General features: G+C 38.8%; 2 protein-coding genes across 10 annotated transcripts; both read left to right on the top strand.

Moving 5' to 3' along the window:
* The first annotated feature begins 17837 nt into the window (after positions 1-17837).
* NR1H4 (nuclear receptor subfamily 1 group H member 4) lies at positions 17838-53677 on the top strand. Of its 8 annotated transcripts, none has more exons than XM_005519459.3 (10): positions 17838-17953; positions 23258-23397; positions 31271-31633; positions 36730-36870; positions 40483-40616; positions 41147-41245; positions 41792-41891; positions 42870-43016; positions 51661-51774; positions 52823-53677. In XM_005519459.3, the coding sequence occupies exons 2-10, from the start codon at positions 23313-23315 to the stop codon at positions 53059-53061; spliced, it is 1422 nt and encodes a 473-aa protein (XP_005519516.1). In that variant the 5' UTR covers positions 17838-17953; positions 23258-23312; the 3' UTR covers positions 53062-53677. The 8 variants fall into 8 exon arrangements, with proteins under 8 accessions (XP_005519516.1, XP_014104586.1, XP_087911793.1 ...); XM_014249111.2 differs by having other exon boundaries at positions 36730-36882; XM_088055662.1 differs by lacking the exon at positions 17838-17953 and adding an exon at positions 18087-18144 and having other exon boundaries at positions 36730-36882.
* Positions 53678-54099: 422 nt separating this feature from the next.
* Positions 54100-71275, top strand: GAS2L3 (growth arrest specific 2 like 3). 2 transcript variants are annotated; one of them, XM_088055668.1, is made up of 11 exons: positions 54100-54218; positions 57126-57178; positions 57947-58070; positions 59160-59206; positions 60159-60327; positions 60718-60836; positions 61549-61690; positions 64253-64316; positions 64993-65131; positions 65981-66088; positions 66802-71275. In XM_088055668.1, the coding sequence occupies exons 4-11, from the start codon at positions 59189-59191 to the stop codon at positions 68176-68178; spliced, it is 2136 nt and encodes a 711-aa protein (XP_087911794.1). In that variant the 5' UTR covers positions 54100-54218; positions 57126-57178; positions 57947-58070; positions 59160-59188; the 3' UTR covers positions 68179-71275. The 2 variants fall into 2 exon arrangements, with proteins under 2 accessions (XP_087911794.1, XP_014104578.2); XM_014249103.2 differs by lacking the exon at positions 57126-57178 and having other exon boundaries at positions 54109-54218.
* Positions 71276-71652: the final 377 nt, after the last annotated feature.

The raw sequence follows: 71652 nt of genomic DNA, 5'->3' as shown, positions 1-71652 counted from the left end.
TACTTGAAACTGTAAGATTTGTATAGCTACTCCCATGACTCCTACCATCTGCCCCAAATCAACAGGTATCCATATTTATTGTCTTACTAAATTATGTTATATCTGGCCACATGGCTAGATTTGAGGGGTGATAGTTCCCTTCCAATGGTGTGTAAGAATGCTAACAACAATGGGTTTGCAATAAGTGATCCTAAATCCTCTCCCAGCCTGCATGGGTCAACCAGCATGACCTTGGGAGACCAGCCCTGGCAGGGCTCCTGTCTGATGCAAGCTGTAGAACTGACTGTAGGAACAAGGAGTTCCCTCATCATCTCATCTGAACAGCAAAAGGACAAGTGACATCAGATGGTGGATCCACAGTGATCTGTGTAATCCCTGGGTCTCCAGTGGTGCCACAGCCCGTAGTGAGTAGCCCTGCTTTGCCTTTTTAGGATTCCTGTAGGGTGGCATCTGAACTGCTTAATCCATGTCAAACCACAAACTCATGCTAAAAGATCAGAGCAGAGGAAAAATTCATGACAGTAGGTTGTAATTAATTACTAATAGTCACTCAACAATGGGAAGAGGAACATGTGGCAGAGGTGGCACGGGATTGCTTCAACAGTTCTTAAAAATTGATTGGCAGATATCTTTGTATGAGATAACAGATGACAGAGTATGGATAAGACAATAAAATGGATACTTTTATTTCTCCCCCTCCAAAGATTTTGCGCTGGCATGAAATAATTTTGAATACAAAATCATCATTAGTGATGCAATATTATTAATCCTTATGAAAGGAAATCTTAGCCCTGTTTTGATTAGGATTCTCACTCAGTTCATTATTGTGAAGTAATTGGAATATATTTTTCTAGTACAATACTGGTAGACTTCCGGGTCTCAACACCAACAGTCCACATTTAGGTGAACGAGCTTACTCACAGAGGTAAAGTGTTTAGTTCTGGAGCTGTAACTTTTCAGTGCCTCAGTCTTGTTCTTGCTATGAATGAAGCACTGTACCTTTTGAGAGTTGCTGAGGTATCTATATATAAAAGTAATTATTCTCTGCCTTTGGTATATATTTGACAGTATAAAATGGCTTTAGCCTTTTTCTACCATTTTTAGAATCAAACAGTGGAGCATGCTGTATCATCTCAAACAGCTGAAACTCAGACACTCATTGTGGCATTAACAGTCTTTTCAGAATGGATAATTTCAGTAAGCTGTGATTTAATTTTTTTCTCATTATAACTACTGCCTCATTAAATTCAAGTGAAAGCTATCTTGTCTAGCCTACTCTGTGCTTTGTGATGTTTCAGTATTATTATTGTTCTCACGTACCATATGCAGCCATTGTGATGCACACAAGTTTTGAGCATTTCTCAGATGCATTTTGCTATTTTATTGAAGTGCAATTGAATAGTATGAGTGCAATTACACTTGTACATTCATTCGAATCCATGGATGATTTATCTTCCCTACAAACAGGTATATTGGGAAGTTAGCTAATCCTCTGCTCATTTCTCTTGTTTCTCTTCTACTTAGAAAAATCCAATCTGCAACGGTGTATGAGTAAGAAGAAAAGTGAGTTGAATGGATACATGCCTAATTTGACTACAGTGAAGACTTTTTAATTTATATGAGGAGATAATTTAATGGAAGGGGTAGTTTTATGGTACAGCTCAATCCTGCTTAAAAAAACTCCAGTTTATTAATAAGCCATTCCAAAAAAAAATCTTGTCACTTAATTCTGTTAGGTCAGAAAATAACTTTTTTTTTTTAATTCAAAACTTCATTTTAGACTAGGGTTGCTTATTTCACTGCTGATTTTTAGAACAGGTATAAGAAAATATTTATTTTAGGTGATAGTCAGCTTTTGGGGATTTAATTGACAGGAACTTGGGTCAAGTATTCTCATCAGTCTATCACAATAGCAGGACCAGCTGCTGTCAAACTATTTTGCAACATCCACCACAATTTGCAAAAGAGGTCCACCATTTTGTAAATGAGCAAAACAAACAGCTTCTTCCTCCCTCTCGAATTATGTAACGTTCATATAAGTGCTACGGGAAGTCTAATAGGGAAAACTCTATTATGAAAGGATTTAATATGAGAATCTGTGTAAGTATAATCTGATGGAGGAAAGAGAAGACAATGTATTATTCTAGAAACAGTAACATTTTTGCTTAGGAGCAGCATCATTTTTCCAGTAATGATGAAAGGAAACTTTCCTGTTGTTAAGAGGAATACAAAGAGTGTGAATGTTGTTGTTATGACAAACAACTACAAACATCCCAACAGCTTGGGAAATGGCCAGCTGGCCCATGAGAGCTTGGTTGCCTCTCTGGTGAGTGTAGCTGCTATCTTTTCCTGTTGGAGATGCGCCACAGCTGCCACAAGTGACAAGCCACAGCTCAGTTTAGCAGGATCATTTTGTGTCCACAAACAGACTGCACTGATCTAGTTCAGTGGAAGCTTGACTTCAGTGGACATTTGAGAATTATTTCATACATTGAAAGAAATGGCTTAAAAACATCTGGACAAGCTTTTGCATTAAAAACCCCCTTTCTTTCTTTTCTAAATTTAACTGCTTCCATAACCCAATATATCAACTCTTACCAGCTGAAGTTACATACATGCCACAGTGCTTTTCCAGGCACTCACAGTGAGATGTTTGGGCTTTCTCCCTTTCCTTTTCATTTGTTTAAATATTTCAGGTGCATTGCATGAAGTGTAAACATCAGCACTGGTTGGAAAATAGTTTTTTTTCCTGGAAATCTCTGTACTTAATCGACTCTTTGATTTACACAGTGGCTTCCACAATCCTGTATGACAAAGAATAAAGACAACCTATTGAGAACAAACTGACTTTGTAGCTCCAATTTTGCGGGATGTTTCTATCTGCAACAGGCTCCAATATAATTTTCTTGCGGAGTCTAAGGAAATACAGTCATTGAGGATGTTTTTCCTACAAAATGACTTCTAAAAATATGTCAGAACTTGGAACACTTAAACAATCAGGGAAACTGGCATATCCCTTTCAGACTTCTAAAAAGTCATGTCTCGAATGGTATTAGATGTGAGTAATTCAGCTGGTATTTTCTATGGAGAAATAGTATCTTGATTACACTTCATTTATCACACTGTTTGAATATTTTTCTGTCCCCATGTCCAAAATAACTGTTGCATATTTTCAAATATGACATTGCTCATACAAATAGAGTTTGATTTGGAAATGGCTTTCTGAATGCAGAAGGAAGAAAATTTACTTTACATTGGAATAAAGATCTTAAGTAAGTCAGAAGAAGATTCATCTCTCCATAAATTGAAATGGTAGGATAACCCACAGGAATTAATTCAAGTCTGAGGAGAAAAAAAGCAGTACAGTATGTCCCAGGATTATGTTGTTCAATGTTGCTGTCTACTGATCTTTCTTAACAAAGAAAGCTGTAGCTTTTATTTCTTTGACAGCTTATATTTTTAGGTACTACTAGTAAGCATTTAATGATAATTAATACTCCTCTTGTATTTCTGTAAGAGTTAAACAAAATGCTTCTTCTACTGAGAAAGGACAAATTAATGACAGAAATTATGAAAAATTCAACTGAGTAGGAACTTCTCCAGGGAAATAATCACTTAGTCCAAAAGAATGAACAGACTTTGGGGTGAAATATATAACAAGGGCATCCAGATGTTAACAAAGTGCCAGGAGGAGTCTTATGTGTAACATAATTAACTGAAGGCAGGAAGGAAGAAATTAACTCAAGGTCATGCAAAATGTATTAAGGCCTCACATGTATGTTTCCAGGTGATTTCTTTTGACAGTTACAGAGATCTGTGAGTTTAGTCATTATTTTAAGGAAAATTTTGTAAACCATCAGATTTGTTAGCTTATTTTTCTTTTTATTTTCCATTGAAGTTCTTAATTTTAGACTAATTATTCATATTTTAAGAGAGAAGAGTATTTCTTGTGATTTAAAGAGTAGAAAGGGGAATAGAGAAAAAGAGAAAGCAAATTGCAGCCACAAGGCCATGCAGACAGAGGGCTGAGGATGGATAAGAAATCAGTTTTCAAATCCTGGAAACAGAACTTGGAGTTCTTTAGAGTTTTTGAGTTAAAAACCTACAGGACGTGCCAAGATCTAACGTGCTAAGATTCTGCAACATCCTAGGGTCCAGGGAATTCACTCAGGTCTCATGTCAAAGCTTAAGTCTCATGAAATCAGGAATAAATGGAGAGATTAAAAACTCCTCATTCTTATGTCTTCTAAATGCTAATGTTGGATTAGATAATACTGCTGGAAAGGTAACACTACTAATAATATTGCAGCTCTATGCATCCATGTAGAAGACAGGCTTCCTAGAAAAAATGCTTTCAACTACTTGCATATTGGTATCAGTTATTTCTTAACTTGCATTTGATAACAGCGTTTAGCTGTGGCAGAAAAAAAAGTTCCTTCTTATATCTCAACTTTTTTGATTTTGTGCTTATAGTGCTTATCATTTTTACAGCTCTTCTGCTTGCAAAATTACATAAGTAAAGAATAAAAATTATATAAGAAATATAGTAAGACTGTACTTCTTCATGCTGAACTGTCTGTAGCATAATAAGGACCAAGACTTTTTTCCCACAGATTATTTGGTTGTTTTAGGTCTTGATCACAATAAAAACCTGACTCATTTATTTTCTTGTTCCCATCTCAAGTTGTTGTGTACTGCCCCCTCAATTTAATTACTATATTGGATATCTGCAGCAGCTATCAGACTACATTTGTTTATGTACAAGCACATTTATATGCTAAATAAAGTCAGTGCTCAGACACTTGCTGTACAAATTTTTGACAAATATTTCACTCCTTGTTTTAGACTTCTGTCTGCACAACAGATTCAGAGCTCCTCTGAGCAGGTCATGGCTGTTTTGTTGAATATGTGTTGGGAAAACACTGGAACTCATGAAAAATACATCTCCATTTGCTCAAAGTTTTGGTTGCCCAGAGGTGTCTGACAAATCTTTGAAGCACCAACCAGGAAGACAATGTTTGTAAACCAGGAAGTATTTGAGTATCCCCAATAAAGATCCCTCTGCTCTCTGAAGCTGGTGGTCATCACCAGGAGCAACATGCCAGGTGCTTTCTCTAGACTGGGAATAACTGCAATTAACAGGAAGGGAACTAAGGGGAGAAACTTGCTGATACAGTGCTTAAGATAAGGAAAATGGGACTGTCTCTTCTAGGGAGGGGGCTTTGATCCCATCTGCTTGCTCCCTGCTCCTTCTCTGGTGTGCAATCAAAAGGAAAATGTCTGCAGGTCCTGAGAGACCCCGTTTATTTTTTGGCAATGATCAGTTGTATGGTTTGTACTGGTACAAATCTGCAAGGGGCGGGAAGTGTCTCATGGGCCCTTGCTGATTTACATTGGGCAAGGGGAAATTATAGCACTAACATGAAACTTGAATTTAGATGTGAAAGAGATTAACATTAAGGATGAACAAGAGAAGGATAATCAGTTTGAATGGATGTAATGTTACTTCTATGAAACAGTGCTGCTGTGTGGGGTAGACACGGGTGACTGGGAGTAACCCCAGCAGGTAGGTTTTCCCTCAGCAAGGGGGTGTAATGGAATTACCTCTATCCTGCACTGTTCACTACCCATTTCCCAGTGCCCCATACTGGCTGCAGGTTCACCTGTTAACAATGTTTGGATGGAGTGTGTAGAAAGTGCTGCAGACACACCAAACCCCTATCTCTACCTTTTATTTTCTTGTTTTCATGAGTGCCTTCTCTTGACACTTGCTAACTGATGCAAAGGTATACAAGACACCAGAGCAACCCAAAGTCAAAATTAGCAAGGGTTAACATTTTATTTTATTTTATTTTATTTTATTTTATTTTATTTTATTTTATTTTATTTTATTTTATTTTATTTTATTTTATTTTATTTTATTTTATTTTATTTTATTTTATTTTATTTTTTCTAGGAAGAGCCAATTTTTTTGCCAAGGTTCCTGGCATCTGGAACCATTAGTCCTTGGTGGGCAGCTGAAATGTTACCCTGACTGGCCAAAGGTCAAGGCCACGCTGGCCTGTCCTGCTCCCTCTGCTCTGCCAGAGCACACAGCAAACTGTCACGCTTGTAGGGGGCCGAAGGGCAAAGTTGCTGACAAAGCTGGGAGGGGAACTGCAGTCAGAATCTCTGTCCCCTGTCCTTGTTGGCTGCCTGGGTACAGGAACTGTCAGACTATGAGAAACATCTGGTGTTTCCAATAATTTTTCTGCATTTCTCATCCACAATCTTACTATTCCCAAGGAACCACCTCTATTCCAATTTAATGGAAAATTTTGAGCAGCTTAAAATGCCCCTTGCCAACTGGTATCTTCTGCTGCTTTTACTTGAGACAAGGAGTATGGCCACAGCTAATTCCTTCTCTCTCCCAAGACATATCCCAAGCCTGGAGCTCATTATGAATTGGTGCTCCCAGTCCAACCCTCCTTCACTGCCGTTGACCTGTACCTTTGGTCCATGCACCCCTCTTGCCCCCTCCTTCTTCCCCAGAGTGATGGTAGGTGCCCCAGCCTGGGAAACATTCAAGATTAAGGTGGATGGGGCTCTGAGGAGCCTGGTCTTGTTGAATACCTGCTCATAGCAGTGCGGTGGACTAGATTACCTTTTAAAGGTCCATTCCAACCCAAACGATTCTATGATTCATGGGAAATTTTATGCCTTTCAGAGAAGATATGGTGCTGACACATGCCAGTTATTGGGAAAGACTTACCCCAAAAAGATCTACCTCTTCAAAATAGCACATAGGATAAGTTTGCTAACAGGTTGTTCTCTGTTTGTGCCACTGGCTGGAATTGGTTTCAGAGGATGCAGACATATTGGTTTGAAAAAAAATATCACAAGATGTTTTCCTGAGCCATCAATTTACTGCAAGAGTTGAAGGTCAGCAAGGCTTCCAGCCCAACACACCACACATGCAAATTTCCTCATCAGGAATGCCTGGTACAAACCCTACTGTTAATATTTTTGTTAGTGCTTCCCTCAAGAAACTGTGAAATATCTAAGAATGAGCAACTAAAATCCACCAAACTTGTGTAGAATTTGAGTTTCCACACCTGGTGTTCTCCCCAAATTGTGGCTTAACATTTTAATTTATTTAGTGATGCTATATTTTCTTTGGAGAGATGGGTTTCTGTAGCTAGTGTCCTAGTGAAAGATGCCCAGGTAAATTTGGCTACTCCACAGGGCTATTCTTCCCCAGCTGCAGTAGTTGAAATTCCCTTTGTTGAAGTTTGTAGGATACCTGTCAGGCCATTTCTACAACCTGTCAAGGCTCCTCTGAGTGGCAGCTTGATGAGCTATCATACCAACCACTCCTGCCAGTTTTGCATCATCTGCAAAGCTGTTGAGGGTGTGCTCTGTCCCATGATACAAGCATTAGAGACTGTATGCTGGTCTTAGTATTCAGTCCTGGGATATACCACGAATCACTGCCTCTAGCTGGCCTTCCTGCTGCTGATCCCAAACCTTTGAAACAAACAGATTAGCCAGTTTCAAATCAGACTCACTGTGTACTTATCTGTTATGTGCTTTATGGTTTTGTGATGACAGTGAAGACAGTGCTGAAAGCCTTGTTAAGTTCAAGCTCTGCCCTTGTTCACTGAGCCTGTCTTCTTGTCATGAGAGGCTATTGGGCTCCTTCCCTCCTTCTTAAAGAACAGAGTGATGTTTGATTTTTTTCCCAGTCATCAGGAATCTCTCCCAGTAGTTACAACCCTTCAAAGGCAATTGAAAGTGGCCTTACAGTGGCACAGCAGCTCCCTCAACACAGTACATTCTATCAGAGCCCATAGACCTATACATGTCCAGTCTGTGTAAATGCGCTTTAAAGTGATTGTACTCCATGGAGGCCAAGTCTGTCTTGTTCTGTACTTTTATACAGGTTTCAAGTATCTGGAATTCCTGGAGGCTGCTCTTATCAGTGGAGACTGAAGCAAAGGCAGCATTGAATACCTTGGTTTTCTCTGTTTGTCAGCTAGTTCCCCGTCCCACTCAGCAGCAAGCCCAAATTTTCCCTAATTTTCTTTCTGCTGCTTATACAACTGTAAAAATCTTTCTTGTTGCCCTGCATATCTTTTGCCATATGCAATGGGGTGGGTTTTAACTTTGCTAACACAATCTCTGCATGCATTACATGCTCTGTATTCCTCCTGGATCATGTAACACGGCTTCTACCATTTCTATGCTGCTTTTCTATGTTTGATTTTAGTTAGAAACTCCTTATTCATCCATGTGGGCCACTTGATGACTTTGGATTTATGCTCTAGAATGGACTGCTCTTTAACTTGGAGGAGATCTTTGAATGATAACTAGCTCTTCTAGACCTCTCTTCTCTCCAGGGCCATATCCCATGATATTCTTCCAAACAAGTCCTCAACATGCTGAAGTATGCAGATCCACCATCTAAAGGCAAAGAACAGAGACACACCAAATTTAAATTAATTTATAAAACTCTGGACTGGGAGGTAGATTGCTATAATACTATTGAATTGTGAAATTAAGTGGAGAGATCAAGCACACAAACAGGAAAAGAGTGCTTTTCCATACCTTGGAATAATCCAAGGTCAGGCATAAAGGCAGTCAAGGTCTCATTTCATTTTAGCACCTGCTGGGTGACATTCTAACTAGAGAGACCTTGTGCCTCTGCCCACTTTTACTGGTAATCTCAAAAAACTGTATCCAGGCAATTGCGGATCAAGATTTTCCACCTGAAGAAGCAATGAGCAGTATATTAGCAGAACAGAGATTTATTACATTTAAGAAGCCTAAAATATCTGGTTAATTATAGTTAATTCCTGGAATAAATGTATGGTATTCCAAACAAGATTTTATCAGCTTCTTTGCAATACAGTCCATTTTACTGGCATACTGTTCAAAGGTTTCTATTGCAACTCATATTTAGGAGAGTTACATAAAACTTGATGTAGGAATAAGTGACAAAGGTTTTGTTTATTTCATATTATTATCTGTTGACTTTAAAAGGCCTAGGTAACAAGACAAGTTAAGCAACAAGTCAATGATTAAACGGATAAAATGGATATCAACTCTGCTAGTTTAAAAAGATATTTAGAAAGTATAAAGAAAAAAACAGTTATTTGAGTTGTAAGAAATTTGAAGTACTAAAATTTTTATGTTCTGCTTATTTAAAATAACTGATATTTATTAATTATCCTCTTTCTCAGACAATTTTTAAAAAATAATTTTTAATGTTCGAGGAGAGGCATATTTTTGGCAAATTCCTTTTACAGATCAGCTTTAAAATACATCAAGGTTATGCTTTGTCAGTTTTCCAAAAAGATTTAAGACTTGATGTTTTTCAGAGCAAACATCTTGGAATATAGACAGTATCATGTTATTACATGAAGGTCTAGCTTAGTTTAAGTTTACAGTTCATCACCTATTTGAACAGCAGTTCTGTCACTGGGAAAATAGCAGTTCCCTCACACTTTCCAGTTTTGACTTACGACCCTTAAACTAAAATGAAAGTGGTAAGATCTAGGTGTATTCTTCATTTGCTCTCTCTGGATTGAAATGGATGTGGAGAAAAAAAAGAATGCAGTTTTAAGGTTTATGTACATTTCCTGATTGATATCACATATCCAGGAGAAAAATGTTTTCTGGTCTGAAAATCCAATGTTGCTACATGCACTTTTTTTTTCTCCTCTATTAATCTTTCATTTGGCAGTATGCATGTTTAGCAGCTGCTAAAACACATTAGTGAGACACAATCTGAAACAGAATCATCTGCCTCTATCTGGGTAATTTTCATGCATACAGGAAGGAATCCCTTTTGTTGTTGTATTTACATGAGAATGACTTTCTGGAGGTATACTTTACATACTGGAACTTACCAGTTTATTAATATTAGAACCAGATTAGTTGCATCTAATAATCACACTGTTATTCCAGTATTTGGTACCATTGATGTTTCCATCAGCTTCTTCTGCTGAGTGTTTCATCAGCAGCATTTATTAAGGGGAAAGACTACTGGAAAAAGAATAGGGTATGACTTTTGCCCCTCAGTTATTGGTGATGCCAATTTAATGACATGTAGAGATTCTCTTTCCTTTGACTAGAAATAACACTTATACATGGACATGTACATGCTTCACTCCCCAAAAAATTAATGTGTAATTTTGCTGCAGCTGAGACTTAGCTGTAGTCCTCATGATAACCAGAACAGCAGCTGTGATTATTGGTGCTGTCTTGTTTTAATTTTTCACTCAAATTTCATAGATCAGAAACTGGAACTGTATTCTCCATGCTACATGGTGTCTGTTTCATGTGGACTGGGGATGTTTTTGTTAAGCAGTTCTGTACATCAGATAGGTTGGTAGAAAGGCTCCTGAATACTAATGGAACCTAGTTCTTCCAGCTGGACAAAAGAGTTAACACCAGGGCTGGCTGCTCAGTGCAGCCACTTCTCTGAAGAATTTCCTAGCTGCTATGTCTGTAACGACAACACCTTCCTTTCCCCATTTCCATGGTGGTAACCAGTTTCTATGTCCAAGAAATGCAATTGTGAAATGGTATTGATTGAAATACAATTGTATTGATTGAAATACAATCCTCCATATTTGTGAGGAGCCAGTGCATAGGGAGGAGCAACAGCTTAAGCTGGTGATTGAGTTGCTGAGTAGGTGAGCTGCCGTGCTTTGAATTGATTTTTTTTCCCCCTTTTCCTCATAAATTTTCTTATCTTACACACCTACTCAGAGAAAGAGTTAATGCCTAAAATTCACAGATTTGTATGACTTCCTTGTGAAGGTTTTGTAGGAGGGGGTCACAAAAGACAAGAAACAGAACTAGACAAACTTTCCATGCATGAAGTCTACTCTAGATAACCAGGTTTTGTTATATGTTTTGTGTTTTGGGATGAGATGGAGAGATTAAATATATCAGCCAAGCGAGATTTGACATCAGTGAGGGATCTGCCAATGCAAATGATCCCACATTTTGGGATGAGACCAAATTTTGGGCAAAAATGTTATTCAGATTAGATATTGATAAATGAAGCTTTTGTTCAGATTGAGCCCAAGCTAATACTGCTATGAGATAAGTAACCTCCATTTCCTGATATGCATTATTTAAATTTAATAAGCTTTATATCACATTTAGTTTCTTTCTTCTAAAAAGGGAAGTAATTTGTTTTAAGAATACAGTGATGTCAATTGAAGATTAGGAAAGAAAGGACAATAAACTAATTCTTCCAAGATCGATTGTTCAATATCCCTTTAACTTTCCCTTCAATGACCACACTTTTCCTTGATCTTCAAATCCCTTTCTTTCCTTAGTACCAACTCTTTACTAGGTGAAAACTAAGCAATCCGATTGACCTGGGCCCTGGTACAATAAACTATTTTTCTGAGTTTAGAAACACCTCAGTTATGTCCAGGACCTAACATTATCTAATTTCCAGTCCCTTTCATCTCTTCTTAGCTATGTGGAGTCATGAGAACTCTTCAGCTAAACTTGTGACATATCTCTGTATTTTCTGTCAAGTTGGACTTTGAAGGTCTAGTCCTGCTGCTACTCCTCTTGCCTGCCACAAGTGATCTAACTATGTTCATTGTTTGCCTAAATTCTCTTAGGCAACAAAAGCTTGGAGAGGTGCTCTACATTAGGGTCCTGAGGTACTAATACACTTTAAAACACCTAATCAGCCTCATCTGGAGCCTCCCATGTCCCTTGCCTGTGGGTTGAGGATGCTGCTCAAGCCTGGCCTTGTAGTCCTGGTTTAAGTTTCTGGAAGTGTGTTTGGTATTTTCTCCTCATGTCCTGGATATTGAGTGGATTTTTCTTGAGGTGGACTGCAGGTGTTAAATCTGCTGTCCTGGTTCTGCTCTGCCTCCTGCAAGAGGAGATCTTCCTCTCCATCCCCTCATCTTGGGCGAATGCTGCAAGCAGTGTGTTTCCAGGCCTGCATCTGTCCCTGCCTCTTCCTGCTGCTCTTGGTTGATCTCTGGATGGCCCCTCATCCTGATTTACCATGTTGCCTCCCCTGGGCCTGTTGCTATCAGCACCCTGGCCCCTCAGGTACTGTGGAGCTGTCCTTAGCTCCAGTTTTATCCCCTCATGGAACAGCCCTGCTCCTGCTCCTTCCTGATACACAAGTGCCTGCCTTGCCAGAGGAAGGAGGCAGCTTCCCCAAGGTGAGCCCTGCAGTGTTACTTACAGTGGAATCTGATGTTTGCTTTTCTCTTAGATGCGAAGGCTGATGTAATGACATCTCCATCAGCTGCTGAGTGTGCAATGTTCCCATTTTTCTCCAGCTAGTCATGGACTTCTAGAGACAGGATAGGGAGATTCCCCCAGGCTTTGCCCATGGTACCTCTTGGGCATCTGATGCCAGCTCTGCAGCCCTCCCTCTCAATGGATAATGAGAGCAGTCATCTGCCTGCAATGCTGCAGGGCGTGGTAGAGCATCCTCTAGAACAATAAATTACAGAACTGAGGGTTTAAGGGGTTAATGTTGACTCTGCCTTGCCAGACAGAATTAGCAGAGCTCATCCTGCACCTCCAATGCTTTACGCTGTCCATTCATGTGATGTCTAGTCTACGCTTCCTCTCCCCCCTGAAAGAAATGGTTTCTTGCTAGCTACTGAACCAGTCCTTTTAAACATCTGTCTTTTCCTTGACACTAGACAAAGTATGAGAAAAAAGTAGAGGTTTAAAAGTTTGCAGAATGAATTTACTTAGTGTGATTATTTTAACAATTCAAAAACCCATCTAAAAATATTCTAATATTTACTTATTAATAATACTTCACTTGTCACCTTTGACATTTAGTTTAAGGGAACTACTTATTAATGAAAGGACAGTGCTTTCATTTACTGGAATAGATCAACATTTCTTAACAATTTTATCTCTCCAAATATTTACATAAATGAAGGCTAACCCTTATTGAACTCAATCACTATCACACTGTAAAACATCAAAATGTCAAGAGAAAAAATTTGGTAAGAAAAAAGTATATATTTAGTCCAAGGCCTCTAGGAGAACTTCTTATCAGCTAATACTGTACCAACATGTTTAATTTAAAGCTGTGATTTCTTTAGGAACTTGTAACCTCTAGAAGGGGGTAAGGGTGGGGAAGAACATGTAATATCAGCTTCTTAATTAAAATTTTAAATAATGAGAGATAATCTAATGTGGAATACCAGAACTTTTTAATAGAAAAACACATCTGAAATTTCTGTTAAGTCAGCTACGGGAAGTAGACCAAGTTTCCCCTACTGGAGCTTAACTTTTGATGCTGTAGCTGATTCCACATATAGTCAGCTCTCCTCTTGCACCCAGGCAGCTGTAAGATGTTATCTTACATATATGGTCTCACTAGAGCATGTTGGCTAACAATTAACTGCCTGCCACCAGAGAGGAATTCCCCCTCTTAGGACAGATTGTTCTGTGGTCATTTTACCCTTCATGACATTCCACTTAAAATGGGAGTGACAAGGACAGATTATTTCACCAGGACAAAATACAAAATTATTGAATAAATTTTGCCCTGCTCAGAAACTTGATAATCAGAGAGCAATTTATAATAAAACAGGCTCTGAATAATGAAAGACTTATTTAATAAACTAAACTAATCTTAAAAGCAGTTATTCCACCACTTTTGAAACGGAGGAGGTAAAAAAATAAGATTAACAGACATTAGAATTAACTTACTGAAACTTTGCACCCATTCCTAACCAATTTTTTTAACCTGTACAGAAACAACCGTATCTATTAAGATTGCTTATTATCTTCAGATGATAAAATTTATTGTAAGCTTGTGATAATCTTGGACATCTTTCCAGAAATGAAAAGGTGAGGGTGTCTCAGAGTAAGAAATGGGTTATCTCTTAATATTTGGAGGGATAAACCCATCTCTTTGAGGAGACAGACCATGGCCCAAAGTGGTGTAGACGATGTGTATCCTCTGGGTTGCAATGATTAATAAGGTGTGCCACAGGGATGAAATAAGAGCTGAGGGTGACTGCTGTTCAGTGGAAACTGTTTGTGGTCATCTTGAGAACAATTTCTGAGCTGAAACTGATGGTTTGTGCCGAGGCACTATTAAGTTCGCATCATCTCTCAGGTGTCGGCCATACCATTCATTCCAGGAGCTGTAAGAGTAGGGAAAAAGAAGTCCTTGAGCACAAATAGATCTTGGTCAAGACAACTGTCCCTTGGCCTATGAAACAAACACAGGTCCATTGTGACTGCTGCAAATTGGATCTTTTGTCAGAAATGTCCAGGTGTTTTCAGGATATTGACAGCTCCAGGTGCTGGTTGTAAAAGCTGATTTCTCTTTCAGCCAAACCAGATCTACTCCTTCTTGCAATCCCCACCTGCCCCAAGGTGTTCCAAGGAATCCCTAGGCCAAGGAGATATGTTTTCCCACTGGCAAGATGGGAGGTTTCTCCCTTTGCTTCTTGGGGAGCAGAGAAATTAATCCATTGGCAGAGATCTATCTGGCTTTAGCTCCTCATCCTCACCTTCCCTGTGGTAATGACTGTCTAATGCAGGAAAGAAACTGCCTCCAGTTGTGCCGGGGTGGTTGAGATTGAATATGAAATGGAAAGAAAACTTTGTTTAAACCAACAGGGTTGTCGAGCACTGGAACAGTCTGCCCAGGGAAGTGGTTGAGTCACCAAGCCTGGAGGTATTCAGAAATTGTGTAGATGTGGCACTTAGGGACATGGTTTACTGGTGGACCTGGTGGTGCTGCGTTAATGTTTGGACTCAATGACCTTAGATGTCCTCTTCAACATGAAAGGTTCTACAGTTTTCACATGTACAATGTTGCTGGAGCTCCAGAAATCTGGTTGTGAGTACACAGTAAGCTTTTCATCTTAGGAAGAAAAATCTGAGCAAAAAAGAGCATTTATTTATTGGTGCATTATTTTCTTATTTTTTTTAATGTGTGATGATGCATTTGTCTGGGTGTGGAGCAAAGGAAATGTTGAAGGTAAAGAGCCAGCCTACTTTTTTCTTCTTTTCCCTCTATTTTTTTTCTGTACTAGCTTTTTCCATCCACATTTTTGATGGCAAACTACTTTGTTTTGTCTAGCCTTTCCATGAGGCACCTTGTTAGTGAAAGTGTGGAATGGCCTTTATTTCAGTGGAGTAAAGATAGAGTAGCAGGAGCAAATGAGCTTTGGCAAACACCCCCATTCTTTCATGGGGTGTGGAGTTTATGAAGTGGTATTTTCTAGGCAGACAGATTTCTATTTCTGGATGTTATCTACATCCCTGGTTTTGTTGCTGAACATGTATTTGGACTGCTAATGGTGTAGATGTAGCAGAAAACACAAGTCAATTACAAAAGTAATGTCAATTACTCTGTCAAGTTCTGAAGTAATGTTACTTTTGTCTTGAAAAGTTTCAGGATGTCAGATAATATTCTGAAATTTTAAAAATTATAGAATGTAATGCTATCTTAGAGAAGATATTCCATTTATAAGTATCTGTGTTTGCATCTTTCCTCATTCTATTCTCTCTCCTGATGCTGTGTATGTAATCTCTTGAAACACCAAAGAAGATATATTTGATTTGCTCCAATTCCTTTCTCTTCAATTCTCATTTGTACATGAACCACAATAAATATGAACACCTGGTTTTAACCAATAATTCCATGTGTCATTGCTACAGGCAACATCTCCTCTTTTGATCTTGTGGATTACTTTGCTTTTTCCAATAATATTTTTAACATATTGATTAGAGGACAAAGCACCAGTTTGGAACTTGCCTCTTTATTATTGTAAGGAAAGGAAAAATGTTTTAATACAACAAAAGCGTTGGTGAATAGGGGCATCTAATTCCATTTCCTTTGTGCTAAACTCTTAGCTGTCTGACAAACAACATTCACAGAGGAAAAGGCTTTTTCAGAAAGAACATTTATTAAAAGTTAGTCTCTAGGGACCTCTAAAAAGCAATTTCTCTGTGCCATTATATCAGACCAATGCTGGGGAAAGCTGAATGACGAAAAATAAATTTCAGATCTTTGGAACTTACCAAGAGACCGAAAGCTCAATCAAACATAATATGACATTTTCTGGACTTCCTGGCTCCACTTCTGGTTTTTCTCCTGGTTGGGACAAAACCCATCACTGGACTCAGGATAACCAAAGAAACTGGATTTTTGGCATGGGTTTCCTAGGCACCACTGGAGTGGACATATAGTGGAAAGTGACAGCTGGGATGCTGGCGTGCTTGATTGAAGAGACCACCTATCTCCTGTGGGTAGGCTTGTTTTGGAAAAATTCTCTTACTTGACAGTAATTTGTTGATTTTGATAAATGTGAATTTGTCAAACAGAAATCTCATTCACAGAAGAGAGATGGTCTTCAGAGAGTCAGAAATGAAGACTCAGAGATCCTTAGTCTTAAATGTATTTATCATATGTCCATTGCCTGCTGGAACGAGCTGTAGGCATAAATCCCTGGAAAAAAGAGTCCCTGGGGAGTTAGTTTCCAGTCACAGCCTTACAGCATCATTCTCCCATTGTTCTCTTCAGAAATCTGTCACTCTACAAGTGTTTGGGTGGCTACCAGGTGAATTTTCAAGGGACAGAACACATAAAAGAGACTCGTTATTAATAATATTTTCATGAGAAATATAGAGAACTTATAGAGAATTTGAGTTTCCCTGATAAAAGCTTGAGGATTAATATACCTTTTTAAAGTATTATTTTTTTCCCTTAAAATGAGGCAAAGTGAAGGAATTTTACTCTTGGTAATTTTAGGGCCAGCAGCTCTCACCTTTCTCAGAGAAAGGACCATGTTTGCTGCCCAGTGCCTCTCTTTGCTCAAGTAGGAGGCACAGCCTGTGTCTCTGCGTATTCAGTCTTGCTCAGACGGTGCAAATATTAGGGAAGGATGGACATCATATACTGTGTGACAATCATGAACTCACCATGAGTGATGCTGTCAGTAGTCTCCCCTGACTGAAATTTGTCTCAGTACCACTGGCAGATCAGCTCATGCCACTGGGTGTGTTTTGCAATGCAAGCCAGAGAATTATTATGCTTCCTGTGTAGGTGGGATGTTGAAATAAAACAGCCTCAATCCATTTCTCTTCACTTTAATTTCCTCTGTAGGTTAAATGGGGATGTGGTAGTTCAAGGTCCCCTTTCTGTCAGTGACAGCACATCAGCATTTTCAGATACAGTGCAACCCACTCAAGGATGTGGTATTCCATCTAGAGGTACCAATTTCCTCCCCCTGTGCACAACTAGTGCATGAGTCTGATAGATTTAAAATTAGGAGCCTCAGTTTCTTGTCTAGAGTTTTATGTGATGAGTCCAAATCAAAATGCTGCAGTTTTTTAGAGACTGTTGCAGATACAGGAATTAAATTTTAATGTCTTCACATCCCTGTGATGCTGTAATTTATAGGTTATTCTGCTTCGGTACTCAGTGTAATGCTCAGTCTCCCTAAAAAGTGTGAAAAATAACAGAAAAACTTAAAAGTCAAGTTTATGACTTGGAATAACATCTGACATCTTTGGATGGGAAAGACAAGGAGGCTGAGGATGTCATAAAAATGTACATGTGCAAGGAAAATATTATAATTAGCAACAAGGTACTATCACCCTACTGTCTGAGTTAACTTCCCCTCTGCACCCAACCAGAGTATTAACGAGCATCTCAAATCTCTGTGCCCATGGTCAAGCTGGAATTCACATTTTAATACAGCCCATGTTTGGAGAGTTTAGCAAAGAAAGAATTGTTAATGAGTAATCCTTGTCCATTAGGGCACTGAGCCAATAAACCCAAGCTTTGATTCATTGTGTTATCACTACAGGCTTCTGCTAAACATGAAAGAAAAACAAAACAAAAATGTTCCTATGTGAGAATCATTAGGACACTGAACTGAGTGCAGAACTGTCTTACATCCTGCCATCTGCAGTCTTCCAGAAAAGAACAGTAAGTAATAATTCCTTAAACTGATAGCTCTTGCTGTTGTGTAATACAAAAGTAATTTTATCACCTGAATTATTTAGTGGATCTTAATGGATTTTTGATCAGAAAAAAAAAAATTAAAGTGAAGAATAATATAAGAAGTAATTTCATCCACAGAACTGTCTCAATAGTAAGAATTCCCTTTGGGAAAAATGGTAAGGTGAAAAATAAAGTCATGTTGAAATTTGTTTTTAGAAAGCTGGCTTCTTTGTGTCACTGGAACAGAAGGCATAAGTTTGGTATTGAGACTTTCTTGCAACAGTGCTATCTAGTTAATTGTGTGCATTTGTGTTTGAAATTATATTTGTTTGGGTGGGGTTTTTTTGTTTTGTTTTGGTTTTTTTATCCTTTTAGAAACAGAAAATGTTTTCAATGGGAGAGCAGAGAAAAATCCAGAAAAGGAAAATTGTATTTGTTTCATACAGTTTTTTCTTTGACAGTTCTGTGTAAAGATTCCAAGTGCATCTTCCAAAGTTGAAGATTTTAGCACATATTTCACATAACTAGGAAAAGTAAAAGGGGGTTTCAAATTTCAAGTGATTACTATTTGAATCCATTGCTAGTTTTTAAAAAAAAATAATTTTTTTCTGAGTGCTCTTGCCACTCATTTATCTTCAGAAAACTCTAACTGTGGTGGAACACATTTCGCTTTTGTTATTTTTATTGCTACTCTTTGTGTTACAGAGAACCTAGAAATTGGGAGTTATATCGGAATTGCACTAGTCTAAATGTCAGTCCAAAACCAAGTTAGAAATGGAGGGCTTTCAGTTTTTTCAGGTGAGACATGAAAAATATGCTGGAGAAAGCAAGAAACACACAAATGGTGTTTAGGAGGTAATCCCAGGCAGAGTCAGAAGCTGGCCCCTCTCTTTGAACTTACCTCCTTATAGGAATGTCATTGATACTTCTCACAGAGTTTTCAGTTCTACTTGAGAGTCAGATACCGGATTCTGCTTCAGAATAAAGAAGCAGAAATATTCTATATTTATTTTTTTCTGTCCTGTGTCTCTTTCCTGCTCTGATTTTAAATTCCATATTAAGAAATATAATGGAAAATTTCTAATAAACATTAGTCCCGCCTCTGCTTCTCAAACTTGCTCGTATGGATGCTTGCATTTTGCATCAGTTGCTGTGTAGTTGCCTGTAGTGCTGTGCTTGCCAAAATGACCTGAGAGCAGCAGGATGGGAATAGAGAGCATGAATCTTCCTACTGCTTTCAGGTCCCTTTGATACACTTTAAAACAAACAGGTAAGCAAATAAAATAGCTTCTCAAGTAACTGAGGCACTGCATTAAATATTCTACAGAAAGGCTATGAGGCCACATCAAAAGCCTGTGATTGAGGTGGGAATCTATCTTCTCATTGATGTTAACAATGTTTGGATTGGGCCATAGATCAATGATGTTATTGAAATTTCTCTTTGAGCAACAGCCAGTCATATGTGTGAAGAATAGGAAAATATTAAGGGACAGATGGAAGGAAACGTACTTCACTAATATTTCTGAAAGATTCGACATGTGCTTTGATATATCTCCCTTTGCTGAGTAATTGAGATAGATTCAGTCATTCTGAAGGTAAACCACAATTAGACTGTCATGAAGCTTTTCTAATGATCAAATGTATTTTTACATTACTTGAAAGTGTGAGGCCATGATGCTTTTGTTTTCAGTGAGCTCAGTTGATTTAATTATTTCAGCAAGAGACTTGGCTTTGCTTACACATAAGCCAGGGAAAGCTTTACTATTGACTATAGCAAGGTCATGGGTAGTGCACAGATAAGAGCCCACAGTAAAGCTGAAACCTAGAGTTCAGTGGTAAGCCCAATTGTGTACACACACGTGTTTGTATACCTCAATGAACATATATCCCATAAGAAATTGGAATAAATATGTATATACAGCCATACAGTGGAAAAACAAGCCCTATACATAATAACATACATGTAAATTTTCTTAGTTAAACATACATTGTGTAAAGAGCCATTGATTGTTTTGAAGTATGTTAAAGGTTACATGTAATAAAAGTATGCAATTCTGAGCTCTTAACATGCAGTTGAAGATGATAATCTAAAGCAGTTGGGCACATATTTATTTATACATATTGATCTCTGTTTTTCTTTGCTGTATATTTTGGCCTATGAAATTAATCTCCAAAGGTGGTGGAGTAAATTGGTTCATTTAAAATTAACTAAAAATTATTTGAAAAACGAAGTTTCTAATTTATTACATGCCTTTTCTTTTCTCTTGAAGGGCTCTTATTTTGGAGAGCAATATTGATTTCCTGTGCTTCTATTGCCTTTATTTCAGCTTTTAAATGTCAGATGCTCTTTGTTTTTGTTGTTACACCTCAGAATGGAGTAGTCCAATATAGTGACCTACATTATTCCCCAGAACTGAACAATGTATGGAGTAAATGTAGCTTAAATGCTCTGTATTGTGTACCTAGTGTAGGTCTTAGAGCTGGAAACCAGTATCTGCTGCTTTTAAATACATGTGAAATTAATTATATGGATAAATCTAATGTAGGTTAGATAGCTTACAGAAAGCTGGACTCAGGAGAAAATCAATGCCAAATATCAATCAGTATTTAATGAAGAGTTTGGTGTCCAGTGAAATTTACAGTTCCAAAGGTAGATGCATTGGAAAATATATTTCTGGCCCTTTTTTATGGTGATCTTGTGCCTTGCAGAAACACCAAGAAAACAGGAGTAATCTCTTCCTTGAAATCTAGTAAAAGGTCTACATCAGGTAGATATATTAAAGAAAATGAAGTATTAAAATGGTGGGAATCGTAAAATCATCATGAACATTCGGCTTGAACCGAATCCATCCAGACAAAAATTTATGTGGCAGGAGGCACAGAGTTACAAAACCCATAATGCACTACAGTAGAGCAGATTATTACAAATATGTCCTCAAGATTCTTACTATCAACAAGGCAGTATTAATATCACGAGGGTTGGGTCTTTTTGTGTGTGTATGCAAAGAATAATAGATTCTAAGGAATCCATCTTGAGGTTAAAGAGAGGCAATGTAGAATGATAAGTTAAAAAATGGAATGTCCTCAAGGAAACAAGAAAGAAGTTTATAGACATATCAAAGAGGCTGTAAAAACAGACACTTTATAAGCATTTAGAAACATAGCTTGCCTGCATTCTTCTTTATTTGCAGCAGAAACTATCAGGATGCAGAATATAAAACTTACAAGCTAAGAAGTTATGCATTGAAAATCTGACCATATATTGGCAGTAAATACTTCTAAGTAGATGTCTTCTCAGGACTGTATTTAAAGTATTTTGATATAACTTCCAACATTCCCTAAGGAGATAAATTCTAGATTCTGTATGAACATACAGACATTCACCATCCCAGTGCTGATGTTAGGTGTTTCAGCCAGGCCCTCAAACAGGGGCTGATGAGGAGATATGAGGAGTAGTAGTAGTGGTGGAACAGTCTTCATGTCTGGCTGTAAGGAGAGCTGATCCTGCAAGGAGCTCTAAGGGCTGCACTCCATGGGCTGCAAGGAAGATATTAAAGGGCTTGGAGATGAGGAGAGGGTGCTGATGGCCTCTCTTCTCTGGTCTTCCACAAGAAAATCCAGAAAAATATTCATTAGCCCTCTGAAAATACCTCGTTTTGATGTTTTTCTTGCTGGCCATTATAATGGTTCTGACTGTGCCGCTGTCTTCTCCCATCTCAGAACACTTGTAATGGGCTTTAAGAGGAATCCCATCCCAAGGGTTTGTCATGGGTATTTCATGAGAAATCTGTCTGTCAGGAATTTTAAGACCTTAGAGCCACGTGGGTGGCCCCACCTCTTGATTTCAGCAGATAACTTCCCTGGAAAATGAGGAAGCAAGGCAATAAAATGGTTGGAAGTAAATGTGGACCTAGTGGGGTGGCTGGGCTGATTGCCAAACCCCATCCGGGATACAGGGAGCTCTTCTGCTATTGCAAAACTACGTTTCTGTGCTAGATTTGAGACTGTTTACATGTGATTTGCCACAAGAACCCTATCTGGGCTGTGATACAAGTAGCTTTTGACATTTCTAAGTAAACTGTTTAAATTATCTGTGGGCAGACATTTAAAATGCATCTGTCTAATTAGAGGGCCTCTGTTTATGTTAAAGAAGAACTTAATGAATCCTTACGGACAAATCTGAATATAATTACAGTGTGCTTGCCGCTCTCCCAAGCTCCTTCCCAGCCTGCTCAGCACTGGGGCCCCCTGCAGCATTCACGTTTTTGTCAGATGACTTCATTTCTGCCCAAGAAACACGCTGAGCCCTCACTGGGAAGCAGACTGGGCTGTAACTCTCAAATGCCGTCAGTGAGTGGAAATGCCCAGGGACAGTCCCATGGTAATAAAACCAAATCAAGAATTAAGACTGTAAAACAAAGGAAAACAGATTGCTGTCAACTTTATGCAGAATCCTCTTGGTGTCTTTATAAGCCCTTGAGACATAAGCTCCTTGGTGGAGCTCCTTATTCCCCTGTTGGTCCTGCCTCAAGTGCAGTCTGGAGCTGGCCCACTCCAGCCATGTGAGCTGGGCAAGGAAGCCCCTTCCACACCTTCCACACCTTCCACACCTTCCACACCTTCCTCACCTTCCACACCTTCCTCACCTTCCACACCTTCCTCACCTTCCAGACCTTCCACACCTTCCACACCTTCCACACCTCTCCCAGCCTCCCCAGGCGAGAGCTCTGTGGCTGCCTGAGACCAGAGAGAGAGCGGATGGGCGAGTTATCACAGCAAGGCTTGGCTTTCAGTGCTTGTCACCATTTATCTTGTTCAGTAATTAGTGAAGACAAGATAAAGAGCTGGTCCCTAGAAACTAAACTCAAGTTTCCTGTCTATTTTCTCCTGATCTAGCCATAAACTTACACTTTTTCGGTAAGTGAAAGCAATGAAATAATGAAAGGGTGGTGAAAAATAATGCAAACCACTGGTATTGCATGGTAGGGGGGCTGGGAAACATGCCCTCAGGAGGTCAGGCCAGTGTTTCTGTCTGAATATTTGAATAAATTTGGGCATGAACCACTATTAATTTAAAATGAACAGAAAGAGGGTAAATAAAATATGCCACAGCAAAGAAAAAAAAACCAGTCTGGATGTAGCATTTTACTTAAAGGCTGAATTAGGTATTGTAATTTCAAGACAATGTTACAGCAAATATTGAAACAACCTCCTGCATCCTGCTTTACACTAGGTGCACTAAAATTAGTTATCTTGCTATAAATATTCTTTTTGCTTCATATGTTTCAGGGTCTCTTTTCAACCTCCTGTTTAATCAGCATATTCCTCCTGAACTGAAGAATAAATGGGATCTGAAATGAATTTAATAGGACATCATCAGCTGGCCAGTGCTGATGGATTTCCTCTTGCTGAAGGTCCTCATTTGTTTGGTAAGTCACCAATTTAGGTTGAAATTGCAAGCTGTCCTATACTCAGAAACCTAGAAGAAAATGAACTGAAATTTCAAGTCAAGGATATGTGGCTGAAACGTGCCAACCTTCTTGAATCTTCAGTAATTATGAGAAGAATAACAAACAATAGATCTGTGGTGGTAGTGTAATCCTGCACATTATTGCTCTCATCACTGCTCACAGCAGAACCTGTGGGTTGTTTTTGTGACACTTCTAATACTGGAGATCATTTGGCAAAAACAGACCTTTGTACGGAGGCTGGATGTTGCCTTCATGTGAGTCACTTAAATCAAGCTGAGCAGATATATTTCCAGTTAATCTGTAATGAAATTATAGTGCAATGTATTTGCATTGCCATATTATGCAAATTTATGAAAGTAATTTCACCTAAATTAAAATCTTTGTCTTATTAAGGCCATTAAAAACTTATCCTATTAACTTCAGTGCACAAGAAAATTTATAAAGCAGGCTGGAAAGTCTCCTTGCTCCAATTCCACTGAATTTTTCAAGGCTAAGCATGAGTTTGTTAGTTAGTGAAAAATTCTTGGTCAATATTTTATAAGCATGGGTAAGCTATTTTCTGATATATGTACTGCTAAGAAAAAAAAGAGAATAATACATTTTTTTTGCCTTTCATTTGACAAGAGAGTATGTCCTTCATTGAGTGAATTATGATGTCTTGAAGGCCTCAAATGCAATACAGACCTCCAAAAAATGTTGCAACGCTTCAGAAGTTTACAGTCCAAATAAGACCAGAATTCTCCCTTTTTGTGTATTGGAAAAACCAAACACATTCCAGTTTCACCTGTCTGAAACAAGAGTAGTGCCTGGGGCATGGAAGGAAGGGCTCTGGCACCCAGAGACACTCCAGCTGCACAGCTCCTAGAAGTCAGGACCATCATCTATACAAGTCAGACCACTTGCAGTGTCCTGGCTCCATACAGCTAAACTAAAGCTTTATCACTAATGATAAGCACAACCCACTCCATTATTGTGTGTTACTGGCTTTTATCCCTCTTTGTTCTGGGGTTTGGTTGGAGAAATGTTGTGGAGTTGTTAAAAGAAATATATGCTAGCAGCTAGACAACTCCTTGACTACCTCTTAATTCCAATGTCAAGCCATGATACACAGAGAGGAGAATGATGTTCAAATCTAGGGCGCCAAATCTTGTATCCAGTCATCTTTCAAAACTCCTGCATACCTGAGCTACTTCAGGGCTTTGTCAAGAAATTTTCCCCCAATATCTAAGTTTTCATTAATTATTTCATTATTTTTGAGGAATAATTATAATGTTGCTTGAAAATACAAGAATGTGAATATAAAGAACTTTCCCTCCACAGGGTAATCTTACCTACAAATTGTGAAGCTTTCACAAGAGGGATTGTGTCTCTCATTATAGGTGTTCAGAGCTTAGCACAATGGAGATTTAATTCAAACTGACATTTCTGTAACAGAAAGAAATAATGTATTAAGGATTTGAATCAGGGGTCCCATTAGGAAGAAAACTTAGCACTCCTGCTGTGTTTCACTTAAGCTGACTTTTGTTTTGTGGAGTGTCACTCTAATACTGTGTCTTTTTTGCTTTTATAGCTGGAAAAAAGCCTATCAGAAATAATATGCAACCAAGTGCACAGAGAAAGTTACTCATTCTGAAAATATGACTCCATCTAGGCAAAACACTTGTAGGAAATGGTTTTGCCTCTCAATTATTTATCATTGTAATTTATTTGCAATTTTTGACATTCAGTTTTGGCAGGAAGTGACTTGTGTACCCCAGAAAAGAGGAAGAAAGCTTTTCTTTTAGATGGTCCTTATAATGCATGTTTCTTTTAGGTCTTTTCATACATTGCAGCTCAAAAATGAAAAATTGCTGGCTTACAAACATTACCCTTTATAAAAACCAGTCTCCTCTATCCAAAGATGCATACGCACATTCTATAAAAAAACCTTGGAAATACATTTGTTTTCACTATGCTTCATTCAGTCTATGGGGAGAGTGTTCTTAGACCTTTGGAAGCAAATCTAATTGCATCTCCAAACATTAGCTCCAGGTTCAGCTCTTTCAAAAGAAATGTCAGTTCTGAGTTGCCTGTGCTTTGAGCCTCATCACCATGGTAATTCCAGGGCCCTTCTACATCCTTAGCCTCAAGACTTCTAGATGCAGCAGGTTTCAGAAAAAACCTTTTCCACCTTTCAGTAGATGAAAATTGTGTGCTGCCGTTTTAAGTGTGTTTTAACCATAGTTTATCCCTTCTGCAGTTTAAGCCCCTGGGAAAAGAGCCTCAAAATGCAAATGTGGAGGGATCTTAAGCCTAGTTAGAGTGAGGGTCCTTACCTTCCACCCTGTCCTCCTACAAATCTGCTTTTCTTTCTCTAACTCTCTCCTCAGGTGATTTAGAAAGGTTTTATATTTGTGTGGCACCTGAAATATATAGAGTATGTGACTCAAACTATCATTTCTATGATAAGTAAGTAGCAGGCCTCTAAAGTAATAGCTCCATTCTATTTTCTGTGAAAGCATCTTTTGTAGAAGCTGCTAGTATGCAAGATACTAAATGTGAAACTTCAGATATCAGAAATGGAATTATTTCTAAGAACCTGAAAAAAAATATATGCTTAGTTCGAATGAAGACTTATTTCAAATATTTTCGAGTATTTCAAGTATTTTTTTGATGGCCTGAAAATGTTTCCTTGTAATGTGGCATTAAAATATAACTAGACAAGAAATGCCACTCTCACTGTACATGTCCCTAGCTGGGGAAGAAGTTTTTGTGGGAAATGAACACTCTTACAATCTGTACTGAAAAGGATGAGGAAGAATAAAAAAAAAATAAATTACATGCAACAGAGGGGAAAAAGAACCATTATAGCTAAACTCCTTAATGAAAGGATAACAAATACCATTGAAAATTGTTGTGGACACAGAGCAATGTCTAAGAGGAGCTTAAAAGGCTGACTCCTTTTAGCTAAATCTGCATATTTTTTCTGGTTTTTTTTGTTTGGTTTGGTTTGTGGTTTTTTGGTTTCTGTGGTTTTTTTGTTGCCACTCTTTGGTTTTTGGGGTTTTTGTTTTGTTTTTTTTTCTTTTTTAATAAACAACAATAATAAAAGTAATAAAAAATTTTAGGGTCAAGTGTCCAAACCAATTAAACAGCTTCAGGATCATAAGATATGTTAAATAACTTCTTGTCTTTAGCACCACCTGGCAGCTGATGCAACATCTGGCTTCATCCCTGCAGAGAAGATAATTAGGCTCATAACTGACCCCCAAATCAAAGAGAAACAAACCAGCACAAATTAAAACAGAAAACATTGGAAGCATAATAATTATTAAGAGAGCCAAACCAAACAGAGGGGCAATGTCAGTAAAAAATTTAATGAGAAGGACAGATTGGATGTGGCTTTCAGCAACCTGTTCAAGAGGAAGGTGTCCCTTCCTACTGCAGGATTTGGAACTAGATGATCTTTATGGCCCTTCCAGCCCAAACCATTCTATCTTGTCATACAGGTGTGTCCAGTATGGTCTGAGCACTTTTGCCTTTTTTTGAGAATGCAACGTTTCTGCACTTAAAAAAACTTGCTTTCTGTGATACTGGAGTGGTTAATCTATTGCACAGAACCACCTGACCTTACCAAGTATTTATTGATACAAAATTTTCTTGTAACTAAACCACAATAGGTACAAAACTACAATGGTTAGGCTACTAGGAGGCATCCTCTCAAACTGGTGACCAAATTTTATCCAAGTAAATCCATACTGGGAACAGTCATTGTTTCCGGCTTTTACAAACAAGTTGCTTGTAATGAAGTTAATTAGTAAACTATATAACCTCTGGTCTGTATCACTCCTTTCTAGTCTTAAAGAAAGTTCTCACAGTAAAGAAGTGAGCAGGACACAGACAAAGCAGAATTAAGAAGGTTCATGTATATATAGACTTTAGGAGGTAAAAAGAAAAAGAGAGAGAAATGAGGACTGAGGCACCTTAAGGAGAATATTTTTTGTCAAGACATGGTCAGACTGAACACAGCCTGAGGTAGGATATTGCCATATTCTCACCTGGACATTTTTGTTATCTATTCTTGCACTCTTCATTGAAATGGTAGGATGCTATTAGATTTTTTTAAACCAAGTGATCTTTAAAAGATAAGCAAATAATTTGTTCAGAATTAAACCAGGATTTTATTAATGGCTATGCTGTGGTTTCTGAATTACCTAATTCTAAATATTGTTATTTTATTATGTTCCTTCAGGAATAGTGAAGGAGAGCCAGGGGTTCATGTTTTAAGCCTGATTAGAATTTAGTTCTCTTTGTTGAACTTTATATTAGTGGAACAATAAGTTTTACTTTAAAATGTGATCTCATTGTAATTTCTGTAATTTCTGTAATATTCTGCATAAAATCACCTTTAGCTTATGAAGAATCTCAGTATAATTCTGAAAACAGTTTCTTTATACCGTCAAAGAATATTTATACAATTCAAATATTTTTTAAAGTTTCATGTAAAATATTCTGTGTAAAACTTAAAGTAACAGAAGTAAAACTCTAATAAGATTTAGTTGCAAGTGGAAAAAATATTTGAAAAACAATGTGCATGTGAAGGTTTCACTTTTTTTTAGTCAGCTTTTGATATTTTTGTGAAAGGCTTTAATTGAAAAATGCTTATTTACAAAATATAAGATTTGCAAATAGAAAAAAATCTGCAGGTGTAAGTAACTTAATATTTGTGTGTGCTTAAATATTCTTTCCTTAAAAATCTGAAAGGTATCCTTCCAAAAGGAAAAAGACATAAATGTTTCAAAATATTTGAGACCACACAAACAAAATGTTGGTGTAGTCCAGTGAGCTCATTTCTGATTTCACTTTCACTGCTTATAGTACTGCAACTGCAATGATTTTACTGGGCTGTTCATGTTTTAGCTGCATGAGACCAGTCTGCCCCAGACCTCTACTAATACATATATCTGGAGAAAAGCTTATGTACATTCCGCTCAGTAAGATAAGATTACTTTTCTTTTGTGATAAGAAATTATTTGGTCTAGACTGTCATGTACAGGTCTACAGGTACATCATGATGCTCAGGTCTACTTAAAACAAACCAAACCAAAACCAAACAACCCTCAAAACTTCAAGCTAAAGTGGGAAAACCTACACAGTTGCAACCTAATTATCTTCAAAAACCATACTGGTCTTTGAGGACTTCCCAGAGTTTAAGCTGTCAGTCTGTTTTGTGTAAAACAAGACTGTGTTCTCAGTCGCTTTCCAACCTCTCTGTTTTTCCTTTTCCTTCCACTGATTTGAGCACGGACTCAGTTCAGCTAAATTGTTTAATGATGCGTCTGATGGAAAGAAAAAGGAGGTGGGCTGTTTGGCTTTTTTTTCCTGTATTTAACTTAATTAATTAAGACTCATATTTTTTTATTTGTTTCCTTTGGAAGCAGAGTAGAATTAATGATTGGGAAGATTTTTCTAAACATACTTGTAACCCAAATGGCTCTACAGTTGTTTGAATAACCCCCCAGTATTGTCTCAGGATGTGCTGCAGTCCTTTAGTAGCCCTGAGTTTTTTTAACAAGCCCTGAGATTTTTTCCTGTGGAAAGAATGTTGCCTTCTCTTCTTGCTCTTTCAGAGGCCCAAGCAGTTCAAGAGGCTGATACACAGCTTTTGTGGAGTTTCCTGTGTATGGCAGAAACCTAAAAATCAACAGTTTCTTCCTTTCCATTTTGGGATTATCCCACTTTCTTTTAGCAAATTCAATTAACTAATTACTAATAAGCAAATGAAAACTTAGGTTTCCACAGTGAGCAGATTCCTTTCCAAAGGGAGACTGAGCGATTGTGTATCCCACAACTAACTCCAGCTTCTGTACCTGAAATACCTTGACCAGTCTTCAGGAGCAGCAGTCTCAACAAGTGGTAAATACAGCCAAAGATTCATTAAACCTATACTGGATATCAAATCTTTGTCGTCCTCACCCTTTATTTGTTTTGTCACCACTGTGACTGGCAGGTATCAGTGACAGTCTACATCTGATGCATGAAGCTGTAATGCCACTTCCAGGCTCTTTCGTAGAGTCCCCAGATGCCCTCTGTGTGTCTGTACTCTTTGTTTAAATGACATAACCTTGGATTTGGGGAGTGCCTTCTGCTATTCTGCTTCTGCCACTGTAGCACTTGGTGCCCTGGCCTCTTCTGGAACAACAAAATGCAACCATAATTAAACTAATAGCTGGTAATAAAAGGCACCATTATTCTCATTTGATTTTGTGTCACGTTTTTACAGACTTACATCTTGCTGCTTATTCTGGAACTGGGACCTCAACACTTGTTATTGGCAAAGATGTGCTGTGAGCAATAATAGAGTGATCACACAAACCCAAAACACTTGCATGGCTTCTGCAGCATGGTAAAATAGGAGGGGCAGAAAGCTGCAGAGCAAGAGTGTGACACCTTGAAAGTGAAAAAGCAGGTGTAATTAAAAGGTTTCTGCCACTAACTGGATTCCCCACTATAGATTTTAATTATTTACATCATTACAGATGTTTCCTCTTCTTAATTGTTAGCATTTCTTCATTGTTTTTAATTTCTCATAAAAGAAGGGCACTTACCTGGGACCAATTTTATGTCAGCAAAAATGTTTTTGGAGTTCTTCTGAAGCACTGGTAAGTGATGGTCACCAATGAACATTAATCTATGATTTCCTTGTAAATGCTGCTGTTGATTCAAATAAAACTGGACTGGTCACCTTCCTGGAAATATGCTCTATTTTTCTCAGACTCTCTTCTTGGAACTATTGAAGGAATTGAGTCAGTGTTTTCATGGAGCAGCAAGACGTGGCTGCCTCCAAAAAAAAAAAAAGAAATAGTTTGCAAATAACTTTTAAATTCAGCTTTTCAGCTGTGTGATGTGGACTTGATTTTACCTACCCCATCCAGGGACTGCTGGATGTTGTTGTGCCTGAAGTGCAGAAAAGAAATGAGAGTTCAGTTTTCTGCAGTTTTAAATATGCTATTTAATGAGCAAGGTTAAGGTAACTTCCAGGTACCGTGTTGATCCCGACAGGAAAGGTTGCCACTCCTTGTGCCACTGCCAGGTCTGCTGCTGGCTCTGAGGTGAATAATGCTGGCTTTCAGAGGTGCTTCCTCTGAGAGCTGCACAGCTGCACTGAATGGCACAGGCTTGTAGGGGCAGGGGACCAGGCTGCAGAGGCTGGATGGTGAGAAGGTTGCATTTCACCACTTATAGAAGGAGTATCTTTCTTGTTCTTTCCTGGTGAGAAAAATAGTGAGGTTTCACCTTACTATTTCAGGCTCTTCTTGAAGGTTTATTTCATGTTTTCAGTCTTCCAATTAAGCCTCACCCTTGTTATTTTTCCCTAGTGCAGTTTTTGTCTGCATTGATATATTCCTTCAGAATTAAATACAAATTAACATGATGTTTGAGTCTTGGTTTAGCCTTTGCCAATACCATGGGGTTTTTGCCATATGTTTGGATTTCTTCCATTCTGCTTTTAAGTCTAATTTGGGTTGTTAACTTCTCTGGGGTGGGGTTCCTCTTTCTTGTAAACTGAACAATTATACTATTACCTGTACAATATTTTTCAAGATTTTTTTTTTTGTGTAACTGCCAGTGTCAGACATTTCCACCAATTATAAAGGAGTGTCTGAGAATGAATAAACTATTTTTGAAACTTCTTGCAGTGTATTTGTGTAGCAAATCTGAGCTTAGATAATGCAGTCTTTATGTTTGTGCCTGGCTTTTGAGATAGATGTCTGGAAGTGGAAACTTCTCTGATAAGATACTACAATTACATGGTAGTAATAGAAATTGGTTTTGCATTATTATTTTCCAGGTGTCCTTTCAGAACCAATGAGTTCTCCAGTGCAAGAGGCAGATGTGTCACCTTATGCACAGTACAACAATGTGCCATTTCCCCAAGTTCAGCCTCAGATCTCATCGCCACCTTATTACTCCAACCTAGGCTTCTACCCTCCGCAGCATGAGGAATGGTATTCCTCTGGGATGTATGAACTCAGGAGGTTACCCTCAGAGACCTTTTTCACAAGGGAGACAGAGATAATGGATATCCCTGCAGCCAAAAAGCCTAGACTGGGTCACTCCACAGGAAGAGTGAAAGGAGAAGAGCTCTGTGTGGTCTGCGGTGACAAAGCCTCTGGGTATCACTATAATGCCCTTACTTGTGAAGGATGTAAAGGTAGGATGAAATCAATTCAGCTAATAGGCACAGCAGCTTCTCAGGTTTTTTGGGTTTGTTGATTTTATACAAATCATTAAGCATTTTAGAGATTTGCATTTGGATCCTGTGTACCCTATCCTATATTTTCCCCAAGACAGACTGCCAGTGTCTTCCACCATTGCCTTACGGTTACACAGCATTACAGGCCAACCTTCGGCTCTTGAGCACCATTAGCTTTTGGTGAACTGAAGGACAGCTTCTCTGTGGAGACTGGCAGCCTGACTCTGCTCTCCCTGGAAGCTCTTCGTGCCATTCTCTGCCTGTGGAAGGAACAAGCCCATGGAAGCCCCTGGGAGCTGAGTGCTAGGCTGCCCTAGAAGATAGCTAAAAACCAGCCCAAGCGCCTCAGGGAGTGTGCATTGAAGGGAAGCAAAAGCTGTCAGCCCCCACCTGCAGGCTGTTCCCAGGGACTCTCTTTCCCCCTGCTCCCAGAGGATATGATGGGTGTGTGATATTTCAGGTTTGTGAGAGGAAAGGATTTCTAGTTCTATACTTTCTTCTAAGGGTAGCCCCTATCTCTAGGGAGGGAGCTTCTTCAGGAAGAAGAATGTATCTGTAGGACAAATATCTTGCTTCTTAGAAGAATATTATTTATATATTATTATCAGGATAAATGTGATGTAGAAAATCACTGCTGTTATGGTAAACGTGATTGTCAGATATTTCAGCAGAGAGGGACAGGAGGTTTTGTCAAATATTATACCTGAAGAGGAATAATATAATTTGTGACTGAGGTACATTATGGCCAGAAAAATGAACAGAAAAAAACAGACCACAATAGTTGAACACTTGAAACATGAATACAGTCAAGGCTCACACAACTTATCTCAATAATTGCAATAAATAAGAGATTAGTTTCTTTCTGCTGTCTGAGTAAATAGTCTCCAAGTCAAAAACTATGAATTAACTCATATTAAGGTTGTCATTATAAATCAGCTTAAATTCAATTGTGATTTGACGATTCCAAGTAATGATACATTTATTCTGTTAGTAAGCTGTTCCTCCTCTTTATTAACTTCAGTATTAAATGTGTGAGAAACTTTTCAAATACATAAAATTACAGACTTTGAAATATGTATACAGTGTTTCTAGAAGAGAAATTAAAGCTATCAAGTAAATATTCAGACTAAAATCCATGGGGAAAGGAAAAGCGCATCCACTTCCCTACTGATTCAGTTTGAATCACTCTATGTAACTGTAATTTTACTGCTTTATTGGGATAATCTATTTTATGTTTTTGTTCTGTTTCATGACTGCAACATCAGTTAGAAAGAATAGTACCCTTGATCAAACATAGTAAAAGTTGAATTACTTAAAGATAATGGATTCTGTTTCTACAATAAACTTTAAAGGTGACTAAAGTACCAGCTGATTCAGTACAGAGGTATGCTGAGAACAGTAATTCTGTCTGACAAGGCAAAGCAGATACTATGTTTTCTAGATCTCTTGATCATTCTTGATATCTGTGGAATTCTTCACATGGGTATACATGTGAAAACATGGACACCAAAATTAGGCTCGGTGCTTCAGTTGTGCTCTTACCAGTGCAGTAGGATAACTACCTCACATGTCTTGCAACTCAGTATGAGATTATCCCTTCTTTTTGGCAGCAAGACTGCTAATTCACACTCAATGTGTGTCCAAAATGGTATGCAGGTCCCTTTCTGTAGGACTAATGATCACCTTGCAGCACCTCTGCTCCATTGATGCAGTGGATGTTCTTATTCAAAGAAAGAAGTTTTGCACATATTTTTATGGGATTCAATCCTCTGTGATGAATATGTTAATTTTATTTTTTTTAATATCGTTCTTGGGTAGTGCATTCAGCAACACTTTCCCTTTTCTTTGGTTTTCTTTCTTGGGCAGATGGAACAATATTAGTATCTTATCTATTGTCCTCATGAGAATATTCATCTGAAAATATTGGCAGGAGTATGTACTGAGATATATATATGTATATATTTCTTAATATATTACCATCCACTAACAAATATGTATGAACTATTTCATTAGTATTTTGCATAATACTTACAGCACAAGGAGCAATACACTTTTTAAACTTGCTACTGTGGAGACCATTTCTGAAACAATCTTTGCAGACTGACATGAAAGACATTCTATTACAGCCTCAGCCTGGATAGTTTTACAGGGTATTAAGGGCCATTGCTAGGTGTTACAGAACAAGCGTGACACGATGTTCTGCTTGTTTAATAAAGCCACAGAATAAGTTCTGTTGAAACAAAAAGCCCCCATCTTTGAGATCCCTTTCAACCCAAGCCGTTCTATGATTCTGTGAAAAACTAGTTACACATCCCCTCCATGCAGGCTTGCAGTAGGAGTTTTTGAAGCATTCAAACCACTCCTGTACTGCTTAATGTGTCTCACACCACACTAGAATGATTCTTGCAAAGGGTTCCTCTCTAATCTCCTCACACTAACCCCCGCATGGGGGCATGTGGTGAAGGAACCCTGGAAGATGTCCTGATAGTCTGAGCAGAGCAGGTACTTTGTTAGCAATTGTGAACTTTAAAAACTTTTAGATTTAAAACCCATCAGGATGCCAAACAGAGGTATTTCCAAAGCTTTCATCTACTCTTTTTACAACTGCTCTCCTTCAACTTTCATAATTTCCGCAAGAAAAATATCAGCATTGTAACATTGGAGCAGCTCTACCATAATTAATCATATTCATGACTCTCTGAGAACAAAGCAAATTCAACATTTCCAGCCAACATGAGCTTTTTGTAATTTGGCGAGATCAGATGAAAGTTAGACTGTACCAGAAAAAGCTTCAGCTTTTGTGTTTACTAACCCTTTGTTAGCTTAACATAAGCTGGTTCTGTCTTACCTTTGAATTATAGTACTCCTTATATAAACTTCTCCTGTTACAGAAAGCCATATATAAGTATTTCTAGCAGTTTAAGTTCATTTTGAATTAGTAGTGAGTAATAAATACAGAAATTTCGTTCATATGAGAAGCTAATTTCAAAATTAATTATGAAGTCTGTTCAAGAAGACAACGGTTCAAGAGCCCCTTCCCCAAAAAACTGAAGCAAGAATAGGGTTAAAACTAGCTTTTGCCAAAAAAAATCACTTTTCATTTCACATCATTTCACTTTTTCAAAACCTTTGTTTTCAAGAGAAAGTATTTGACAGCTTGAATCTTGATTGTTCCTAGCTTTTGCATCCATGTTTTTGCCTTTTTCTTTATTACATATCTTAAAAAAAAAAAAATTACCAAAATTATTTTTCCTTCTTTCTCCGTGGAGAAGTAAATGCACAACTTGTGAGTAGGCTGAGTGATAGAGTGATCAATCAGTCTTAGAATATTATAAATATCTGTGCAGAGCTTTTCAGCATTTACTACTAATTAATGTGTAGTAAACTGCAGGACTTAAAATTAACAAACAAAATTATAAATTATATAAAGCAGTTGCCTTTAACTGGCAGTGAGAACTTGCAGCTTAAATCCAGGCTTTTTTTTCCTTCCCATACCAGTAAATGGTAATGTATTAAAACCATGTGAGTGATGAATAAAAATAATGCCTGGGGCTTCTGGAGGTTCTAACTAATCTGCATTTCAAAAGAGACTGATGCCAGTCAACTGTATTTGTTTGAAGAGCAGCCAATAAAACAGACAGCATAGAAGAGATTTCAAACAGGAACTACAGAAGATTCAGAGAAATGCCAGATTTTTTGTGACCAGGTAGTGGAATTGTTTTACTGGTTGCTACACACTGGTGCTTGGAAGAGATTAGGCAAATATAAATCCATGGGTCAAATTCGGGAAATTGTCATCTGACAATGCACAATTCTGCAAACACACAGACAATCCTTTAGATTCACAACTGAATTTGCTCTATGATTTGAGTACTGGAGGCTGGCTCTTATCTGGCCCCCCTTTTAATGCATCAGAGCGCCAGGTTGGAAGACAATAGCTTTATTGTGCCAGGCAGTGGTGATAAGAAAGCAAAAGCTTTCTGAATAGCTTTTTTTTTAATAGCTCTGGTTAATATAAATGTACACAGAGCTCTAGTTTGAAGCACTGTATAAATCAGTGATTTAGCAGCAGAAGCTCCCAGGAGTTTATTTCAGAAACTTGCCCTCACATGGGGAGGAAAACTGATTCCCACTGTAGCTGATGCTAAATAGTCTCTGCCATGTGAAGGGCAGTGTAAGAAAATTACAATGGCACAGTGAGTAACACTAAAAATTCAGGACACATTGATAGCAAAGATTCTGTTACTTTGTGATGATCCTTATTTAATCACATTTAGAGTCTTATGTACCCCATGTTTTTTCCACAGTGCTGCTCTCACATATGGGCGGCAGCCAAACAGGAGATTTGGACAGACTTAGGAAGGGTCCTCTCAGTTTCTCCTATCAGGTGCTGTTTGCAGTGATTTTTTGTGCAATTTTTGAGTGAATCCAGTCAAGATAACAGTAGAACTGCACGTGCAGGTGAAATTAGGTGGCTACTTAACTCATCAAGTGGACAATACTTGGTGAATAAGGCTGGAGTATCTTGTAAACAGGGGTGGAGGCCACATGTACAATAGGTAGATACAGTGCAGCTTCCTTATTAAACTTGGGGGTGGGTGAGCAGACCAGTATGTGGAGCTTCTGTTGCTCCCAGGAACTGGAGGAAGGGTGAAGAGTTACTCAGCTCTCTTCCTGCACATTCGGTACCTCAAAAGACTTAAAAGACTTTTGTTTTTTCACTGGCTGTTTGTATGTATTACCCTATGGCTCTAGTGCTGGTGCTCAGCCTGCTACTGACAGGTTTCAGATTTGGGTCTGAATTTTCCCAACATTCACAATTTCAGGACTTTGGACTAACATCTAGTGTTTGGGCTCATGTATTAAATTATATGACTTGGGCACTGTTGTCAGTACAAGTATCAAGAATGTAGTCATCCAGGAGCTGAAAGAAGCTGATGGTCTGGCAGAACACGTGTCATTCAGAAAATTCAGTGCAGATGGAGGTGAACTTCACCTCGATGATTTTGCTTCTGAGGGTTTTCTTTCATCTACATCACTGTTGTTTTGTGCAGGTTTCTTCAGAAGAAGCATCACAAAAAATGCAGTATACAAGTGTAAAAACGGAGGCAACTGCGAGATGGACATGTACATGAGGAGAAAATGCCAGGAGTGCCGTCTAAGGAAATGCAAGCAGATGGGCATGTTAGCTGAATGTATGTATACAGGTATTTGCATCATCTAGTCAGAGTGGGCATTAAATACTGTATTTGCTAGAGTGGTCTGGTCTCAATAATAAAGTTACAAAAGATGTCTTTTGGCAGGTGGAAAGTGTATGAAGGCAGATGCCCTGCCTGTGCATCAAACCTTGTGGAAAGACAAATGCACTTTTAAGCAATGGGATTTAATTGGTGGTCAGGGACGTGAAGGCATTGGAGCTGGGCAAATGGTGAAGGAAGGCCAGTCCTGCACTGGATGCCAGCTGTTACTCTGTGTGTGTGGGAAGGAGCAGGGGAAATGAGTCCATGGGGAACTCCCCAGGAGTGAGGGGTTTCCAGTGTTATGGAAGCCAAAGCAGGAAACTCCTGGTGCTTTTCTTTCCTACTCTTTCTGGGGCTCCCCCAGTCAAGTTCTTGCTGGCCAAGTCCAAGTTTTGGCACATACATAATGCCATTTTCAAGAAAAGAGCAGGAGTGTTGCTAGCAGGAAGTTTCTGTGGACTTGCCAAATGTATGCTCCCAGACCTCACCCAGCAATCAGGCCAAGCTGGGTAAGGGCTAGCCCTTTTTTATAGTCTCATTAGCTTTTCTCATGGTGCTATAGATTTTCCTGCCTTGCATATAGACACATAGGTAGAACTCATAGACACATAGGTCTCCAGAAATGAACCTGATAGATTTTAATAATGTTTCATATTAAGAAAAATATTCTGTTCAGACCGACAGTTTATAAACTTTATTGAGTTTCTAATTGGATAACTTAGAAAAATGGGGATATTGGAGTGCATCTTTTAACATGTTTAAAACTCCTCTTTGAGTTATAGCACTATTTTTTTAAGCTTGCCCCTGAAAATACTCTGTAAACATCTGCTCTTTTGCCTTCTATGAACAGGACTACAATTTATTTTTCTTGATGGCTCCAGTCACTTTAGCATACACGTATGTGTGAAATCAATTTAGGTTCATACAGGAAATTAATCTACTTGGAATTTTTAATATATTTCTATCCTTCAATCTGATCAGAAGATGCTATAGTAACTGTTGGTTATATGAGAAACAATAAGCTCCATCAATATTTCGAAGGTGTAGCCAGCATAATGTAATTAATCTTTCATTCCGCAAATTGAACAGGCTGCAAAGATCCTGAGATAGGACATATTCTTGTGCAATACATAAATATATGAGCAGACCCCACTTTGATGGAAAAACTCCTTCATTGCTAGAGGAAAATAACTCCCCTGTGGAGCTCACCCCCGATCCACTGTTTCAAAATTTTGAGGATTCAAAATAGCTTGAGTCACTCAGTGCAGCGAAAAACCCAACAGCCCACTGCTGGAAAAAAACCAACCAGGTCAGCATAAATGATACTGACTGGGACCACATGAAACTTTTATATTGGCCTATCATTTTCCCAAGCTGGCATAAGGGAAATAAAAGCCAGTGGGTGCCACTGCCATTTGACTCTCTCTCTGCAATGGAAACACAGGGTATCTTGTGTTGCTCATGACTTAACCATAAGTGTGCTCTAATGCACCGCAATGAGGATGTTTGGCAAGGCACCATTTAATGGCTTTAAAGTAGGAGTGTGCCATATAATTGCTTTTAGTTCAAGGCAATCTAGGACAGTAAAACATGAAACTTGTAGTAGTGTAGGGCATTTATTTGAAAAAGTATGACTAGGAAATAAAAGGTTACCTTGAACTTTGTTTCACTTACTCATTTTGTAGGATTGTAATTGCAAGCTCTGTGGATTCTTTTTTCCCTTGGAACAAGGAGCTAAAGTATTATAAATATTTATGGCACAGCTACTCAACAATCTTTCTCCTGCCCTTTATGTGCAAACTACAGACAGACCAAAATTACTACCCATCAATTTCAGTCATTTGGATCTAAACTGCAAGTTTCTTGGGTGAAATGTCTACCTAGGGAAGACCCAGGTTCTGCCACTCTTCCTGGAATTTAATACCCATTAAACTTAGCTATCTCTGAGCTAAAAAGTGACGTCCTGTCTCACGCAAAAATTTTTCAGATGACTTAAATGGAGCCAGAATAAAATATCAAGGTAATACTTAGTAGCAAGAAGCATGAGAAAAATCTGTCTTAATGCTTAAGGCAAATGTAAAGCAAATTTTCTCTAGGAAGGCAATAGACCAGATCCTAAGCTGGTGGAAAACAGCACAAGCCCATTAATAGCACCAAAGGATGCACTGAATAATTTAGAAAAAGAAATCTATGGCGTTGTGTGGCACCACAAATTACATGGCTTGATACCAATTATTATCTCCATCATCCCTATTATCACCTTTCAAGGTAGTCTTTGCAGGTCTTATTTTAATCATGTAAATTTCCTCTTCTCTCAGGAGTTCAGGTAGGTCATTTTATATAGGGCTTAAACAGGAAATTAAAAACATTCACAACGAGATTCATTGGTTTCATGGTATCTTCCTCCACATCATATACTCACTGAATGAGCCTCTTTTCCTGCTCTGCATTTTTAAAGAAGAAAGAAAGACAGAAAGACAGAAAGACAGAAAGACAGAAAGACAGAAAGAAAGAAAGAAAGAAAGAAAGAAAGAAAGAAAGAAAGAAGTCCTGTGCTGATTAGTTTATTTTTAGATGAATATTTAGGTGTTTTCTTTTTCATTTGTGATTTCTGACTCTCTTTCACATATTGTGTAGGGTACCTATTGTTTCCTTCTTTTGTTAGTACAAGAAAACTGATAGTTTTTATGACATCCACACAAGGATGCTTCCTGCTTCAAGGTACTGAAATGTAGTCTAGAACAAAAAAAAAAAAAAAAAAAAATCCCAAACTACATATGCAAAAATCCTTTTTTTGTAAGTGAAACTCTATAATAAAACCAGGGCTTTATGCACTCCTCTAATACAATGAAAAGCAAAATAACAAGACAAGCTGGGTTACTTCTTAAATACATTTTAAAGGTGTGTTTGCCAGTCTGAGTTTCTTCTGAGTCTACATTTTCAGCTGTTGATCCACCTGTGTAGTGACACAGTAATGGCTACAGCCTGGGAGTCCCCTCTTCTGCATGGGCTTTCTTCCCAAAGATTCTGCACAACAGACCTAATATTGCTTAAAGATTATTGAAAGTATCCAAGGCCCTCTGTGTAAGAACAGCTGCACCTTGATCACTCTTTTGGATCAGAGCAAAACAGCATTATTTTGATGACAGTCTTCCAGTTGTTCCTATTTATTGCACTTTGGTTCAGGTCTTGGACCACAGGAAAGGCTTTTCTCTTGTATAAAACTGAGCCAAAGGTGCAATCCAGCAAACTCCCATCACTAATGGGCCTTTTGCCTGTAAGAATAGATTAGACCTGGTCCAAAGCAAGACCCCAGACATGCTCAGTGTGTGGATTCTGGGTCAGCAGAACCAATTGTTTTGCTCTGCAGATAAGCTCCATGTGGGCCAGAATAACCATAGCATGTGCCTAGCTTGTCTCAGTAGACTCACATCCAAAGATAATGACACATTCAGGAGGACATGCACAGGAAAGGGGGTTGTTGGTGTAAAGGGCATTTTTGTGTACCTCTTCAGTGCCTCAGGCATATATAAATCCAATTGCTTTGTGTTGCATTATGTGTCCTAGGTCTCTTAACAGAGATACAGTGCAAGTCAAAAAGGCTACGGAAAAATGTGAAGCAGCCCCCAGATCAGACAGTCAATGAAGACGATGAAGGTCTTGATGCAAAACAAGTAACTTCTACAACTAAAATATATAGGGTAAGAGAATTCTTGTAATAGTTCTTACAGTAGTGGTGATGTGATTTTTTTTAAATGCATCTAGTACAGTGAATAAAAAAAAGATTATTGAAAACCCTCTGGAGCTACATGTATTGAATAAAACTCTATCTTCCATTAGGTCAAGGAAATACTTGATTATAGTAGTTCTGATATTTTTAGTCAAAATCCTGTAAAGCATCTGTAAGGTCCATGCAGTATTTTTCAGTGGTATGTATATCACATACAGTGAGATGTGATATTAAAACTTGAACGTATTTCATTATTTGCTAAAAATTTCCTTATTTCTGATAATTAGCCACACAAACCTAGGCAGTTTAAAAACAGTATACATCTCTCTTCTGTACCATTCTGTAAAAACCTCAGTGACAAGCAAACCTCTTATCTCCTTGGTCTCCAAATGGTGAAAAATAGATGCATATCTTTTGCCTAAAGCAAGAGATGCTACATCATTTCTATGACTGCATTTCATGATGGGCTTTTTTTTTTTTTTTTTTTTTTTGCCAGTATAGGAGAAGGTAGAATTTACCCCAGAACAGCAGAAACTTCTTGATTATATTATGGATTCATACAGTAAACAACAAATACCCCAGGAGGTGTCAAAAAAATTAGTAAGTATATTGACAAATAATTTTTTTTTTTAATTGATAGTGAATCTGAGGATTACAAGGCAAAAAGTATTTGTAGTCAGCAAAAGTAGGTGTAGTAAATAGAGCAAATTATGGACTTAAAGTATGCTGGAAGTGGGGCAGAATCTCTCCCATTCAGTCAAAAATTGGACCACACCTTTATCAAACTTAAATGTCAAGAAAAATCTTTCAACTCTAGAATAAGACTTTTGTGATCAAATCTAACCTTTGCTGATTGGAGCTTTGTTTTTTTCCATTGTCAGTGTAGGCAGTGATTTGAGTTTGACTCACTGTCAAGCTTCCTTTCTGTAAAGACACCAGCCTGGAATCTTGAAAATATTTTCTAGAGTAAAAGACACTGTCTACTTCTTATGTTGCCTTCCAAAATATTTGGTTTTGACAACATTGCAGACAAGTTACAGCATTTGATGGAACACTTGCCTGGTCCAATCTAACAGTTCTTGTATTTTATGCTCTTAAATATGGAATGTCAGTGAAAATTAACAGATTTTGTTTGATTTTTAACAGTTGAATGAGGAATTCAGCGCTGAAGGAAATTTTCTGATTTTAACAGAAATGGCTACCAGTCATGTGCAGGTTCTTGTGGAATTCACTAAAAAACTGCCAGGTATTTCCTGTGTGTTGGGGAAAATTTTGTTATTGCAACACTTAGGTGTCTTTCTGTCGCCTTTGGCAACCTTTGTGTATTTGTAAAGACTATTTAGAAATGCCTGATCCTTCTACACATTTTTAGATACTGTGTAAAGAAAAGGTGTTTTGTGCTCAGAAGAATAGTAGACTGAACAATCCAAAGTCTGTTACTCCAAGATGTGGCACCCTTTAGCTATTGACAAACAAAATGCTCAGAGAAAGGATTGCGTCTGTAAAGAGATTTTATTTTTATATATTGCTGCAGTGCCAAATAGTCTTCCTCTAAATTACTGCTAACACTTGCTAGATTCTACTTAATTTCCTTTGCTGTCTTTCTAGCAATGCCTCTAGGTTATAACATCCACTGAATTCAGGAAATATTGATAGCAAAGATTCTGTGAGTCCCACGCAAGAACTTTCTCTACTTGATGGCACCAATATTTATGGTCCTTACGTAGTGTTTTATGGCCAAGTGCTGAAAATCTGAGTTTATTAGCGTTTTTTTAACTCCCAAGTTCATGTTACCTCATGGCTGAACGCTGGGCAGGGGTAGGGGTGCCCTTTAGCTAAGGAAGGTGCATTTTAACACTGAAAGCAGCATGGAAGTGGGAAAGGAGTGTAGAGAGATCTGGTGGAAACATGACAGAAGATATTATGGAGCAGTATCAGGTTAGACAAAATTCTTACTATTGGGTATGCTACACCACATTTTGTTTACTCTCTAAAAGTACCATGAACACTGAAATACGTGTGTAATCCTCATAAACTTTGGGGAGGTTCAAATCAATGTAATTTTTTGAAGTCCAGGTTTGAATGCCTTCAGCACTCAGCAACCCTACTGACACCAGCACCAAGGTTATGCAGATGTGTGGCACCTCACATGCAGGAATTTCAGGACAGAAAGGAGTGGAAACTGTTTCTTTTGCTGCCTGACTTGTCTCTAATGTGTCCTCAGGCTTCCAAACCCTTGATCATGAAGACCAGATTGCTTTGCTGAAGGGCTCAGCAGTAGAAGCCATGTTCCTCCGTTCAGCTGAGATCTTCAGCAGGAAACTTCCTACGGGACACACTGTCCTTTTAGAAGAAAGAATTCGCAATAGTGGTAGGTATCTTGCTCAATGAGGCGAAACCAAACCACAGCATTGCACTTCTGTGTCAGTGTTTGGCCCTTGGGAAGCCAATAAGATTGTTTAGTAGCATTGAGATAGATTTATCTGAATGTTGTTCTTTTCATTAACTAGAACAAATCTAACTGAGCTTTGAATCTAAATTTCATTAGCTAAAGGACTCTTTACAAGTACATTGCAGCTATTATGAATAACGCTACATCAAATACACCTAGTGCATGTCTCCAATGATAAATATGAAAGAATGATGAAGAAGAACTATTACCATTTCAAATTGTCCACATAAAGTATTGGTAATTAAGCTTTCAAAGACAATCCCTACAAGAAGAAAATAAAAAAAGGTGTTAGGATGTTATTGGAGATGACTGAAGGCAAGCACCTGTTGTTAGGGTTGTTCTGGTAAAATTGAATCACACTGAACAAGGTGCATGGAAGAATTATAAATACAGCATGTTCTCAGTATGTTTTTTGCTTCTTAAGGTCCATCAAAAGCTCAGTGACTCTGATAAGTTCCACTTCTAGACGTAAATTGTAGTAATTATGAAAAGCCAAATGGGACTAGATATTGTTTGTTCCTCAGAGCTGGCAAAGTTGTGTTGTACATTATTGTGCATTCTTTGTGCTCCACTAGCACAATACTGAATGTTTTATCTTTTTCTGCATTGACCAGCAAGCTTTATCCAGCCCTCTGATACCTATCAATGAGCATTCAAATGGATCAACAATTCTGAATAAGACAGTCAGTCCATAGATTCTGGTTTCTGACTTCCCTTTTTAAGAATCAGAATGAGAAGAGACAAAAGAACATAATAACCTCAATATTAGTCATGGAAATGGGCTTGAACTCAGTTCAGAAAGTACTACTGACGTAAGCAAAATTAAGCCAATATTTACATATTTGATTCACAGAAAAGGAGTCAGAAAACTTGAGAATTATTTACTTGCTGAACATATGTATTTATTTTGGCTTAGCACACTCATTTATAATTAGTAGTTTTTAATACTTCTTTCATTTTGACTGATTATAAGAGGGTACTGTTTGATGGATTGGAAACAGTGACTTCCAGAGTCACTGGAAGAAACTGAATAGTTTCTGATCTAGGTTCTGCAGGCAGAGAAGTATGCCAAGAAGGTCAGATATGTCTCCTGGAAACTGTAATGAGTTGTCACAGATTCAAATGTCTTCATTAAGAGATTTTTTTACTGGCCTATAACTCACATTTTGATAAAAATAGGTTTTAGAGAAATGAATCCATATGGCAATGTGATTACTGAAAGCTTCTCTTCCCTAATCTGTACAATGAGCATGAAGCTTCTTTGTTCAGGGTATCAACGGTTCATTAAAAAAAAAAAAAAAACAACCCAAAACCAAGAAATACTTTCATCCAGAACATTGCATAAGCCATTATGTCATACCAACAATTTTTCCTTAGTCATAATTTAAAAAATATTCTGTTAATTCTCTGCAATTATTGAATCCAGATGAGATGCAATTTTATATTTTGCAAGTTTGTGCTTAACTTCATGATAGCACTACTGGCTGGAATATTAAATCGTATCCTTCCTTAGTATTATTTACCTGTGATGTTGCACATTTTAAAAAGCACTTTGTGTAGAACAATTTAGAAGAAATTTGTTTAGAAATTTTAAGAAAAATAACAAATGTGGTAGATTTCCCACAATTCTTTTTTTTTTTCTGTGGGGAAAAATATCCAGGGTAAATTAAAAGCAAATTCTTAGACCAAAAACCCAGGCTGAACAAGAAATGAAGCACAATAACTTTTTTAATGTGTATGCATGTATAAATACAAATGTTTATCTTCTTGCTCTTGGAAGAGAATTTCTAAAATATCTTCCCTCAAGCCCGGATAGAGTTGAAGACACAAGAGGAAATACTGATGCTAAAACTTACTCCTCCATATATTACAGGAGGTTAATGTATTATCCAGCTTGCTGCTACTGACTGCATTTTTTTCCTCTATTAATAGCCAAAATACTGAATAAAATAACATTTCCCATATGTTTTATTTATCTACTTTGTGCAAATTCAAACCTATTTTAAAAGATTTTCCTATGCTGCATTTAATGGGGCTGTAAAAATAAAAAAGCAGCTTGTAAATCTTTGCATTTGTAGTTTAATTACCACTACTGGACCTATTAACTTTTAAATAAATAAAACTTTGATATAGTTTTAAAATATCTACTACAGAAATAGCTTATTTTTGCAGCTTAATCTCTCATTATTTTCATGTGTCAAAGTTTAAACAAAATGAAAGGCATCCAAATTCTTCTGTTAGCACTGTTTACACATACAGCTTTCAGTGTTATTTCAATAATATGTAATATAAATTATAGTAAAATAAAATATTGCAAATATTCAATTCTAAAAATACTAAATATTGTGCAGTTCACACCCCTGCATGTCATAAGACTCAACATCAGGGCTCTAGGTTTCATAGTAGCCTGTACCAAATGTGACATTAAAATAGAAATGTAAGCAATCTTTTCCAGTCTTAACAGGTAAAGACAAAGGCTACTAAAAGCTGCAGCTGCCCATTATCATGTTATATACTGGTCCAAGAGATGAGAATGGCCAGAAGAGATTAAATACCTCTTTTTCCATATGCTTCACTGGAAAACAAACAAACACAGAAAATAAAAAGGCTAAATGCAGCAAACTGAAACATACAAAGACAATAGAGAGAATCAGAAGAAATTCAGTGATGGTTGAGTGGGAGTTTTAAAATCAAGTTTATAGGTAACAGACAAAAAATCAGGATTATTTATGGCTCTTAGTGAGGTCCATTGCCATGCCAGCAGCCATAAATTATTGCTGTTAGTCAGAATTTCTGTCTGTGTATTTTTAGGTACGGACTAATGCCTGAATATCACATAAGATCTACTGTCAAGCTTTGATGCCTGTATCCATAAAATCAGGGAGGGTGGTGATGATCCTGCCCAAAAGTCACAAGCTGTCCAGACTTCTGTCACCTGTCACCATGTCCACTTTGAAGCTGCTCTCATCTATTAATATTTATGCCTTCTCAGTCTGATTGTATGGAATGTTTGGTGTTTTTTTCTGATAAAGAAGTCAGAGATCTGGTGGTGATGACCTTTGAGCATTATCAGCATTCATTTTCATTCTCATGCTGATGAGGTGTATTTTTATTTCTCAGCTTGTGCATGTTGCTCAAGTCCTGCTGCACCTCAGAGACCGCCTTTGTTTGAGCCCTGATGGTCTTTCTCCGTAAGCCATTATGAAAATTCTTGCATTAGGTGCACCTGTGACTCAAATCCTCTCCTACACACAATAATATTGAGACTTAATGAGAAATACAGACTTTTTTTAATGTTACTGAGATTGGGTGCCATTTACTCATCTTATTTGACACTTCATTATGCATATATCATATTGTGATTGACTCATTCTGTGAAAGGCTGACCCTCTAGTAATTTAATGCTTAGTGTTTTTTTGTTATTTTGAAAGCAAATTCTCCCAATTATTGAGCAGTACAGTATTTTTAAAAAATAGAGCTTAGATACAAAATGTTTTCTCTGTGAGCATTTGTAGTTTGTTTTGCTAAAGATACCAGGTTCCAGTAGTCATGAAAAGACAGAGGTTTTTTTATTTCATTATTTTACTCTACAGAGCAGTTCTAGGAATTTGAGTATTGGGAAATAAAATACTGGTATTGACAGAAAGGGAAGAATCTGGACCCAAATTTTAAGTTGGCAACAGAACCTCTGACATTGTGAAATACACTGTTGTCTTCCTGGATGGGTTACAGGTGCTGAAGTACACTGAGATCCAAAGAAAAAAAAAATAAATAGCTGCACTTTCAAAGCGTTGGCAAGAGGCTACCTTTTGCCATTGCATGTGGGATACAAAGTTCCCATTGATATGGATAAGAGGCTCCCTCAAACAAAAGCAAAATTTGGTGTTGGAACATGGATACCTCATAATTTCCATTGCCCTTGTTTTTTATAATTTGGTTATTAGTTATTAGAGCTAGGGTGGTGCTTCCAGTCCCCCTTGTGCTGGGTTTTGTGCAGAGAAACAAAATTATCTTCACTGATATGTCCAAAGTGTCTAATCCTCCAAATGGTCATGTGCATCCTTGTGGAAGGAGACACATCATCCTGTGACTCAAGGAAAAACTGCCACACTGCCCAAAACATTTAGAAATTTAGACCACTCTAAATTGCAGAATAGAGCAAAGAGCTTTTCTGTTCACACACCTTTCCTGCTCAATCTGCCACACCGAGCCATCCAGTGCTAGGTACCTAAAGTACAAATAAAGTTGCTAAAATTATTTATATCATGTCTACAGAATAGATCTGTACCCATGAAAGTAAGAAGAGATGTCAGGGACCCAATCTCCTTTCTTCTGCATAAGTGTGCTTCTTCAGGCCAAAAACTTATTTTAGGCTCTGCCTATGAAGATCAGCTCAAGGCAGTGCAGATGCTGCTGCTGTGTGCCAGCCCTCGTTTGTCGACTGCAGGCACTCAGGCCGCTGCTAGAGGAGGGTATGTGGAAAGGTCATTTGCACCCTCCTTACAGGCTTGGTTTGTTGTTTGGTTGGTTGGATGTTTTAAACTAAGGTTTCCTTGCTTGCAATTATGGCTTAACAGAGGTCCTATGGACTCCTTTAAAGAAGATGGGGGTTTGGTACTTGGTTGTGAGCTCTGCTCTCATTTAAGTTGGCCATTTAACCCCTACAGGATAATGGCAGACAAAAAAGTATGTGCCCATGCTCTGGTGTGTCTTCTCTCCTGGCTAGATTTTCCCCTGATTTGGCATTCAGCATCAAGGGGGTGAATTTGGTCATTGTTTAAAGGGCCATCAATGCACTTGAACAGCTCAGAAGGGAGAACGAATAAGCATCATGAAAAACAATTCCGGTGGATGGAATAATGTGAAAGATAAAATGTAAGAGTAATTAGAATATTTTATTTGAATAAAGCAGCTACTAATATACCCTTGGTTTCATATTTGCTAACACCTCAATGTTTATCAAGAAAAAATGATCTCTATCTATATTAATAACATGGTGCTAGTTACTGTTAATTAGCATTTATTCTCAAACTTTCTTCTTGCAAGAGATTAATTATTCAGTTTTGCAAAATGGCCAAAATAGAAGAGATAATGCTGTCTCAAAAAGCTGGCAATACTGACTTGATACCACAGTAAATACACATATTCCAGGACTATGTTAAACAGATTCATGGCCTGAAACTGCAAACCTTATTAAGGTATAAGTCACCTTACCTTTAAAGAGAAATAGCAACAAAACTCTAAAAAAGACAAGGTCTAAAGTAATGCTGTGTCCTGAACTGCAGATGGAGATGAACTTGTGCAAGTAAGGGATGTTGAATGAATAATGCTCATGGGTTTAAATCTGCTCTAGTTTGATGCTGCAAATCTGCACTCAGTAAAGCTTGTATTTCCCACCGACCATGCTTGGCTTTGCAGCCAGACATGTATGAACATAACAAAATAATCAAATGATCTGCAGTATCTTCTGCAAGTGGCTGAGTTGGGTTAGGTAGAAATCCATATAATGCAGAAAGGTGCCCAATGACATATGAAGAATAAGCATGTTCTTACTGTCATAATACTGCATGAAACAAGGTTTTTGAAACCTTTTTGAAGAAAGTTAGGAAGGAGGCACTATTAGCAGTGACCAGGAAGCTCTGCCTGCCTGACAGCACTGTGCAGAGCTCTTGTCTGATCTAAATATAGAGGGTTAAGCAGAACTAACTTCTCTGTTCTCAGTGAGGCCAGAAATATAATTTCATCTATTTGATTTTTTTTTCTTTCCACTTTTGAGCTATAACTTGTAGTAATGACATTTCTGTGAAGTTACTCATCTCTTCTCTAGACTTTCCAGTTACAAAGCACCAAATCACCTTTAACTCTTATTCTGATAATCTGAAGTGGCAACATCTCATACAATAGCTAGGAAAAAAAAAAAAAAAGAAAAAAATAACTATATACATCTGTTTCCTGTGTTTCCTGCTTTACTTTTCTTTCTGTTGGAGCTTATTAAATCCAGACCGAAGCCTTTACAATCACATTAGAAAACAGCCCCCTCTTGTGACGGAAAAGCAATTTGTGTAAAGTGCACAGGAAGAGTAAATAATAGCAGGGAAACTCCAGCATAGGTGGGATGAAAAAAACTACTAAGAGAAAAGATTCCTGGTTCCAAAATTGCTCGTTTTTCATGTTTTTTTTTCATAATTGTCTCATGACATATATCAGTTTAAAGATTTTGAAGTTCGGTTCTCCTTAGAAAAGCGGTAAATCACTTGCATTGCTCAGACATCCCTTTTTTATCCCCTTTCATCTCTATGGTTTTATTTCTCTGTTTGCAGTACACTAATGCAGAGTCCTCTGCAGTAATTTCATTTGATTTCACATCTGTACTCATTTTTTTACTTTACCCTTCCATACTTAATGTTAGCTTGTAAGTTTTCTGGGCAGGGATTGTTTCACTGTATGCTTAGGCGTTGTTTGGACCACTGAGGACCTGAATTAGTTTTTCTCATCCTGTTTGCCAGCACCATTTTCATCCTACTTCTGCCATACAGGATTTGAGGAGTTTGGCATCAGTGAAAGCAATGAATTAATTCAGCTGAAAGCTAACCTGACCTTCGAAAGAAAAAAGAAAATAATTCAGATTATGAATATGAGAAACAAATGATGAGAGTTTTAGTCACAGCCCACTTCCTACCATTTCTTGTTTCCTGTCAAGATTGCATCCAGTGGCATGATACCTTGCACAGAGACTTCTAAAATTATCAAGTTTGTCTTGGATTTTTCTCATGTTGTTGCTGAGCTACTTATTTCCATGAAAGGAATTAATTTTCTCTGCTTTAGGGCCCAGCTTTTTATTTCTTTTTTTTTTCTACTTTCATGCAAAGTTAAAGACTTTGGTGTGTTATATATATGTGTAACTTACATAACATAAGGAACCTTGGCATTTAAAACCATCCAAGAGAGAGACAGATGGTTCCCCAAAAGTCAGCAATAACAAGTAATCAAAATTTTAAGTACTTAACGCTGATGACTAACAACATAAGCCTCGCAGCACATTAGATGCTGTGACTATTGTTTGCTCTGTAAGAAGGTCCAGCTGTGTTACTAACTTCTGCAGGATGAGCTGACCTGCATCATATATATCTCCTTAATTGGCTTAGGCTCAGTTGTATTGAACTCATCACAGAAACAAGATTTGTGGTTTATAATATGAAGTGAACATAGGTTGCTCATGTCATGGGTTTAAACACATGACTCAGCCACAAAATAAACCACACCCTGCAAGACCATACTTTCACTGTTGGGACACATAACTATTCCACTGCTTAAAGTAAATTCACTGTCACAGCAAAATGTGACTGTTTCATAGCTGAGTCAAGTGACTTCATGTTTCCTTTCTTTGAGTTCCACCTGCTGAGTTTCAGTTTGAATTTCGCCTCCTGTGGGGAACTCCAAACCTCACTAGTCCCAGACTTCAGCTTTGTGCTGTACACAACACTCAAACCTGTATTATTTCATGTGGTTCCCAAAGCAAGTTATAAGGACTTCTCCTAGAAAGGCTCAAAAATTAAGATTAAATTTACAAGAGATCCTATGGCCCTCATCTGTGGGAACCAAGGAAGCTTCCACCCTTTCAGCCAAGGAAGGCCAAAAGGCTCTTGCAGCAGAACCACTGGTTTGGACATCTACACTGCTTCAGAGATGCAAGCAGCTGCTGTCAATAGTTTGGTGTCTGCTCTGAGTGACTCACATATCATTTAACAAATGAATAATTTTGATGTCACAAGACTTCTCTTTTACACCAAAAAGCAGGATGGAGTACTTCTGTAATTTAAGGCTAACTAAGAACATTGTGATACGATGACACATTCAGGAAGAAGTCCCATTGGCATGCATTAGTTTGGAAACCCTAAAGGCTTTTGCTGATGGTGAGAGAATCACACGATCCCATTCTTAAATAGGCCTGGTCTTAGCTATTTTTGGCTCTGTATTTTATAATACATTACTTTATGCTTTAAGGTAGTAGTAGTAGTAGTTGCAAGCAAGTTGATCCTGGACTACAGGTAATCCTAGACCTAATGAAAGTTTCAGGCTACATAAAAGGATTAATTAAGAGCCTTTATGGAGACAACTGAAGCAACTGCCCAAGGCAGTTAGCTGTAGAGCTGGGTTGGAATTAAACCATACTCCCTGAGAGGTTTCCATATAACTAATGCAGAGACAGGGAACACAGGGTCTGCTTCGCAAAAGAGAATTATCAGCAGACAACAAGGAAACCATGTATGAAACTTGTCCTGAAGAGCCAGATGGACAGACCTGCAGAGTAAAATGAATTGTTTGAAAGAAAGGCTTTGAAACCATGCAAAAAGAAATTGCCAGTGCTTACCTGTGCCTAGTTTTCTCTGGAAAACAAGGATGTACTTGCACTTTTGTAACAAATTGTCTTGCATCATGACTTCTATATTAGATTTCTTCCACCAAGACAGTCAATATGAAATATGAAATAATTGCTGTGTAGCAATAAACCAGAGTGCTTCAATAATTAAGACATACTATAACTATTTTTTCACTCTCACAGGTATCTCAGATGAATTCATAACTCCCATGTTTAATTTTTATAAAAGTATTGGAGAGCTGAAGATGACACAGGAAGAATATGCACTGCTCACAGCCATAGTTATCCTATCTCCAGGTAACTTCTCATCCAGAATAAATTATTAGTGGTTCTGGAAAGAAAGCATAAGGAGAATGACGTGAGATTTGTAAAGACTTACATTCTACATGGAGTAAGTGAATGTGCATGCTCATTCTGTATATTCAGTTGTTAAACTAGAAAACAAGCACATAAATGCAAGCTCCAAATGTCCTGCTACACCATTTGGTTTTGAATACAAGGAAGAAACTGCTTAAATAACATGCTTTTAAAAACTACATCTCTTCACTGCACAGGCTTCTTCCTTCAGAAGATCCCAGATGTGGCAGTGCGCACATCACCACTGACCATTGTGGAGTGTCACATATTTTAGAGGGAAATTGGGAAACCTGTAATGTAGAATAGAGTATGGCAATGAAGGTCTTCAGACTTCATTGGGAGGTTTCCAAATCGGGTTTCATGAAAGATGGGAAGGTGAAGTATTTTGATCACTCTTTGATTCAGTGTGTCTCAGGAAATTTTTTTAGACCAAAAATCCCATCTTTCTCTTTTCCTCCCAATCCACGTAATCCAAACACATATTTCTATATGAACAAAATAAAAACACAAGTATTTTCTAACAAAAAAATTTAATCTGAGGATGAAGATGATTGATTTCACCCTGGTGACATGCTTGTACACTCCTCTACTGGCTAAATTCCCCAGGAGTACTACACCTCCAAGAACTTAGGTTGTTGCTCAGTTTTTGCAATGCATTGCAAGGTGTACTCTGGTGCAGAACCACATGGAGAGACAATGACAGAACTCCAGTGAAACATTGCAAAGTTAAAACATTTCAGTTTTTGAGAAGGTTTAAAGTTTCCTCAAGCTAGAAGTGGGAAGCTTATGTGAAAACCCTAAAGCAAAAATACAGCATTAAACTTTTTTATTTCATATTAATTTGAAAAGAAATATTCTTTGTAAGTATGAACATCATTGACCAGTGAATAAATAAGAATATTTTTATATTAACTTATAAGTGTAAATAATTGCAATGTATCAAAGCATATGTTTGTTAACCAGTTTTTTTCTTTAAAACCATAATCAGATCGACAATACATAAAGGACAGAGATTCTGTGGAAAGGCTTCAAGAACCACTGCTGGATATTTTACAAAAAGTCTGCAAACTTCACCACCCAGATAACCCTCAACACTTTGCATGTCTTCTTGGTCGTCTCACAGAATTACGGACATTTAACCATCATCATGCAGAGATGCTGATGTCATGGAGAGTGAATGATCACAAATTCACACCTCTTCTCTGTGAGATCTGGGATGTGCAGTGATGGATACTTCTTTATTTTATTTCAGGATAAATATCTTTTTAAAGGACCACATAGCACTTATTTTCATAGAAAAGTATCCCACAGTGCATTATATTTTCTTTACCGCATTTTTATAGAAACATGCCATGGATTCATAAAAGTAATTTTGTTCACTATGCACAGAATATTGTATAGCTATCAGACTCTCACATGTGAGTATAACTTTTTCTGTATTTATACCCTCTGATCAGAAAGGGCCCACCAGCTCTTCAGAGGAACCCAATTAATTCCCACTGCAATTAAGCTGATTGCAGTTACTGTTCCTGTGTGAAGAAATGGGGAAATGCAAGTTTCCATTCATAATTTTTCATTGCAGTGTGTTTTTTGTTCTTTACCTCTGTCAAAGAATATATTCCAGATAGTTACAGTAATAAACCAGCTAAATGGTTAATGTCATAGTCATTTGCTGTTCTACTCTGAAATGTGTTCATATAAGGCGTGCAAGATGTTATTTCTTCACTAGATGAAAAATTATGTAATGGAGAAAAACCACATACACACAAAGACTCTTTTCGTGATATAACATGTAATTTCAATTGCATTATTATTTCGAAGTAAAAATTATAGAGTATCTTTACTTTGTGAAAGTGTGTCACAGGTTAATTTGCCTTATGACTTTGCTGGTGTTTAATGGCTCTCAGAAACACCACCAGCAGACAAGTGAGCGTGTCTGGATGCTGTGCCCGGAGGTGCGGATGCCGCCGGGGCTGCAGGCCGGGTTGGGGGGACTCTTCTTGCCGGGGTCCGCTCCCAGCGGCGCGACCCCAGGCTGCGGGGGCAGCGCTGTCAGGGGCCCTTTGGCGGTGTCCCAGCCCGGGGGCGGTGTGCCGGGAGCCGTGTCCCAGCCCGGGGCGGTGTGCCGGGAGCCGTGTCCCAGCCGGGGGCGATGTCCCAGCCGGGAACGAGGCGGTGCCGCGGCCCCGGGCCAGGTGCGGCGGGCACGGCCCCGCCCCCGGCGCCGATTGGCGCTTTCGAAAGGAGCGGCCGGCGCGGGCCGGGGCGGCGGCGCCTCATGCGCCGTGAGGGCACAGCACAGGACAGCACAGCACGGGACAGTACGGCACGGGACAGTACGGCACGGCACAGGACAGCACAGCACAGGACAGCACAGCAGAGCGGTGGGTGTGACGACAGCCCGCACCGGGGGGGTGGCAGTGGCCCGGCCCTCGGGAGAAGTGCGGGGCGGCTGAGGGGCAGCGGGTCCGGTCTCGGCGCCGGGCGAGGAGCGGGCGCTGCGGCGGAGCCCCGCTGGTGTCGGTGCCTCGGGCGCGCAGCTCCGGAGCGGCGGCGCTCGGGGGGTCCCGCCTGTCTGCAGGGGCAGCGCTGGGAAGGCGCCGAGTCCCGCGTGTCGGGGAGCCCCGGCAGAGCCCCGTGTTGGGCGGAGCCGGGCGCTGCCGTCGGCCCGGTCACCCGTCCAGCGGCAGCACTTCATCCGCTGTCTGTCACTGCTGTCGGAAGGGAAGTGCCTCGAAACTTACCCTGGGGAAGGGAGAGGGGAGAGTTTTTGTATAGCAGCCTTCCAAACCAGTCTCTCCTGTGCCCTATGCAGGCGTTCGAGGATGCAGTGCTGTTTCTGTAGGAAATTTGCCCCAGTGCTCTTGGCTAAAACACTCATTCATATTGCTTAACAAGCCGAAAAGCGTCTGGCTCCTTTCTTTGCCCAAAAGCGGGCCGTGTTCCAAGGATGCTGTGTGTCACCTTTGGCAAAGTATCAGATCAAGACATGGGAAAAAGTACATGTATTCCTTTAGGAGCTATAAGGCCTAACTGGCCTATGCATTTGAAATTGTACCGGGTGGCAATTTCAGAATAAGACACGATTTTATATTTAAATCGTAACAAATTACTCCTGACAGTGGCCAGCCAGCAGCCTGCTAAATGGGCATCGAAAAATGGTCCCCTCCACGTTGCTTCGCTGGAGGAAGTGTGGGGTAGAAATGGGAGGGAGAGAAGCTGTCTGTATGTGAGGGAGCAGCTGGGGCAGCGTGTCTGGTGTTAACCAGCCTCTGCCCAAACTGGATGCTCCTGTGGGAAAGCAGCCGTCTGCGTGTCTCCTGCGGAGATGCCAGCTGTGGAGACAGACTGCTCCTCCCTGATTTCAAGTGGGTTTCTCTGCCCCGACAGGTGTACGCAGGGCCTCTGTTGCCATTTGGTCGGGGAGAGCGTGCTCGCTGCCTCTGCTTGTGTGCACTTCATGGAGAGGTGTGGAAAGGCAGTCGCTGAGGAGAGCAGTCAGCGTGCCTTAATGTGAGGAGCTGGTTGCCACCTTAAAGCCCATCACCTCGGACTGACTTGTCTGGTTCTTTCTCTTTCGTGCCTCTGAGGCCTCCCCAGGGAAGCAGTGCTCCTGCTGACTCAGTAATGCAACAAAAAGGCTCTGTAATTGCTGTAGTGATGGAGTAGTGCTCCGTTCAGTGGGTGTCTCTGCGCCTACCCCTTTTCTTCTGCATGTTAGCAGATGTGTCTGTAAAAAAATCTTGACTATCCTGTAGTAGGTTTCAACAGATACTGATGTGACAGCTTCTTTCATCTCAGTGTGTTTATAAACATGATTTTCAGTAGGTCCTGTCAAGACTAATCCAGTTGCTGTGCGTTAGACTGTTGTGACTGCCTTTGGGTGTTGATGGAATAGAAGGTGATGCTGTATATCTTAAATATTGGGTGAAGATGTAGAAGTGTTTCTACCCAAGTTTTTTCTTAATGAGCCTGTTATCAGAAGGCATTTTAATGAGCCTGTGAATCCCTTTAGGTTCCACTTAAGCTAGGTCAATGGCTGCTTCATCAATGCTTTAACTATCTGTAGGGTTGTGGATTTTGTTTGTTTGTTTATATGTAAACTGTTCAGTCAAGTAAAGGGGCATTTGGACTCAGTTCATCTTGTGTTACAGAATGGGTTGTAATTAGTGTAGCATGTCTTGCTGGTTGGGCCCCAGTGAGAGATCTATAAATCCTGATACAACTGATCCTAAGCAGGCTATCTCATGTGGCATCTAAGAGCATGTGTTAACACCCTGAAGTATTTGTGTAAAGTGCTTTAGTATTTGCTGACTCTGCTGTTTCTCAGAATGTCTGGGGGCAAGGTGCTGGGCATCTCTGTGGAGAGCAGAAGCAAACTGTGGTCTCACAAGTCTGTGTTGGTCATGTCTAGGGTGTGTCTGTACCCCCTTTCCTGAGGAATGCCTGTCCCTATGCCACGTGACAATAGATAGGGGTGTTTTTCTCATCTCTCTTACCTGGTGTTGATCCATAGCTCTAGTCCTTCACTGGAGGTTTGACACTCAACCAGCTGAAGGCAATTCTTGCCTCTCCTGATATATCATTTGGGGCTGACCACCTGTCTCTGCATCGATCCAGCTGTAAGGTGTGGATAGGTGGGAGCTCCTCTCCTTCCATCCCACAGAGCCATTGGTAGCAGAAATGAGGTGTTTCCTGAAAGTGGGGTTGGTGGTGGGGGACATCTATGCTTGCTGAGTTTGGGACTGGACTGACTGCCTTCTGGTTGGGAAATGCTCACAAGTTTCTTGGTGTTTTCCTTGTGTTTAAGGGGTGAAGCAGGGAGGGGGAAAATGGGGAAGAAACAACACCAGAAAGAGTAAGAGGAAGAATTATTAAAATAATTGTTTCTACTGTGATAGGCTTATTCAGACTTCTGTCCCAAGTGACCTTGAGGGTCCTGGGTACCAGGACTTTGAGCATATCAGGGTCTGCCTGGAAATGACAATGGCATGGCCTGAAGCTCTGCAGGGAACGTTTTACACTGTACTTTTATTCTGAGGTCCTTTCTTTCACAAACTTCTGTGTCTGAATGCCAAATGCCTGTAGAATGAGAGTTGATGAAATTGGCATGTGTAGAAACTGATGCAGTCCTATCTGGAGCTGCCAAAATTCAGTATCAGATACTTCATTCATTATGAACAGCTTTTTGATACAGGGAACCCAACTGGTTTTAGAAGAAGTCACATTTGGTTATGACTCTGCCTGGTACTGTAGTATTCACCTCACCACAGCACTTTGCACATTTGTAGGCTGACTACTTGAAGGTGGCAGATCTGGGTCTTCTCATCCTGTGCCTCTTGCAGTAAGTGATAAGGCTACATTAATCTGTATTCCCTGCAATCTCTGAGCTGAACCATTTGGCATCTGAAAATGGGTAATTGTTACTGTATCACTTTTTCAACTCAAAATTCATGCACTGTAGGTCACATCTTCAGAGGGGGTTTTTGTTAAGTGTTTTTCAGATGCTCTGATAAGTGAAGCCTTTTGACTTTCTAGGGAGCTCTGACATATGGGCTTACAAAACAACTTGTTTTAGAAGAGCAGGCCCTTGAAGTTCAAGTGCCACGATTTTCCTCAATCGCCTCTTTTTTTTTTTTTTGGCAAGACTAGATTTTGTTAGGCATGCCACAAAACTGCAGATGCTGAGCATTCCTGTGATAGCTGCAGTGTGAATATTTTGCTTTGTTCATGTTTTGAGTGCTCCCTGTGAATTAGGCTGTCTTTTGTTTTCCCTTGGCAGTTAATATGCTAGAGCTCTTGTTAGCCTATATGGAACTCCTTATTTTAATGAGACCAACTTCTCTACTGGCTGTTCTGCTGTTGTTTTATTTATTTTTATTTAATCAATGAAGCCTCTTATTAAGCTACTCTTAGGACAATAGCTTTCTTATGCCAAAGGAAAACGTATTCCCCTGGACAAAGCTGTGGGAAGCATAACATGCTCATTAGTAATGCTTGGTATATACCCTTCCCTTCCCTTGTTCATTCATAGAAGGAAAAATGACATCAAGGAGAGGATGCCTCTCCTTTTTTTGTTTTAATTTTTCTTTTTTTTTTTTCCCTTCCCTAGAAATAAAAGGGGAAAGATATCACTTGGAGTGTCTCTGATAAGGTCAGAGAAGTGCTAGCAGTCCTGATACAAGGAAGTGTCTTCAGCTGAAACCAAACTGGTTGCTCATTTGCCAGTCTTAGAGGTAAGTTGTTTGAAATGCTTGATACGTGTGGTCCCACACAGTCTGATAGGTTTAAGACAGTGGGAAGGAACAAAGGAGAGAAAATCACACCATTATGCTTTCTCATGTAGATGAAAGGGTGAGAATTTTTACAAGAATTGGGTTTTCTGTGATGTGCTATTCAGCCTTTTGTCTTAAGAGGGCCAGGATGTGCAGGAGGGAAGATGATGTCATTTACATACAAAGCCTAAATATCTGGGGCAGGAGAGGAAGATTACTTATTTTTAATGAAAACAGAGGAGTTAAAAATGTCTCATAATGTCTGCAATCTGCCTTCAGTTTAATCAGTAAGATGAAATTTTACTGTATCTTTTAAGTAACAGGGTAAGTTGTTTTTAACAGGCTTCAAGACACAGATAGGAACTTTTTTGACATTGTAAAATACCACTGGAAAATTATTGTGGAGGAATACCTTCTGTACACATGCACACAGCTAGCCTGGCAATATTGCGCATCTTGAGACCTGGAGCCTGACATTGATTTCTCTCGTGTCTGTGCTAGAACTCTAGGATCTTTAAGGTCCGTTCTAACCCACACTATTCTATGATTCTGTAAGAGAAAATCTTTTTTGTCAAAATTATTTCTTTGCTTTAAGGTTTTCATGATCTTCCAAATATTTAATGTAAACTCAGGATGCATGTACCTGTCTGCACACATGTACGAGATACACTTGTGATAACTTGGAAGGAAAAATCAGTGCCAACAGTGTTAAATCCAAGAATGGTTTGAAGTATGTGTATTACTCTTTGGCAAAATAAATGTCATACAGCTCCTAAAAATCTTGCCAACTTTGGAGCATTGTTTATGCATAGGAAGTTAGTTGCTACTTTTCCTGTAATAACAGGAAAATGTAATGCCTTTATCTAAGGGCAGAGAACAGAAGTTGACTTAATACTGGATCAAAACCTTAGCTATGAAGATATTTCCTTCTTTCCCCTTCCCTTCCTATTAGACTCATTCTTATTTTTCCAAAACAGCAGTGGTGGGTTTTTCTCAGGATTTTCATGAAAGCAGAAGAGACTGCATTAAAAATCTCTTATTTTTCCCCAGGAGCAGAAACTAATGTAAAGCAGGCGACCATGCAGAATGCGGTTCAGGTAAATGCCTTTTGAAGTGTTTAAATCCTGTATATGTGCATAATACTTTTTTTAATACAAAAATCTACCCTGAAGCAGATGAAATACTAGATTCCCTAGTTACCTCTGATTAAAAAAAAAAAAAAAGTAGTAATTTTCCCCTTTTACAAGGAGAAATGTGACAACGATAACCCTCTGTTATTATCAGATAGGTGACCCATTCACTGCTTAGTGCTGTTAGCTAAGAAGGTTTTGGAGTCAAAACCTGAGATTATTGAAAAATTTGCTTCATGATTAAGATGTGGTTTTTAATAACCTTATATTCTACTTAATCACTTAAGTATAAATAAATGTATTTTACATATGCACTGAACCGAAGGAAAATAGTTAAGAATGCCAGAAGGACTCTGTCTTTGGAAATTTTTCTTCACCACAGTGTGGTCCTGTTCTTGAAATGTAAGTTACCTCTCATTTAGAAAATATGCAGTCCTGAAGAGAAATGCTACGTGTTTGTGTTCAAGGAATGTGTTATGTCCTTGCATGGGAACATGCAATATTTTAATGTTATAGTTTTTAATGATTTAAGCACAAAATGACTCTGAAATGTTTGATCAAGAAATCAGTAGTCTGTAGTAAATTATATAATTTGCAAATTTCATGACTTAAAGTGTGCCGAGTTAAAAAAAAAATCTGAAGCATTTAATGCATGTTCTCTTTATTCTATATTCAGGAAAGTATGTAATTTTAAATCCAAAAGAATCAAGAGAATGAATGCAGTGGTGTATTGGTGCAGGAGTTACTAACAAGAGCAGAACCATTTGATTGAAGTGTTGGTTTGCTGTATCTGTTGAAAGGGAAGTGAACGCTCACTCTTTAAATAATAGTTCTTCAGACTGATTCAGAACTACAAGTTTTTGTCATCTGACTGCAAGTATTAGAGCTTCCTTCTTCAGCTTACTGCAATCTTCTGTAGGTGTGGTTTGGAGATGAGCTTCCCTTGAGCCCCCGAAGTCCTCTGACTCCGAGACACGGGCCGGGTTTGGCAGATGTGTGCCTGTACGACCAATGGATATCTGTGCGGCATGAAGCCACTTTGGTGCCTATGCAAGAGGATCTCTCAATCTGGCTGTCTGGCTTGCTGGGTGAGCTTGAAAATAAATCACTCTCTAATTAACACTTCCAATATTCTAGCCAGTGCTGATGTGTAATATCTATAGTTGGTACTATTAAGATTTGGTGTATTTGAGTTTGAATGGCTGGGAGAATTGCATTAAAATGCATGCTTTGATTTCAGTTTTATTAGCTGCCACCTCTTAAGGGTTGCACAATTAATTCTAATTTATATTTCTGAATCTTGTTAGTCTAATTAAAATCTAATTAAATTAATATTTTATTTGATTTTATTTTACTTACATATTTCTTCTATTTTTCAGTCTTTAACACTGGAATGCTTTTTGAGCTGCCTCTAAGTTCATATGAAACTTCTTTACCTTCTGTGGAATAACTCTAATATTGACCTTCTTTTTCTTAAGGAATGGAAGTCAAAGCAGAACAACTGCTAGAAGAACTTGATAATGGGGTACTGCTTTGCCAACTGGTTGATGTTCTTCAAAACACAGTTAAAAAATGTTGTAGCACAAATAACTTAAGGGTGAGTTGTATAATGATTTTTAAAACATATATATGAAGTCCTAAATTTTAAGTAGTAGTTACAGAGAAAGCAGGTGAGTGAGGCTTCTTAAAGAAGCATTTTGTATGCTGTGTATCCAGAGACAGATTAACAACAAAGTGGCTTTATAGGTGAACTCATCCAAAAAATTACTTGCTTTGTTAATCACATCCTAAGGTCCTTGCTAGGTTTTTAGCTTGATTTCAGTGGAAATCTTGCCAGAGGAAGAGCTAGTTCAAGTGTGGAGTTTGGTCCCCTGACATCAGTGTGGGTTGTTAATAAGATACCCATTGGCACTTGGTAGTATGTTTTATGCCAGAAAGTGGTGGCTGAACTCACGTGTGCAGGTCAGCCGTAAAAATATTCAAACCTGGAGATGGGCTTCAGTGTTTTCATTGAGAAGCAACACTTAGTTGAAATGTGAATCTCAAGCAAGCAAGTCTCTGTTACTTTGGAGTACAAAGGCTGCAGAACTAAGGACTGTTCACTCACTGACTATTCACAATGATGAGGTAGAATGCCTTCTATATTAGTGTAGCTTTTTTCATAGAATACATACTGAGGTGAACACAAAATAGTTACAACTCTTTCTGTGCTCTGAACATAGGGTGTATTTTCCTTTACAAATATGCTTTGAAATCTGTTGGCAATGTTGTATGTGCACAATGTACTTTTTGTTTTTTGACCTTGCCAGAATTTTCCTATGAGAAAAGTTCCATGTAAGAAGGATGCTCCATCAGGATCTTTTTTTGCCAGAGATAATACAGCCAACTTTCTTAACTGGTGTAGAGCCATTGGAGTTGATGAGACATACCTCTTTGAATCTGAAGGCTTAGGTAACTCATTCTTTTTGTAAGATTTGCTTTGATCTCTGTGTGAGTAACTACCTGGTCAGGAAGATGCCTTGTTATAGACTTTTGAACTCTTTCTTCTGACTTTGCATGTTTTGTGCAAGCTTTTATTTATTTTAAGGCAGTGTCCAAGTAAAAGCCTTGAAAAATCAGTTCAAGGACTAATATAGCTTTCATGATGCTTTTCTAAACTTCTGAACGTTACTGTGTGGGATGAACTGGGGACTGAGAGCTGTGCAACAAAATATCGTGTTTTTCTTCAGTAAAAAGAACTGCTGAGGATCAGGAGAAAAGTGTGGTTTCATTTTCTGTGTGTGGGAAGACCACAGGGCCATGGAGTCAACTCACAATAAGATCCTTTATTTGGTATTAGAGCTCATTCTTGTTGCAAAAATCCCTCAGAATAATACATTCATGATGGTTAAATTTGGTAATAACATCAGGGTACTGTGTCTGAAATGGCAACAGCCTGTTGATAGTTAACATTTACTTCAGGACACACTTAACATGACTCTAAACCATTTGTATTTTCCCATTTAGTAAGATAGTTATAAAAATAAATATTACTAACTGAGTATGCCTGTCCCAGTGCACAACTGATGCTGTATAGCATCTTCTAGACTGATATGACATAACAAAATTTTTTGACTGCTAGTTAAGAGGATTGTATTTCCATCACATAATAAATAAGGAAATGCTCTTCCACCAGCTATTATGTCAGTAAAAATTAATACAAAACTTTCTATGACAAGCCAAATTCTGTTTTTTGTTGTCTGGCTTTTATTTATTTAATAAGAAAAAATATCTGCCTGTCAGCAGACTAGCAAAGAACTGAGAAAATATTTTTGTTTTCAGTAATCATATTAATTTGTCAGGATATTTATTGGATTTATTTATTAGATTTTGAAGTCTTTGTGCCATTAAATGCTATTTACATGCTGGCTGGACTGGATACCCATGCATCTCTACTGGATATGTCATCTTTTAAAACAGTTGAGAAAACTCCATCATTTGCATCTGTCTCATTTTGATTAACTAGTGAGTGTATCTTTTTTCAGTGCCAGGACCTACAGATAAGTAGAACTGAATTACAAGAATATTTTACTTTTTTTTTAGTTCCTTGTATGAATTGTATTGCTTAAACATTAGTTCCTGTAAGCGGACAGGTAATTAGAACCTGTTTCGCTTCCCTGAGATAAGCAGATATGATTTCCTGGTGCTGTGGCTTTCACTCATAGCAAAGAAGTGTTTTGAAGTCTGTAATTCTTGACACAAGCTTGCTCTGTGGCATAAATATCTTCTGTGAGCCTTTTTGGCAGCTGAAATGAGCAGACTTGCAGCCTCCTAGATGAAACATTCTTTCCACTGATGTTTTCCATCAGAGTCTTAAGCCATTCTTCATGAATGAAATAGGTGGAAGGATAAGTTGACAATTGTGTTTTTCCTATCAGGTACATATAGCAGCACCTCCTGAAAAGTGTAGATGACTGGGAAGGAAATAAATCAAGAGGCTCCTGAGGCAGCAGAAAGGAAGAGAAGGCATTGTGGGGTGCCCTTTTGACATCAAGCCAAAACAAATGTCTTGATCTTTGCTAGGGATATATTTGGCTGTTTCCCTTTTGGATTCAAGTGAATCAAAACACTTCCATTACAGCTGGCAAATACACACACACATATTCATATACTAAAAAAGAGATTAATTGGCCTCTAAAAGTAGCTTTTAGATTATGGCTGTGTCAACTTTCAATTCTAGATTTACCCTACATAATCAGATCTTTTAAGAAGCTGACTTAGAAACTGGAGTAGATGATGTAAACAAGAAAATCTGACTTTATACTTGGATTATACTTTTGGAAAAACATTTAAAGCAAAGGCATTTTAAATATCAAATTGAACATCAGAAAGGTGTTGGATTTCATCTGTAAATATAGAGCTGGAACTTTTGAAGTAGTGATAAGAAAAAAGATCTGTTGCTTACTGAAGTGGTAACACAGTCACCCAGATTGTTCTTTCCCAGCCAAGGTTAAAACCACTCAGGCTGACTGGCTGTGTAGCCATCCACTTCTCAGCTAGGGCCCTTGCAGTGTATCCTCCTGTGGATGGCAACCTCCAGAGTGCACATACCTGGCTGTGTCTGTAGGCATGAGTGTGAACAGATAGGTGTATTTTCCTATTTGTAGTTGTTAAGTGCTTTTCATCTTTAAGAATGCGATATTGCATTTTTGGGGGAGGGAATGGGAAGTGTTCACATCTCTTTCTTTCCTCTTCTCATCAAGAGGGAAGATCATAAAACATATTTCTCTTAGGAGGAAGGGAAGAGTGGTTTCAGGAGTGCCAGGATGGCTTTAAAGACTTTATGGAATAGGAAATTAGAGCTGTAAAGTATGTAGTGCTTTATCAATGGTAATGTACCTTGCCTCTTGGTAGGATGATGGGAAATTTATAGTCATGGATGCCTCATCTTCCCTCCTCTTGGCTGTACCTAATTGCATATGCCTCCTGGAAAAAATATGAACTACAACTCCTCTTTATTCTGTTCCCTTTCAGTGTTGCACAAGGATCCAAGACAAGTGTATCTTTGTCTGCTGGAAATTGGGCGCATCGTATCCGGGTATGTGATCTGCACATGCTCCTAACGAGAAACTGGAGGACACATCCTACTAAGGAAAAGCTAAGACAAAGTTAGGACGTTATTTGCAGCTAAGTGCAGTGCAGTGGATGTTAATTCTGTGCAAAAAGTAATGAGTAGTTTTTCTAGGACCATCATACAGTGTGAATATTTTTTCAAATATTTATCAGACCCTTTCCATGGAGAGGTGCTGTTCCGTGCTGGTTTCTACAGCTGTGTATTTAAGTTATACATTCAGCATAGAGGTAATGTGTACCTCTTGGAAGAACTCACTGAGCATTAAATATGATATTAGGGGTTTAAATTTTTCAGCTTTTTGGAACGTATCTCTTTATTATCTAAATTTATTTTAAGACTTAATTTATTTCTAGTGCAGAGCTGGAAGCTTTAAGATAGTCTATCTAAATTGGATGTGACCTCAACTGTGTGGTTTTGGAAGTATTTTTACTGCATCCTCTGGTAACACTAAGGCTGCCTTAGGAAGGGCTTCTGCTAGAAACTCAGAGATGCTCCTTCTCTTTGAATTATCAAGTCAATTACTCCTCTGACTGATTCAGATGCCCCTGTCTGTCAAGCCACTTATAATTTTGCAAGTTTGTTATCATCAGTTTCTTTTTGTTTTCTTTAGTAAATTAAACACTCTTCTTTGGTATTTGAGGTATGGAGTTGAACCTCCTGTACTTGTAAAACTAGAGAAGGAAATTGAGCTAGAAGAAACCCTGCTGATGACCTCTGGGCCACCATCACCTCCTAGCACACCAAAGTCATGTTGTCACCATGGGGAGCTACACGAGGCAGTAAGTGCTACTTGCTTAGTGTGATACAGGCTTTGAATTGAACTCTTAGTTTGGTGCTTGTATGATCTGTCTCAGTAAGGACAGGCTGGTTTTCATCTAACACATGTGAGCCTCCTCAAACAGTAAACAGAAGGGTATGCACCTCTATTTATCTTTCTTTTTTTTTTTTTGGTTTTGTTTTGAAAATGTAAATAAAGTACTGTTCTATACGTTTTGCAGTGCATATTACCTACATGGATTTCCTTTCCCCTCTTCCTTTTCCTTGCTTCTTTGAGTATAAGAAATGCTCTCCTTTAATTTTTCTTGTGTGTCACTATTCTGTAACTGCAATGAATGTTTCTCTTCAATTTGATCTTTCTGTAAAACTTCATCAGATGTTAAAGCAGACTTTGATCAAAGTCTTCTAAATCAAACCTTAGTAGCTGTACCGATTGGAAATGAGTATGTTTGCAGAAAAGGAAATGATTTGTACAGCTTGTGAACTGGTCCAGAGGAAATTATGAAATATTTTCTTATTCTGCTTACAAATTCATTTGTTTTAAAGGTATTCTGTGTTGTAATGTAAAAAATCTGTTTCTTTGGGAATGTCAGCCACCAGATCCTTACTTTCTCTGAAAGCTCACTCTTTCTCCTTCTTGGCAATAGTCTCACCCTTCCAATTTGTTACATTTCTAAGTGGCTCTTAGAGGCAGATCCTCTCTAACCCAGCACTTATTTGGGGACTCCCTGTCCCCCTTATTTAGTGGTTTCCTTCTTGGGTCTTCCTTCTCAATAGAAGATTAACTCACTAGATGGTTAGACTTGTGCCTCTGTCAAAATACTAACAAATGCTTTCAATTTAATAACCAGGTAAAACATATAGCAGAAGATCCTCCCTGCAGTTGTTCCCATCGATTTTCAATTGAATACTTATCAGAGGGACGTTATAGGCTGGGAGATAAAATACTCTTCATACGAGTAAGTAGTTTTTTAGAACTCTGATTTATATTTATTTTGGGGAGAGAAATGCTTTTAAGTGAAATACCTCATTTTTATAGAGCTGTTTTAGAATTACAGAATTATTTAGGTTGGGACAACTTGTCATTCAATCCCTTATTCTAAATAGGTGTAATTACTCCATTCTTTAGAGCTTTGATCCACAAACATTGATTTTACAACCACACTAAACAAAGGTAATGTTTATCTGTGGTGTCTCTAAAATTTCAGTAATGACTTGCAACATAATTGAGGATAATGCCATAGAATATCCTGAGAATGTTGCTTGTTCAAAGCCTGGATTCTTGGAGTTTGATTTGTGGGGTAGTTGAGTACTCTCACCAGCAGTCATAAGAGTTTGTGTTACAAGAACATCCATAATTTAAGTTAAACCCATGCCAAGAACTCTATATACTTCACAAAAATTCTTACAGAATGGTTAAAATGTCTTCTGTGAAGATGCTTCTGTTATTTTCTGACACAAATTATTATCTCTGCAGGAGAAGCTATCTAATAAAAATAATTGAGAAGCATAAATCTTGTTTAGCACATAATTTCTCTGTTTTAAAATGTTTCTCTGTAAGAAAGGAGGGGCTATTTTTAGTCACTCTCAATAGGTGGTAATGTAAGATGAAGAAAAATAAAACAAGATAAAAATTTCTCTTCTGCTCCCACCCCCTCTTCCCCATTCTCAGATGCTGCATGGCAAGCATGTGATGGTACGTGTTGGTGGAGGCTGGGACACTCTTCAAGGTTTTCTGCTCAAATATGATCCGTGCCGAGTGCTTCAGTTTGCAACTCTCGAGCAAAAAATCCTGGCATTTCAGAAAGGGGTCACCAGTGACAGTGTCCCCAGCTTGTCAGCTAGAAATCAGGAGCCTCCTCTTATGAATCCAATGTCAGCTGTCAATATGTTTCAAAAGCAGCCGTCAAAATCTCCTGCTCCTGTTTTAGGTCTTGGGGCCAGTGCCAAGAAGGCTTTATCTAAGTGTCCTGAGTCCCCTGCCCTGGCATCACCAAGAGTGCCTGTTACCCCATCTTCCACTGCCAAGTCATCAACAGTCAGGTCTAAATTACAAGGGTCCTCAGCAACAGGTGTGCAGTCTTCTTTCAAACCATTAGCTGGCACCTCGAAGAAACTGGAGTCTCCTGCATGCAACTCACCATCTTCTGCTCCTTCACAGCCCAGAAGCAAAAGTTCTTCACGTGCAGGATCAAGAACAGCTCTTGTTCCCTCTGAAACGCTGCGCAAACGTATTCGGTCCCCTGATACTGCCAAGGTGAAATTTGCCCTGCCTCGGGGCTCCCCAGCACCAGCAGGCCATCCTGTCCTCTCACCCTCTAAAAAACAACCATCTCTCTTGTCTGGGACAGCTGGAACAACGACTTCAAAGCAGAAGTGTGTCCCTGCTAAATGCAAACCTGTACCTGCCACTAAAACCAAAGCAAATTCGGTCGCTCCCAGGGCTGCTCGGCTGCCGGTTACAAATCTGCGCACTGTTGCCAAGTTTGCACATTCTCAGCAACTCCTTGCAAAACCTCTTGAAAATGATATTCAGATCTCAGGTGCTGGGTCTCAGCATCCTCAGAAAGCCCCACAAACAAGTTCTCATCTTGCAAGGAACTTGAAAACTGCTTCCGAGCTAAAACTTTCTGCTTCTGCACCCTCCCTTGCAGTAAACAAAGTGTCAAAGTCACCACCTCCATTGTTACCTACAAGCAAAAATGTGTCATCAGCTGGCAGCAAGCAGCCAAATGCCAGTAATCCCCCTCAGGCTGGACCCTCTTTATCCAAACCTGCTGAACGCACACCTTTGTCTGTTGTACGGCTTCCTCAAACTTCAGCCAAAGCAGCAGTGACCAAAAAGCCAGCACAGCCTTCCACAAAAGGTCAGCACTCAACCAAAAACTTGCAAACAAACAAAAGCTTGGCCCCAGCAGCCAAGAAGCCACTCCCAAAGGAGCAGGCATATAACAAAGGAACACCTGGTATGTCAAAAGTTCCTCTTCCGAAGAGTAGGCAAGATGATCACTATTTTGTCATGACAGGGACTAAAAAGCCCAGAAAGTAAACTAATTTGTTACTTTCTGTGGTAGTCTGTGTTGTTCAAAAGGGTCTCGTAACTACTACACTGAGGACAAGGAAAAAAGTTAAATAACACTACATTTGGTATGAAATATTAAGTATAACCTGCCTTTTGCTGCCTAACTTACTGTAAGAACTGTGTTTATTTTGTGGTTTAGAAATGTCTATTTGGACATGTTTAGAAGTGAGCTTGCTTGCTGTGTAGCACTGTGGAATGGCAAATATCCATGATCTGCTGCAGAAAAGTGTGGGAGAAGAAAGGGGAATTAAGGTTGATGCTTTTGCAGCAGAACTCCGGTGGTTCTGGCACATCTGCATTGAGGTGTGTGGCAAGCAACAGAGCTGTGCACAAGCTGTAAAATTTCTAATACCTCAAACAAAACTGTGGGTTTTGTTCACTGGTATCCCAGAACCCAAATCTGGGTCATGTATTTTGGAAAAAAGGAATTTCTAGTCCTATTTAGATTTGACAGATGCTGTTATCAGTGTTCTCTGTGCCTCCCCCCCAGTATGCCTTAAAGTAGATTCAGCTCACTTGGAAGTGGAGCTTGGTTTCTTTTAAGTTGGACACCAATAATCATGGCCTTGATTGCTTACTTTCATTGTGCCTTTGCCTCTCAAATTCAGAACAGAACTCTTAAGTGAGCAATGCTACCTTTAAAAACCAGGGCAGATAACCTTGTTTGGTCCATGTTCAAATCTGACTAGCTTTCCTAGCAAGCTCCTGCTGCATGGAGAGATGCTCCTGAATTCCAGAGAAGACACTTTCCCCTAGGCTGGAGCCCCATACCAGATCCTGCTCCTGGGTTGGAGCACCAAAACAGCTCCTGCTGCAGCAACACTGAGCTGCAAGCAGTGACCTGCTGTAGCAGAGCCTTACTGCTCTGAAGGAGTGGTCTTTGCACGTAAGACTGTATTGCTAAATACTTTTCTCAGTGCTGCAGGTTAATTTTTGTTGGCACTCTAGTCTGCAGTGGCCTTTCTGGTTTTATTTATGGAGACCTGGCTGTCCTCTATCACTTTCTGGAGGTGAGAAGTAGTTTCCCAAAGAGGAATACAGTCTGCGTTTGCCCTTAAACATCTTAAAGTGCCAGGAAGCTCTGCACTGTTTACACCCAGTTCCTGAAGTCTTTCCATGGGTTAAACATTTGTGATGCTGTACACCTTTACCCTTGAGAAGTGAGCTTCATGGTTGAGTGAAAACTACTGTCTTTGGGAGTAGTGCTGTTTGGGTTAATTTGGGGTTAATGAACAGTTGTCCCTACAGACACTGAGGAGCTCCGAAGGTCTTTGAAGGCACACTGATGATTTCCATGGACCATCACTTCTGCCCTCCATTCCCAGTCTATTTACGGGCAGGAGTGGGTGTCACTGCCATAGAGGCTTCTAGACAGTGGAACACGGAAGTCTTTTTAAAAGGAGAAGAGTTCCATGGAATATGTAGTTTCTGTTGTTGAGGGGTTTTATTTTGTTGGGTTTTTTTCCCCCTTGGAACTAGAGTAAGTAAACATCATAAACTGAGTTCTCATGCGATGTGGCAGAGTCATAGAGTAGCTTTTCTGAGCACCTTGTTAGCTTATTTTATTTAATTTATGATTCTATTTATGCATATCTACTGTACAATACCGCTCACAACCTGCTGGGAGTAAGCAGCAGATGCCAGTATCCAAACTGTAGGAAGAAAACAGATCTGCTTTGAAAACGTGGACACAAGTCCAACAGGATCCTGTACAAAGTTGTGTTTGGGAAAGGCCTTGGGCTTGCTTGTTTTATATGTACACTGCTCAGAGCCACTGCTACAATGTTAGACAGAGTATGGACTGTAGTGTGTTGCTGTCAGGTTTGATAAATCTAGCACGTGATTTCATATGCTGAAAGCATTTTACAGTACATGACTTCTGATTTTTGGGCTTCTAAATGGTGAGTTATGTGATATATCTCATGCAGATTGATAGCTGGCTTCTTGGGGTTTTCTTTCTGTAATGGGTCTGGAAGAGATGGAGTTAACTTTCTTCATAGCATCCCGTATGGGGCTGTGTCTTTGATTTAAAATTGAAACCAATGTTGATAACACACTGATGTTTGAGCTGTTGCTGAACAAACCTTTCCAGGGTCAAATCTTTCTTTTTCCTGCTCTGGCCCTACTGTGAGTGAGCAAGAGGTTGGAAGTACATGGCTGGGAAGTGGCCAACCTGAGCTGGCCAAAGGGCTATTCTATATCATAAAGCATCACCTCATCAATAAAAAGAAGGAAGAGGTAGAGAAAGAAGGGCATGCAGGTTGTGTGGCTTCTAAGGTGGCTGTTTGCCAGCTGGCTGGGCATCAGTCTGTCTGTGGGAGTAGTGAAGGATTGCCTTTGCATCATTTGGTGGTTTACTTTTCATATCTTCATTCATTAAACTCTTTATCTTAGCCAGTGAGTTTTGCTTTTACTGCTCCCCTCTCCTTATCTTGCTGGGGGTGGAGGAGAGATAAGGGGAGTGAGCAGCTACATAGGCACTTGGCTGCTGAGTGGGGTCAACCCACAGCACCTTTTAAACCATTTACAAGGGTTTTAGCATCAATTTTAACACTGAGGCTCTTGGATCTCAGTGTAAGGCAACTTCAACACCTGCCTTTCTGAACTAGAGAAAATGGAGCACGTGGCTTCATCTTTGTGGTATATGATGTCATGTAATAGACTGAGTTTTAGATTTCAAAATGAAATAAAAATGCATAAACTGTTACAATTGAAACCTTAATCAGCTAATCTGAAGTTACACATGGGTAGACTTGGTTTGGTTTTATTATAAAAATAGTGTATTCGAGTGTGATCCAACTCTGAAAATTGTAGTTGCCAGCTGCATAGTCATGTAACATGAAGTGAACCAAGATAAGGTGTAACAAAGTACCTCCTAATGGAAATACATACTATTTTTGCAATGTTTGTTGCCAAATAGCAAGTCTAATCTTCAGTTTATATGACCTTTTGTGAGGGAAAGATAATTTGGAGCAAGGATCTGACTGAATTCTCCATGTGATATCAATGTCCTCTGTATGAGTACTTATTTAAAATAAACATACACTGCACCTTTTTATATGCATATGTGTTTCTTCTCCTGACATCTTTTTGTGGGGAGGGAAAGAGAAGGCATTTCAGAAGGCTCACATTTTCTCTCTACCACCACATAAAAAGTAGATTCCATCTCTGGCATAAATAGCTGTGTCTAATCCATTGATTTGTTTGGAGTTCAAGACATTTTTTACTCTGACCCTGGTGTCAGTGTGACTAATTGTGTAGAAGAAGCTTCCTACTCTTTCCTAGCTGAGCCTAAGTAGTTTCAGATATAAGTCTGAAAGCTATGTTTGCAGTTCTACTTGAAATATAAAGCCACCTGTGTGCTAGTATTTTCCCTGCTTATATCTTGTCAACAGACTTAAGACCTATCTCTGTGTCTGTTGCTGTTAATGACAAAAATTT

Source organism: Pseudopodoces humilis, chromosome 5, assembly GCF_049639895.1.
Source record: "Pseudopodoces humilis isolate 2021_Gansu_Grassland_sample_001 chromosome 5, ASM4963989v1, whole genome shotgun sequence".
Classification (NCBI taxonomy): domain Eukaryota; kingdom Metazoa; phylum Chordata; class Aves; order Passeriformes; family Paridae; genus Pseudopodoces; species Pseudopodoces humilis.
Note: the sequence above shows the minus strand (reverse complement) of the source record. Positions and strands in the feature narration are given on the sequence as shown.

Bases quoted from the DNA above. Each gene is read 5' to 3' on its own strand.
- NR1H4 (XM_014249111.2), top strand. From the start codon at position 23,313: ATGGGATCTGAAATGAATTTAATAGGACATCATCAGCTGGCCAGTGCT. The intron at 40,617-41,146 runs GTAAGAGAATTC...TTGCCAGTATAG, and splicing joins CTACAACTAAAATATATAGG to GAGAAGGTAGAATTTACCCC. The intron at 41,246-41,791 runs GTAAGTATATTG...GATTTTTAACAG, and splicing joins AGGAGGTGTCAAAAAAATTA to TTGAATGAGGAATTCAGCGC.
- GAS2L3 (XM_088055668.1), top strand. The intron at 61,691-64,252 runs GTAACTCATTCT...GTTCCCTTTCAG, and splicing joins CTTTGAATCTGAAGGCTTAG to TGTTGCACAAGGATCCAAGA. The intron at 64,317-64,992 runs GTATGTGATCTG...TTGGTATTTGAG, and splicing joins ATTGGGCGCATCGTATCCGG to GTATGGAGTTGAACCTCCTG.